We start from the raw sequence: 72089 nt of genomic DNA on the forward strand, positions 1-72089 counted from the left end.
GTGCAGTTCTTCTAGCTGAATTATTATTCAGTCTTTTGTCGAGCATGCTGCCCACCTGTACGCTCTCTGACTCAACAGTTTAGTGCAACATTTAAATGTGAAGGCTCTGCTAAGCAGAATAGTGGACCTCTGAAAGGTCACTCCGCCATTTTACTGAAGACTTGAGGAACAAGGACTTAGATAATCCCGATAGGGTTGAATTAGTTTCATTCTGACCAGCCATCTTCAGTGAGACGTTACACTTCATGGTTTATATTAGAATCATTCTGCAATCTGTAAATATGTCATTAAACTTAAATTTGTTGAAATCTTAAGTTTTAAGTTGAAGTTTGTGGAAAAGCAGTACTGCAACACAAAACAACTGCAAAATGATCACTGATAAAGCTTGCCCTGTGTATCCTGCTTTGTGTTTTTTTTTTCTACACAGGAATACATGGTAATTTAGTGGAGCTCCAATTCTCTGCTATTTATGGGTTCTGTGTGTTTCTTCCCTAATGAGGCTTGGGTTGGTAGTCTCCTAATAAAAATATTTAGAAGACATGTTGCTGGCACTGTGTTATTTAGAAAATAAAGGCCTATATGTTCAAATACAGCAGTTAGAAGAACAGGCAAAGTGAGCAATGAAACAGAGGTTGAATCAGGTCAGCGAGACGAAGGTTCATTAAGTGAGGCTAATGCAAGTGGATCTGACCCCCAAAACAAATTAGTCAAAGTCAATCAGCGTTGCTATTCGTGTTTGGCTGTGCCAATACAGAATGATGGTGACAATTAGGAATAATAAGGCCCCTCCATTTGTTCTCATGTCCCTACAAAGGGTAAAGCAGAAAGATACTGCTGGCTGAATCTCTCAGACTAAAATGACAGTTCGGCCTGCTTTCACAGAAGCAAGATTTTAGACGTTAAGTGGAGCAGAGAGGGTTTTGGAGCATTTTTTTGCTGACATGCAAAGAATATCAGCATCCATTTTATGATGCAAGCCTTCTGTGTCAAGCCTTTGTATAAGTGGAATGTCTGCTTGTGTGACCTCTTTACGCTTTGGTATGTTAACTCCATGGGCCTCATTGTAGGCTAACCCTGGTCTCAGGCATCTGTGACCTGACTTCAACTTTGTCAAATGGTGGTTTAAAGTAAGAAAATGGTGTACATTATTGGGCTAGTTTTGAGCTTCTCTCCTGCTGTGTACACCTTCTACATGCTCTTATATATTTTTTTGAGCCACACCTTCTCTCTGCTTCATTATTTCATTTTCATTTTCTTTGCCTCTTGCTCTAGTTGAGTTCAGTCTGTTTGTGGCAGAACAAAAAAATGTTCCCGTTTTAACAAAAAATCTTTCTCATTGTAATGAGAAAATGTATTTCCTTATTACGTTATAATGATGAAGTTTTCTTAATATAGTAGGTGCCTTTATATTACAATAAAGGCTTCTCTTTTTCATCCTGTTTCTACCTGTCATTTTTCATAACATGAGGTCCAGTTGCAGTTAATATCCTAATTTCTCCATGAACTCTTGAGCACATGCTGCAACGCGAGTTGTTTTACTCGTTATAATGAGAAAAATGATTTTGTTATAACGAGAAAATGTTCTCGTCATAACAAGATACTTCCTCGTTATATTGACTTAAGTTTCTTGTTATAATGACAGTTTTCTTGTTATATCGAGAAATTGAGCAAATATTTTTTTGTTATAGTGGCAGCAATATGCTGCTGCAAGGTTCCGGGTTGCCAAAGTGACACAAAATGATGACCAAGCATGAATATACATGATGTTACACACATTCATAAGTATTTACTACACTTTAAGTCAACCTGAAATTAGCATTTATCATCGTATTAGTCTGCCATAGCATACATATCTGCTCTGTAAATCACTTTTTTGGTTTCTCAATGGTGCTCCCTTGTTTTGCATTAATTTTAGCGTCAGTGTTCAATAATAGGCAGAGTAGACAGTCTCACTGAGCCAGACGGCAGCTTGCCACACAACAGCCACAGACTGAACACACACGTCTTGTCCTGTACCTTAGCTTGTTGAATGAGCCACCAAACACACACCTGGGAAAAGTGCACTGCTAACGTCAGTTCGCATGATAGATAGCCAGTTCACTGCTTACCTGCAGCACATTAAACAGCATGGAAACGTACCTGCAAATGTCATTTTGGTTTATTTAGATGCTGGTGTGGTCCTTACTCTTCAGTGCCACTGCTAACAACACCATGTCATGACATGTAGACTACAGCACAGATTTGTTTACTTTGTCTCTTGTTCCCTACAATATAACACCAGTGCTCCGCCTGCTAGCTTCAGATACAAACACGCCCTACATCTGGCTGAGATGAAAAGAAAATGCTGGTGTTCTCTTCTTCTTCTAATGAAGACATTTCCTTCCTCTTAATAATATAAAACAATAGACAATATATTATTTTTGACTGCAAAATGGGATGACAAAATATGATTTCAGTTCGACTTCAGATGCAAACACAACAAAAAGACATGTAAAATAACGCTAACACTATCAAGGACATTACACACATTAGTACACACAAATATACAGGAGTACATTACCACAAGCGACCCTCTCACTAATGTATTACTCTGTTGATGATGAAAATGTACCAACCTGGTGTATTTATGCCTAACAATGTCCTTAGCTGCCTTGTTAGTGTGGCCAGAATACTGTGAGTGAGCATGGAGATAATTAGTTGGACCTCTCCCCTGACATTAGGCTTTGAACGGTTGTTAACCAAAATGAGGCAAACAATCAACAAAATATCCGTGACACCTGGTACGAAGTGTACAGCGACCAAACTACACACACACAGACACACAGACATACACACATGCACACACAGCTGGCGTACACAGAAACAGCAGCATAAAATCCAACTGCACAGCCATTAAGTCTCAAGCAACAACTATGCCCAACTGAACACTACCAGGAAATACCAACTGCAGTCTCAAAATGTACAAAACTTAATGATCACAAACCTGATGATCACAGCAAGAGCTGATCCAGGCTTGGTGTTGATGGTCATTATAAAATTGTTTAATTACTGGCTGTCAGTTCCCACTTAAAGGGTAACAGAGACAAGACTTCAGTCTGCGTGTCACCACTGATGTACTGATGCCAGTTTTTATGACAGAAGAAGTCTTTCTACACTATCGTGCTGTAACAGGACTGAATAGTTTCAGGATGTGGCAAAACAAGATCAAAGCATTCATGCGTGCATGTATGCATTTTAAGGCAAAATACAGCTGCAAAGTCATGGCTAATGGACACAATTCCTCGGACACTTTCGACACTGGCACATTCTGCTGCCACTCAATCAGTGACCTCAGTTAAACTTGAAATGTTTCTTTTTTAGTCTTCTCTTGCTCTATTTTTAGTTTTTTGCAGCTGGTTTTCCCACCGCAGGCATTATGAAACTATTGAAAATATGCTTGTATGTTCCGGGAGATTGCATTACTGAATAACTGAGGTAAAAAAAAAGACCAATGTTGTGGCACATTACTTTCAAATGCATTACAGTAATGTGATTACTTTTTTCAGTAAGTAGTAGTGTAAGGGATTATAATTTTAAATTCACTTATTAAATTACAGTTACTAATCCCAGTAACACCCCATTAATTCAACAATTTGGGGTCCAACGTGTTTGCTGTCTTACCGGTAGTTTGATGGATGCTTGATGGTGTGATGGTTGATATCAGTGTGCATTCAGTGGACAGACTGGTCTGTTACGTGCTAGCTTGGCGGTGTAGGGACACGGTTAGCCACCACCAAAGAGAAGAAATGCAGCTCTAGCTAACTCCAAAGTTGTTTTATTTGCTTGTTGTGTTTTTATAACTGACTTGCTAGCGTTACCCACTGGTAAGGCTACATTCGTGAATCACTAATTTAGTTCAGAGTTGGAGGCTGTGAGAAAGTTGCCGCTTCACTGAGAGGACGGGACCTCATGCGGTCACTTGGGCTAACATAAATCCAGCTGTTGATGGTCCGTAAATACCTCCAAACTGTAGGCTGGCTGCTTGTTAAACCACAATGTCTTGTTTTCTTTTCTACACATTAAACACAGATGATGTACAGTAACATATTGATGTGGGGACTTTGAAGTTATTCAAAAGGCACCTTTGACAGAGCTGGGCTAAATAATGGAAGTAAAGTAACAAGTAATGCAAGAAAGCACTTTTTCTGTTGGCAGTTAGTAAAGTGTTGTGATTTCTTTTAAAAGGAGTAATATATGATGTCTAAGGGATTACGTTTTCCCACTAACTTGCAGACACTGTTCCTTAACATCAGTAGTTATATCATTGTGATGCAGGACTGTTTTTGTGTCATGACACATTTCCTCTATCACCACAAACTCAATGCTATCTGATATCTGATATCTTGAGCTGTCACAACCACAGTGCAGTACTTATGGTCACTGACAACAGTGTCACTTACTTTCGTTAGCCTGCTCCTTTTAGGGCAGGCAAAAATAGCGGGGGCAGTAGTTGAATTTAGACACTTTCTCCCATAGCTGTTGTCAGAATGTTCCCCAGAAGGGTACCTTTGTATCTCGGAGTGGTGGTTGGCAGCCAGTTCACATGTCTTATGTTGCTGACCCACTGACTCAGCCTTGCTGAAACTACTGAACAGTTTTCGTTAGCATTTTAGTGTGAACACAGACAGACATTGGACACTACTTTTTACCCTGAAGTATAACTCTACAAAGCAATTATATATATTATTACTGTACAAAAAATAATGGAATAGCCACCATGACGTCACCTGTTGGTTTGTGGACTCCCGTTTTGAAGTTTTGAGTTTGACATTTTGGAGCCAGAAGTGACCATATTTGGACGAGAGGGTGGAGTTGACCCTAAAGCTAGTTGCTAGCTTGATTAGCACAGTGCATTTACAGTCTAGTAACTGTGAAAACAGGCTTAAAACACAATGTTCTTACCGGAAAAACTGAAAAGCTGACTCTTTAAAGGATCTTTTAGTACAACTGAATGCTGAACAAGACATTTTTAGGAGACCAGAATGTTACAATCAATTTTCATGAACTGAAAACACACTAAAATCGCAATATCTACTCCTACACTCTTATTCTAATCTGAGGTTACAATAAGTAACGTATGTAAGCAGCGTTGTAGACATGGTAGCGACTTGTCAATCACAAGGTAGCCATGCCCTAAAGCATATCCTGTTTTATCGTCTCTTTTACTCTAAATTGGACCGTAATTTACAAAATGAACACCATGCTATATTGAAGAAGACTTGAAACTAGCAATTGAGACCATAACTCATTAGGAAAGTGTTTACTGAGGTAGTCAAGTGAGAAGTAGGGTAATTTTCTCAGACTTCCATACAGTCGGACTTCTTTTTGCAACCAGTGGAGTCGGCCCCTGCTGGCCATTAGAAAGAATACAGGTTTAAGGCACTTCCACATTTGGTTCACTCTTCAGACCCAGAACTTGCTGCTTGGATTTTCTCAGAATTATTGAAGAAATATATAGGAATGATTGCTTGTAAACAGTACCCAACAAGGAGTACAATTAATCTATAATTGTAGTATTGTGAAACAATGGAGCGACTATAAATTAATCAAAAAGTTTATAAATAGATAAATCCCATTGTCTGAATGAAATAACATAAATATAATCTTCATAGTTTCACTTGAAGGTTTTCTTGGGTCAAACAACTTTGTAAGCCTGTTTAAAAGGACTTTGAAACCACAAAAGACTGTGCAAAAAGCCATTTATGCTGTTTTGACATTCTGTTCTGGAGCTGTTTTTCATTATTTGACGAACACTTGAACACTCTAAATCGTCACCGAGTTCAACTCTACTTCATTTTTCTCTTTTTTTCATCCTCCCTGAGTAGGTCATCTGAATCACAACAAAGACACAAAAGAGAGCAAAGGTCTGATTTGCAATCAGGGCGCCATTATCTGATAATGAAAGCCATCTCCAGTGGAATGTCACCCATTACCTTGCCAACTTACATTCTCCATATGTCCAATTCTTGTTCACTAATTTTAAATCAATTGCTGTGAGGTTGGGGCACAAACCAGCTACTATGTAAGACCAGTATGTAGTCCAGCAAAGAAGTAAGATTATTGACCCTTACGAGGTGGCTCAGTAACAAAAATGCATGGGAATGTACAACCACATAATGACTGCACTAGAGGCTAAGCTGGTGCAGCTGGTGCCAACAATGTATAATTGAGCATCACAATGAAATGGAAGCATTTGTAGAAGATCTGATATATTCTGTAATTAATTGGGTCCAGACTTTTATTTTGATGTTGAGTTGAGTGGAGGTCTGCATCAAACAGAAGCCGAGGGAAACAAAAGGTTGTGGCCTCATGCGGTCTTCCAAAAGGATACAAGGCTTCTTTGTCAAGAAGCCCAATGTCCTCCTGAGCTCTGTTGGAACTAAGGGGTTCATGTGAGTGCAGCAAACAGGCCATATCCCCGCACACCTCCAGGCCTCCAACCAGATCTCATCCAGTTTTTACGGTTAGTTTAACACTGCGCAGTCTGTGCTGAAGTAGTTTATTTCTACAGTATATGGTTGATTGTAGAACATTGATTGGACAGTCCCCACGGTAATGCACAGTATACTGTAGAGGTAAACAGCAATGAATGAATGTGAGCAGGAACTTTTACTAAATAAGCATTATGCATAATAATGACTGAATAGCATTACATATACAGTACCAGTCAAAAGTTTGGACTGTTCAGTTTTTGTTTACATTGCCATAAAAGTGATAATTCTACTTGTTAATGTTTATTATTGAGGTTGTAGTAGGTTTGTTTGCTTGTTTGTTTATTCAAATCCCCATTAGCCACTGTATTCTAATAGTGCGTACTCTTCCTGGGGTCCCGATAAGTATTTTTAACAATACTTCAATAACAGAAATACATCAATACACATCTGTAACATTCATACTCACAATAAGACTCACAATACATAACACAACCACTAAGACACACAACAACCATCACCAACTCAAAGCCTGTCTAATCAATACAATAGCTCTGTATCATAATTTCATCTCGTAAATAACTGATAAAAGAAATCACGTGGCAACTCACCCACTTAATCATAAATAAAAGTGGGATGGATAGCAATATATATCCAATCACATCTTCAAGAACAGAAAAAACAAAAAGTCATATAATGTTTTACGTTATTCCTTGTGTAAACAAATACAATCTTAACTTTTTGTTAAAACATGTTGTATTACTTTCTGAAATCAAAAAACTTGGTAATTAATTCCATGCCACCATTGCTCAATAACTAACTGTTCTCTGTATTTTGGAGGCAACAGAAAATGATTCTCTAAAGACTGCGGAGTAGAATAATGATGTCTGTCTGAAAAAAATGATAGGTTATTTCTGTTGTATTTCTGGGCTTTTAGTTATGATAATATTTTTTATAAAGCACACGAGTGAATAATGCAATCTGCCTTTTACACTTAACCAAGTCGAATGATCATTCATTGTACTCACTCTTGTTCGATATGGACAGTGAAGAGAAATGCGAGCTGATTTGTTTTGAGCTACCTGTAACCTGTTCGAATGTGCTGGACCAAATCACTGAACAATAATCTAACTGTGATAACACCAATGCTTACACTAATCATTTGGTTGGAATTATCTGCAATGTTTTATAGCAGCCATGCCCATTTTTACCACTATTTGATCAATTTGGCTGTTCCAAGACATTTTACTATCAGCAGTGATCCCTAATAACTTTGCATCTGTTACTTGTTCAATATCTATATCTCCGATAGTTAAGTGTAAAATTGGTGCGACTTTTAATGAATATTTTTACAAACGTTATACATTTTGTCTTTTCTATATTGAGAACCAATTTATTTACTGTTACCCATTCTTCCATTAACTTTAATTCCTCATTTAAAACCCTACCAAGTTCTCCAGATGTGTGCGCTGATGTATATATTCTCCATCTCCATACATCGCAATAGGGGCATCATTCCAAATTGGAGGTAAATCATCTGTAAAAATGGAAAACAGAAGTGGCCCTTAACAACTTCCTTGAGGCTCTCCACAACTCGCTGCTCTTACATACCTCAGAATAACTACCATTAAAATGTACAGTATATTTCCGAATGGTGAGATAACTTTTGATCCATGCAGCAGCAGATGCTTCAAAGCTATAACAGCCCAACTTATTCAATAACAGCATATGATCTAGTATGTCAAATGCTGCACTCTAATCCAACAATACAGCACCAACAACTTTTTTCTCATCAATTTCTGTCATCTAGTCATCAGTCATCTGAGTTAATGCCGTAGCTGTAGAGTGTCCCTTTTTATATTCATGCTGATACATCTTACTTAAATCATTTTTAAAGAAATACTTTTGGATTTGCTTATATAATATTCTCTCCATAATTTTACTCAGAGCGGATAGTAGGCTTATTGTTCAACTATTTTTACCTGAGGATGGTTCTTTCCATTCTTGGCAAGTGGAGCAATCTTGGCTATTTTCCATTCTTAAGGACAAACACTTTTTTCCAAACTTAAATGAATGATGTAAGAAATAAGCAGAGCAATCAATTCTGCTACAGGTTTCAGTAGTTTCACATCAAGGTTATCAACCCTGAAGGTTTTTCCTTACTTGCTCATAATAATTTCTCTATTGTACCAATACCAACCTTTTCAATTTAAACTTACATGATTTATTACTCATTATTCTCTTTTATTAACCTGCTAGAAAGCTCATCTTCTTCATGTCTGAGATCCATACCATCACGCATATCCTGAATTTTATTGCTGAAATAATAACTTAAATAATTAGCAATATCCATTGGTTTAGTAGGAAATTTTCCATCTACTTCCATAAAAGATGCTGTTGGCTTAACTCTTCTTCCCATGAAGTCATTGAGTGCATTCCATATTTTCTTACTGTCTAATTTAGCATCTTAAATTCAATTTTGATAATAAATAATTTCTTTTGTTTTGTTCAATTTTGTTATGTATTCCTTAATTTACTATATATACTCCATTGTAATGCATCACAAGATTTGGTTTCTTCTGCCTTAGTTCAGCTTATTTGCACCATGTATTCTTTGAGTTCTTGGTCCAGCCATGGAACCATAACATTTCTCACAGTTTGCTTTCTTACACGGGCATGTTTGTCAATAATTGTCATTAACAAGTTAGTAAAAACTTCTACAGCCAAATCAGGATCCTCCTCCTGTAGAACTGTTGACCAGTCAATAGTCGATGATTTTGAACTGTCAGCTCTGCGACATATTCTTGTTGGCTTGTGACAAATTAAATGTATCTGCAAGAGAAAGCAACTTCTGAGTGCCCAACACCTTCACACCACCTATCTAACATCTCACATAATTGATCCAGATACATTATCGTTGCATCTCCTATACTTCACCCCATAGATCCTCCCAAACTCTTACTGGCATTTAGCTCATATTGCTACCCCACTTCCATTTGCATTCCTATCTTGTATGTAAATATTATACACATCTATGTTCAATAAAGAACTGTTAATTGAATCTAAATGTGTTTCTGAGATTGCCAATATATGTAAATTCTGTTCTATAAGAATTTCTGAAATGTCCTGTATTTTATTTCTTAAACTGCAAATATTCAAATGAGCTATTCTGAACTTACTTTGCATCATAAATATTCTTTAATCAACATAAAATATGTATTTAATCACTTTCAGAGCTATTACACGAACAGAACTAGACACATACAAACACATTTAGACACAATATGACACAGCCACAAAGACACTCTCATACACATGTGCATACCGATTTCACCCCATTGCAAAATTACACATACAGCTGAAACTTGGAACCACGCCATCTCCTATCATAATTCATAGTTTTCACTAATCCACTTGTTTCTAAGGCCCTACTTATCACTGAACAACTGAAATTCAGATTAATTTTAATTCGAAATCAATGTTCACAACAAAAATCCCCATTTCTTTGTCATATAATCAGTCCTTGCAGTTCATTCCCGTATTCACTCATGTCCATACCTGTTGATAGGTGCAAATTCCGTTCCATGTAAATCAGTCATGTCAGTTTTTACCTGAGGTTTTGCAGCCCTAGTTCAATCACCTCTTTCCAATAAGCCCCTGCTACTAAATGATCCGTGAATTTTTTTGGTTCTTCCCTGAAAGTTATAATCAATGTAGCCGGATGATTGATCCCATGCTTCACAACTGCACTCTTTAGTCTCTCTCTTACTTCATGAAAATGGGCCCTCTTTTTAGCCATATCTGATGTCAAGTCAGGAAAAATCCATAGTCTCATTCCTTGAACCACCAGCACACCTTCCTTCCTCGAAATCCTTAAAATGTCCCCTCTCACCATGTATCCTCACGATCATCGCCATGTTTCCAGATTTCACCACAGGTCCAACTCGATGAGCATTCTCCACCTCTGGTTCCACCGGGAGTTTGTCTTTGAACAACTCCTCAAAAGTGATACTTGTAGGATTTCCCTTTTCGATGTCTGTAGTCAGGGCAAATACTCGTAGGTTGTTTTTTCTGCTGTGTCTTTCCAGCTGCTTGGCCTGTTCTTTTAGTTCATCATTCTCCTTGTGGAGCAGCTCATTTGATGTCTCCAATTTTGTAATCTGACTGTCCATATTGTATAATGCTTCTTCAACATCTCCAATTTTAGGGCTGCACACAGATATGCCTTCCTTAAGAGTGGTGGTGGTGTACTGGAGTGCATTATATAAGTGTTCCCAATATTCTGTCACATTCATTTATTCTAATGGAGTGTATTGATTTGCATTATATTAAACAGGTGTTTCTAATAAAGTGCTTGGCAGTGTATGTATGTAATGCTATTTAGTAACTATATATATTCCTTTATTAGAGAGCCGACAGTAGAGAGATGATGGGAAATGAGGGGTGAGAAGGAGATGAAGAACAACATACAACAGTGATCCCTGGCCAGACTCAAACCAGGGACACTGAGGTTCCTGCCTGGCACCCTAACCCCTAGCCTACAAGGCACAAGGCAAGTTCCCTATACAGTTAGTCATAATGCTGCTACAGACAGCTGGTTCCTATGTTTACTTTCATTCAGACTCAGAAACAAACTTTTGAAGCGATTCCTGTAAAGATCATGTTCATTCCAAAAGCAGTGGGAGGCCAATAACTGTCATTATACGCAAGGCCTTGTTTGCCCGAATCTCAATTTGAATGTGCGCAATCTCAATAACGGAACTGCAGAAAGCAAAGTTAGCAGGACACATAGAGTCACAGCTGCCACATTTATGGGAAATACATCAGGTTCAAATAAACCAGACTTTTCCTTTAACAGCAATGAGGAAACACTGTCCCAGCACAGCATGCACTGTGCAGATAGGGCTTAGAAAATATACATGGTTATTGTACTGTTCTCTTATTGGTATTCAGCATGCTGAATGCTTTATAAAAGAACAAGTGTACCTTTTAATTTAATCCTAAAACCAAATACTAAACATTAATTTAAATGTATAGAGTATGGTTTGGGGCTGGTGAAGCTGAGTCGGCTTGTGTCAGTTCAAGATCCATCCATCTCTTATCTATACCCCCTTATCCTGTGCAGGGTTGCACTAGTACTCCAGCCTATCTCAGCTGGGGGAGAGGCAGGTTACACCCTGGACAGGTCAGCATGTTATCACAGGGCTTACACAGGTACACAGACAAGATTCTCACCTACATGCAATTTGCCGGCATGCAGGTTTGCACCAAAGTATTTAAAAGTATTTCTTTTTCAACAGTAATTTGTAATGGTTGTGGAAGGTACAGACGAATGGTGTCGTCCTGACGATAACTATCGATAGGGTTGGAAGATAAGAAAACGCTTCCATGTGTCGTTCAGGAACGCATGAGCCAACAACGTATTTTGTTGTTTAATTTGATTGACTTGTTAATCTGTATAGTTTTTTTTTAATGCATGAGTCAGAATACATTTTTCAGAGTAGTCTATGGGCTTTTGGGAGTGACAGTTAACCCACAATCTCCTTTGTTAATCCTGAGGCTTATTAACAATCAGCATGCTTGTTATGATATTGTCAGTTTGAACATACAGTATATCCTTGCCCAATGAGTGACTAGCCTAAAGGGATTATGTGTTCTCAATGTGTTATAGTCAATTTATATGTTGTATTTATTGACCTGGCAGATGTCTGAGCCATTACCATGTCAACTGAATGTGCTGTGTAAATTTTCTGTGCACTTTGTACAGCCTCACCTTATGTGTTGCCTGTTACAGTACAGGAACATTGGTTCAACCCAAGGGAAACATAAATGTAGCTTTTATGAGAGGGTTTGTGCAATGACTTGGTATGCAATCCAGTTATTCTACATAATTTATTACCATTTGACGGTTTATCGTTTACCATGAAGATAATATTACATAATGACAGTTTTATTAGGTTTGGTGAGACCTACCTGTCAGACTGATTTATTGTAATCAGTGTAAAAGAAAGTAAAAACCCTGAGCAACATACTTAACATACATACCTAACATACAGTATGTACTTATTTTCTAATAAGTCCAGAAATCTGTTAAGCAAATGTTTTTATATTGCTGGCAGTGTTTACATCTCTCTTATATCACATGGGACTCTTCCAGCTGTTAATGCACTGGTAAGTAATTCATTCATAGAGCGAACTTCCAACAACGCACAATGAAAGCTAATGTAGAATTATCTACAAGGCAGAAGAGTAAAGACAATTTCTTCAAAACGCAGTCTCTGGTAATTGTCACTCTGCAAATAAGATGACTAGAAATAATTCTTGAATTGCTCAAATGTTTGTTTTGCCTTTAATGATCTTGAAATTGCAGGTATGCCTGGGGTCACCAAGAATCACTATTCTAGGTGACACAGGCAAATCTAACAACAGAAACAATGTTTTTCAATTCGATATTGCAGTGGACATACAGCAGAATAATTAGGGGATGATCGTGGTCATGGTTAAAAAAAACAAAACAAAACAAAAAACAATGTTGACCCACAGTTGGGAACAGGAAACAACCAACGGTATCTAATTTTCCATCCCCCCTCCTGCTCTCATTGTGTGGCCGATAGAGGGCTATGTCACTTGAATGTATGTTGTTTTGGATATGCCCCTTTTAGATTTGCACCCCTTTACTTTAATCTGATGGCCAATTTAACCTGTCAGTCTCATGTCTGAATAAGCTCCCTGGTCATGACGGCAATCTTACTGGGTGAGAACCAGTAACATTTCAGTGACACTTTCAACACCACACAAGTCTGAATTAACATAAAGACCACATGCAGTAGCACAAGGTAAAACGTGTACAGAGAAAGGCATATCTAGTTTCACCTTCATGGTAATGCATTCATTATCACAATCTTCATCTCTTAAGAAAAATAAAGTTAAATACGTTTAATAAACTATGAAACACTGTGCCAATTTCAAGTCTCTAGGGAGATTCTTCTCAGCAGTCTGGTGGTGTGACTGGTGCAAAATAGGTTAAAAAAAAACCCCATACAACTACAATAATAATCTGACTAGTACTCTCCCTTTTCATTCTTGTCAACTGCAAGGATGAATAAACTTAAATGAGAGTCTTAATGTCTTAAGACAACAGAATTCACATATAACCTTTAATGATGAAATTGTTGTGAAAATGTATTGGTGGATTGACTCTCAGGAGCACTCACAATGTCAATATGTTTTAAAGTCCATCAGTGACTCAGCCTGTGGAAGAACAAAAACAGTTTTTAACCTCCCACTCATAACCTTTTGACTGAATGCTCCCTCTGCTCCCACAGGCACACCAGGTGTTGAATATTGTGCAACAATGCAACGTTTTAATCAAATCATATCATGTCTGAATAAACCCGTAAGGAGCATTAACAGAGAAAATAGGTATGAATGACAAAAAGACATAACTTTTTCAGATAGATAAAGCCTGAAAATGGCTATTGAGTTTGGTTTGGGTTAAAAAAACAACAACTTGGTCTTGGACTTGTTCCAACTAAGGTCATAGTTGGAGCTACAATGATAAGCCAATTAATGGATTTCTCTATTGACAGAAAATGACCTCCAAACTAGTTTGATAAATGATTCATTGTTTTGAGTTACTTTTTAAGAAAAAAATGCTTAAGTTCTCTGGTTCTGGCTTCTAAAATGTGAATATTTTCTGGTTTCTATAGTCCTCTATGACAGTAAACTGAATATCTTTGGGTTGTGGACTGTTGGTGGGGACAAAACAAGACATTTTTCTTTTTGGGGTTTGGGAAATGGTGATCGACATTTTATAGACCCAACGACTAATGATTAATTGAGAAAATAATAGACAGATTTATCGATTATGAAAAGAATCATTAGTTGCAGGTTAAAAGGATTACTTGCTTAAGGTTGGGGTAAGCTGATGAAAGGAAATCAGTTGACTGTTGGTAGAAAATGAGAAAGCAACAGCTGTCTTCGCTTGTTCAAGTCACATGTTTGTTGACCCATCCATCAACATCGTCCTCCTCCCTTTTTTTGTGGATTTGTGGTGCTAATAACAATGTCACGCTACATCTGTCTTTAGTCCTTCACAACAGTCATAATTCACTCACAGATTTCAACTAAAAGTATTTGCTAGACAATAAGAATTATGCTTTGTTTTTCAGTTTTCCTCCTCAAAAGGTCAACATCTCTCTGATGAAGTTACATCTGGTACCTCCCAGTAGATTTCTCTTTGAGCTGCATACTCATAGTAAAATACAATAAAGCTTGCAGCTAATGATCTTTGTGTTCTATTAATTAGCTGGTAATGGAAAAAAGAAAACAAAACCTCTCTATGCTTATTTTTATGGTCCCAATTATGCATAGTATTTCAAACTTCTGTTATTTTGTAACACTATGAAGACTGGTTTCACAACGTAAATCAACAGTCTGATGTCACCAAGTTTTCTCTGCAGAGAAGATGTAAGAATTTCATCATCTTAGAAAGTTTGTGCACATTTTAAATCAGTTATGTTGCACAGAGAATCCTATCTACTGGGGCAAATGTGGCATTCATCCACCACCAATATCTGGATCAACGCATGGTTAGAATTGTTTGGGTTTCCTGGCCTTTGGTTTCTTCTGCCAAAGTATCTTCAGAGTCAAGAATCCCCTGTGTGTCTTTGCGTGCATCTGACCTGGACTGAACCCTCCACCATTGCACCAGGCTGTCAGAGTGAGTAGATGATCAGAGATACCAACATCAAGGCTGCTGACGGCTCCCCTCACTCACCTCTCTCCTACTCTTAAATCTCCTCTTTCTGTTTTTCTTCCGCTTTTTTCTCATCTTTCATTTCCCCCTCTCTCCTACTCAGACTTGTATTTAGCTTGCTGCTGTGTTTCTCTTTCCGTGCCTTCTTTGTTCTTGGTATGCCTGCTCATTATCTTTTCTCGCGAATGGTTCTCCTTTCTCACTCATTTTCTCCCTGTTTCTTCACACAGACCCTTGCTTGGTTCAACTGAGTTCACACTCAAACACTTCCTGTGGCCTTCCTGTGGCCTGTGGTCTCCTTTAAAAAAAAGGCTGGTAGTTAACCATGCTGTAGCAGCTGCCTCCTGGGCTACTATTAAGACAGGCAGTATTAGCAATCAATAATAGAGGTGAAGGGTATTACAGATTCTCTCTGCATGCTGTTGTGTGAGGTCTGATTTCCTGGTTCAGATACCAATGCAATGGGCAGACTTTGGGAAGGTGTAAGGAAACTACCCCCACTTAACTTAATTCCAGGCTTCCATTGACATGATTTGCCCTGAAATATTTTAACTTAATTTACAGTAACAATAGATTTCCTTTTAAACCACGTGTGACCTGTTCTTTTTGTCACATACTCATGGCCAGTTTGATATATGTCCCGAGGCTCATAAAAGAGATGCCATTTGGCACATTTTGTGTGCAATACTAATCAACCTTATTTTATTTCTGTCCTGCTAACTAGCCTGATCCACCTGAGCCTTGTTTTGGCAGCATTCTAAATCCACATAGTTACTTCCTTACTAGCTTTCCTGCTTCCCTGCTTGCCACTAGTCTGATTCGTGGGGTCTCCTGAGCAGCTTCAGCAAAATTTTTGGCTGCAGGGCGCTGTCTGTGTCCCATATACCAGATAAAATGACATGAGGCTACAACAATCAGAAAAACTTTAAGAGGATTACATGCCTTCAGCACTTCAACACTGTCTTACATTCTTAAGTACGTAATTATTGCTGGATCTTTGCCTGAATTGCTACAAGTTGGCTAACTAGCCTGTTAAGCCCTAGGGTGCTGGGAGGTGTGGCTGGCCTAGACAGACATACCCAAAATAAATCAAGAATAGCTCCACAACTATCAGGTCTATATGCATGATCTTGGTCTCTATGCCTGAGGAAATTGTGATAAATCAAAGGAGAAATGTACATTTTTTTTTATCCTTTAACCTAAAATTTATTCTAGATTAGACACTGGATAACACCATGATCGCAATGATCACATGCACAGAGATGCCACTGAATTCATTCAGCAACTCCTTGACTACAGCTGTACCAAAGTAGAGAGAAATACCACAAAGCACATAGATTCTACAAAGGTTTTAGTAAGGATAGGGCCATACAGACTGTCCATTTGGCCACTTGGACACCCAAAGTACCCAAAGTGTGCCAAATGGGTTTTTACCTCTTGAAAGGGAATCTGGCTACAAAATACTACTGATTTCCACTACAGGAGGCTATGTGCACAAAATGCAGCATTTGGCCATGACATTTACCCTGTGCATCATCAGATTCTACCGTTATGCACAGCATAAGATCAATAAAAAACAACCAAATTGTGTAATTTTGTCTTCAAATGGATGGGTAGAGTACCATGGCACTGTGTTTGTAATCTGTAGTACCACCAAATGCCCACTAGATGGAAGCAAATGATCGTGTATGAAATTGAGGCACAGGGTTCAGTCTCTGCAATATAGGCCACCATGTCCATTTTGATCACAGAACCATATGTATAGACTCAAAATGACCACGAAAGGGTAAGGAAACAATATTAGTTGCTTTTGATGACAATCGCTTTGAGATTTTAAGGAATATTGAGACATAGACACAAAATTTGACACGTTGACTGCACAATGTGTTTGCTATGGGGCTGACGTGAGCTGGTTAGCTCAGGCTGTGCTATGCTTGGTATCAATGGAAAGAGTAGCATCTCTAGTTTCATCAAATATGCACTAAACAAAAGATTATGCATTACAAGCTGCGCCAATGGTATGAAATGGTATACACTTCTTGTCTCCTAAGTGGGCACGGTAGCCTCTCCTCCCAATCCCTAACCCCATCTAGACACGACCCATGCTAACGGGCTAGCTTCACCTTTTCACAAACTCAACCTGTCAGGTAGTGAAGTTGTTATTTAAAACAAGGTGCAAATCCACAACATAATCAACCTTGGTGTGTTTGATCTTTATTTAAATTACATTATGTTGATTATATGAGGCGGGAAGCAGGCAGACATACAGCCCATCTAATGTTAGCAATAGCGCCTGGATAGTTAGCATTCAGCAACCCCCTTGATGAGACAAAAGGGGCAAACAACACAAACACATAGCTGCACAGATCTGTGGGGATCAAGTTTATTTTCACGTGAATTAAATGAAGGTTCCCCTGCTAGAGAGAAGAGATATGTGTTGCCAGATCTTGTGAGAATATGTTGCTGAGATAGAAACAGTTCTCGAATTAAGTTAATTTTCTCCTGATGTGTCTGTCTGAAAAATGCAATTTTAGTGTCAGAATGTTCAGAAGATATGTGGCTTTTGAAAAATGGGTCCAGTATTTACCTCGGTGACTATGGGGCAAAAGAATCTGTAATAATCTATTCAGTTCTCCCATTGGAGTGAACAGACTCTGGGCCTGCAGCTAGTCTCCTAAAGGGGCGGGGCAGTGGCTAAACCCACATGACACAGACACAAGAAATAACTCTTAAGTGCACTGTCTCCTTTCTGAACCATGGATGCATTATAAGAGCTGGACATTGCAGTGTTGCCAACTGTTTTCAGTGGGAAGTAGCTAAAGCCTGCAGGAAACGTTGCTAGATGTCATTAGATAACATCATGTACTAATTTGTATATCTATAACATCATGACGTAATTACATACATACAAGATTTTAAAAAATGTAAAGAAAATTAAGTTAAATTAAGCTAAACTTACTGTAACTAGCTATTTCATTTGCTATTTTTCTTTTCAAGCAGCTCCTCAATGTGCATCTAAATCTACCTCTAATAATATTTATGCAGGCTGTTGTATCAACTCTAACTGAAGTATCATGAATAGAGAGATGATTATGCACTGGAATAAATTCACTATTGTTAACAAATTGTCTATTTTGACAAAACAAAATCAAACTTAGATAGTTAAGTTAAATCATTTAGAATAAAAACAATGAGGATCAATGATGGTCATTACGTACACACATTCACAGCTAATTCATGACTCTGTCTGGCTGATGATTGGTTCAGTGAATGTGAAGGGTCTGTCCAAAAAGTCGCTAGATATGTCGCTAGCCGCTTTTTTGAAAAAAAGTTGCTAAAGGGGTCTGAAAAGTCGCTAAATCTAGGGACAAGTTGGCAACGCTGAGATAGGGCTCCACTACTCAGCCTTGCAGACAATTTTTCCCAGTGGTGAGTCACAGTATTGCAGTGAAATATCCCCCTGCGACCCAAAAGCGTCTTTGCCATAGACCACCCCTGTAAAAGAGAAGTCTGTGGAACTGTTGACAGGACACCTTGAACTGCAAACAAGGTCAATTATGAATTTTACTATTACGAATTTTTGATCCATGGAGGTTATATATTTGCAAAACTTTCCTCGAGCCAAAAAAAGGGAATTAAAAATCTGTGACATCATCACATTGTAAAGTCTATGGGCCGAGCGGGAATTCGCGGATGGGGCCAGCAGGGGAAACACCACACCACTGCATATATTCAGTAGGCAAACCTGGAAGCTAGAAACCTTTTTTGGCCTGGGACTGAGCAATTCTTATTGGACTGAATGGGCGCCATTTTCAGTCCAGTATCCAGTTGTTATATTTGTTTCATATGACACCCAACATGGCGGAGTGGAGCGAGTGGATTATGTGTACTATTTCATTTTGACTGTTCCTTATATTCATAGGGTTTTTATTTTATAACTAAAATATTGAAATTATTGCCAAACAAACATTGTTTGGACAAAATACACTTGGAGTGTTGTTTTGGTAGCGTTAAGGCCTCATCTTTTAGAAACATTCGAGAAGAAAAAAGAAAAGACCACCACAGCATTTTATGAACTTTTTACTGCAAGTATGGTTGGACCCAGTATGAGCAGCAGTCAAGTTGAGTAAGGTTGAGTTTAGTATACAGGTTCATAGTGCTGAGTGATTTCCCCAGTGCACACATAACTATAGTAAGCCCCAAGTGGGAAAGCTAAACTTTGTCACAAAGTACTCGAGTTTGTATTACTGACTAAGATTGTAATGTTTCCATTTCAATCACTGGCATTGGCAAAACATAAAAGCATTTCAGGAAGGAGATGGTGAGAGCTTCTGTCAATGTTCGAATCAGAATGCAAGGCTGTGGATATTTACTGGAAACTGTGTGTACCAGTTCAGACCTGGTACATACCAAACTCGGAAATGTTTCAGTAAAAAATTTTGTTTTTTACAGCATAAGTCCACTTTTACTGAGACATAAAAGTCAGCTAAATTCGTCACTTTTACCTCTGGTCAAAGTACCTAGGGCGTGCTTTTCCTGGAAAGCTTCATTGCATCTATTGGCAGGGATGGACTTCACCCAAACCAGGCTGGAGCCAAACTAACATACACCTTACTTCATATCTGAGACTGCTTCGAAGTAGGGAATCAGCCCCGCTCAAATGACTCCCAACTTTTTCTTCTGTGAATGTTCTGTGTAATTATCCTGGCACAATTACAGACCAAGCAGTATTACGTACAACTATATCAGACTATAGTAATAACAAAATTAAATTCTCACTTGTGTTTAAGAAACACCATACATTTGGGGTTTTACACATAAACAATTGAAGCCAAAAATTGAATTAGTACAAGCATTATTAAGTGAAACAGTGCCAGACCACAGAGACCTGGATCAATGCAAGCGTTCCAAATGAAGGTATAAGTGTTGCTGTATTTAGATGTGACAGGAAAGGGAAATAAGGTGATGTATTGCTTTATGCAAACTTCATTGTATGTCTACTTAACTCCTCTTCAGTGCCAGAGAAATTTGAGTAGGTTACTTGGCACATACATGACATGTATGTACCAGACGTGCTGGAGAGAATGCTAAGGGTGTTTATTGCCCCACCTCTGCAATTAGTGAAGCTCTGGAAGAGATTATGAGTTTATGGTCAACTTATGGATCCTCTGAGCTGCTTATTATGGGTAACCTTAACGTCAGTTGGTTATCCAGCAACTCAGACAAGCTGAAAGAGTTCTGTTTTGAATTAAGTCGGTCTCAGCTGATATAAAAACCAACCACACCAAAAATGAGGACTGTTGCTTAATCTGTTTTTATAGACCTCATTCTAACAAACAAACCTCCCACTGCTTCTGGTGTTTTTGTTATGGACATCTCGACCCAGTATTTTGTGTCATAAACACTGAAAAATAAAAAAAGCCACCATGATTAGGAATGGTAATGGAACCAGAATCGAAATTTTAGATTGTAAAAAAAACCAAAAGTGATAGAGTTTAAAGTGCTTTTAATTTGATTAAATTTTATCATGTTATCTGTTTGATAACTTACCATTCATACATCTATTCATATTGTATACCACTAATACTACTAATTTGCACTTGCAAATATGTTAAGCAAATAACATAATGCCACCTGAATGACATTTTTTGCTATGCTAGCATCATGGCTCTAGGTATGGCAATGTCAGTCTGTCAGTCCACCACTTTAATACAGAGTGAAATGTCTCAACAGCTGTCGGAATAGATTGTAATGAAATTGTGTACCAACATTCATGGTCCACAGAGAATGTATTCTAATGACTTTTGTAATCCTCTGACTTTTCATTTAGTGCCACCAGCAAAGTCAAAGTTTTCACTTATCCAGGGAAATGTCTTAAAGTGTACTTGATGGACTGGCGCAAAATTATGTATCCAAATGACTTTGGTGATCCCCTGAATTTTCCTCTAGTGCCATGAGGTTTGTAGTTTTGAGTGAAATGTCTCAACAAATATTGTCATGATTGGATTGCCATGACATTTGGTATGTACATTCATGTTCTCCCCAGGATGAAATAACATTGGTGAGCCCTTAACTTACTTTACTTGCAAAACTTAATGAAACCAGGTTCTGAGATTTTGTGAAATATTTAAAGAACAAGACACTCACACAATTACCCCATAATCCCATTAGCAATTAATTGTAAATATGGTTGAAGCTTTTAATGAACATCTCATTTCACCATATGAACTACTTTGTCTGTGTCTACCTTGTTGTTATAATACCAAATTTTGTCTCATGTTCAGAAAGTAATAAATTTAAGGTCAGGCAGTTTGTCTAAAATCCTAGAATCGCTGTTCAGTGGAGAATGCAGTCCTTCCTGCAGGGGAATCATGTCCTTCAGTCACAGTCTTGTCCTAACATTACACTAAGTGCTAAAACAGTTTCTTACAGCTTGTGGCTGATTTCCTTCAAAATTTTTGGTACAATTCAAACAGTTTTTGCCAATGGTTACAATTCAATCCCCTGACATGGTGATAAAGGTGTCCCGCAAGGGTCAATACTGGATCCTCTATAGACTAATCTGTTTGTTGAGCTCTCTAGCGCCGCTCACATTACTGCAGTGGTGTAGTCAAGCTAAACCCAGTTTCAATGAAAGTTGAATCATGGATGGTTGGATTTATCATGGATAGGAATGGCACCTTCTGACAGATGAAGGGTAGCCTACTTAAATGTGGATGTTATTCAGCCCCAAAACACCAGTCTGCAATGAGTAATGATATAAGCTTTGAGGGGGATATAGTTAACTTTTTGTCTGCTGTACCTATACAGGATCAAGAATTTTACACCTTAATTTGATAGATTAATTCCACAGCTAACAACTATCAAAGTATAAGAATTGGGAATGTGGGTTTTTGGTGTTATGCTCCTCATTACTGAACTGAAATGCAATGGATCTTGATGTTAAAGAAACTCAGTCCTCTGAGGAAAGGTTTACTTGCTGCAATGTGGAATCATATGTGTGTGTGAATCAATGTGTCTCTGTGTATGTGTATTGACTGATCTTCATCTCAATCAGACTTCTCAAATAAATAAAGCTTAACAACTTTATTGGATTTTTTAAAGTAAAAGAGGTCAGGGATTACTTTAGGGAACCAGTGATTAATTTTAAAAGAATTTCTGCTTGTCATTAGGCCATCTTCCAAGCAAGAAATAAAAAAAGTCTAACACAAACACATTAGGAAGCACAGCATTTAATACAAAATTTGCAGTGAGTAGCAACAAGATTTACTCAGTACATCTTTACCTCTTTCCCTTTGAAACTGTTTGTTCCAGTTGAGTATGAAGTACAATAGCGCCCCCACTCCTCCACTTCCATTATCACCTATTTCAATTCCTCTCTACACTTGTTAATCATCGGTAAGAACTTGTTCATTTTTGCTCATGAATGCATCCTTCATCTCTCTCAGCTCATCCCAACACACTTGCCTCTTCTCTATCCAATTTAAAATAATTCAGATGTATTTAAAAAGACTTTTTTCCCTGCCTGTTTCTGTTAAATTCATCTGTCATTCTGGGTAGTTTTTTTTTATCTTTGACATTTTGAACAGCATCTCTTTTATTCAAATGCCACTTATGTTTTTGTGGCATCTTGTAAAGTGATATTTTTCAGTGTTCCTTCCCCTGTGTTTCTCTCCTTCTAGCATCTTTGTCGTTACCCTTCCTTCTCATCTCTCCCACTCCTCCATTTTCTCTCGATTGATGCCATCTGAGGTTGCAGGCCCAGGCCGCCGGAGCTGCAAATTTACCCAGCAGCACACGTCACTAACAGGGGAGCGCAGAGCTCCCAAAATAGCCCTAACAGCAATTGGTGAAAGGGGGCCCCAGTGGTAGTTACCGAGGACTGATTCTGACAACAAAATGAAGCTTTCCAGACATTATGTGAACACCCATCATTTAATGAGTCGCCCACACAAACACTGTTGGGCTGATTTATCACGTGTTTCACCACTACTTTGGTTGGCCATTGGAAGTTATTAAGATGCTGTTTTGAAGCAATTATTCTGAATTAATTTTATTCTTTTCCACCAAAGTCCACAGCATGCATTCTTTAGAATTAAGGACTTCTGATAAAGACAATCTATATGATCCTTTGGAGCATTTGAGCATACAACATAGAACAACATATGAAACATGTAATGTGAAACAGCTGAAACACATGAAAAGCTCTTCTAATGTGAGTCATGTGCTAGAACTTGTCCCAATGATTTGCCAATTAAAATGCCACCAACAAAGTATTCACAACTGGGATAATAATATGTTGCACAAACTGCTGTGTCTAACAGCAGTGATACTATATGATTGCTTGTGTATTTTCTGAAAATCATCAAAAAAGTGAATAATCCAGGTCAAAAACACATCTCTGCTGATCATTTCAGTGCAAAAACTGATGGTTACTAGAACTGACTTGTTCTTTGAAACATAGTTTTGTGCAAGCTGACTAACATTTGCCCACAAAAGCACAAAACAAGGATGAAGGATGAACAGGTCATATAAGAATATCCCAAGTCCTGTCCTTGTAGCTGTTGCCTCGTACCAATGAGCAAAGACATCAACATCAAAGCATTGCAAACTTGTTGGGATTTTATTAAAAATAACAGTGAAAAGGTGTCACTAAACTAGTCATTTTTACGCTTGTTGTGGTGGTAAATAGCCAACCAGTCTGTAACTTTACTCAATGAGATCTGTAGATGCTTGCATAATTGCAAGCTGTTGTTGCATAAGGGGGAAAAGACATGCAGGGTTTAATTAAAAGCAGCTAACAAAGGCAACATTCAGGGGTTTTCTTGTTCCACAGTACGGACTGCAATTCCTAGAATTTCAGCAAGTATCCCATTGTGGAAAAGCCTGGTTTATGAAGCTTGGCACTGGCTTGGAACTGAAATAAAGGCATACAGACTCAGCAAACCCAGCACCGTTTTATGTATGGCCAAACTGTTAACCCTTCTAGCTCAAAAGCTGTGAACTACACAGCTAAGCGTAATTGTTCTGTTAGGTCACTCTAAACTAATTAACACCTACTAATATCTTCTCAAGTTATGAAACACGTATTTAAGAGACTAATTTTGCAGTCAGTCTAATTATTTGTCTGTTAGTAGGCTGCAGATTTGTAAAATTAGATTTCGAGATGCACAAACTAAATATTCTGAAAGACACCTTTTTTGTGTTGAGTTTGTTCTTGTTTACAGCTTGTGATCTGAAGATGTGTCACACAACTGACTGAAACCAGATCCCCTGGGGTCTCACCCAACATGACCCCACTTCATCCACTGAGTAAATCTGTTATTCGTAAGGCAATTAAATCATTACAGTTGAGTTCTTTATAATAGGTCTTTATTGCACCCATGGTGAGATAAGCATGAGCCAATTACACATATAAAACAGATGAAAAGATTAATTTAACACATATCTCATGTGAAATTCGCAATTGTTAGTTCACACAACAAGAAACCAAAGTCAGAGAAAGAGACATGAAGTTATTGTAGTAATAATGTCTGAGGGCTGGTTGGAGCGGGGGTGGTTCACTCAATCGGCTCTTAAAATGTTTTCTGGATTCCACTTGATATTGCTTGTGGGATAATCTGATTGAGTTAATTATTGTATTAAACAATAGGCTTGTTTGTCTCTAACTCAGAATTTGGAAAGGAATATAAGAGGTGGCTATGACTGCTACATTCAAGAAGAGTTGGGAAGGGATGTAAACCCAGGGAAGTGGTCTACTTCCCTCTCACTACATCCAAATAAAATTCAAATGTAGATTGATTTACTCAGCAGTTCCCAATAAAAGAATGTACCAGACTGTTACCAATCTTTAATTCACATCATGGGTTCGGATGTTACAAGTTAGGTTTTAGCCACAAATTATTCTTGCATGGTCTACCTCAAGTTTCTCAGATAGCTCATTCTGCATGTTTCACAGTTATGTTTGAGGTTGTAGAAATTGCAGTAAATGGAAGGATGAATTTGTGCTTTTAATTTAATACACTGGAGAAACAGATAGATTTGGTGAAGCAACAGGTTCCACCCAATTTGATCAAAAATGTTTCTGTAATCCATTAAGTATTGTAAAACAGATATCCCTTCAAACTAACAAACATTAAAACATCTCGTATCTATTCAATTCATAAATTAGTGACCGCCAACACATTTTTAGGATTTAAAGTATCTTTAGAGGAGGTTTTACAGTCACATTTTTTCGTACCTTAAAATAATGGCTGACATAAGCGGTTTTCACACTTTTGGAAATACAACCTGCATGATATTCCTTATAGGTTTATGATTTAAGGTATGTTAAAACAGATAAAAGTGTGACTTTATTATGGATGAGTATGGTTAAGGGTTACAGTGAATGTGAATTGTTGTCAAGAGTCCTCTGGTGTCCCACAGCCATGTAGATATCACAAAATATCATTTTTTTGAGTACCATCATCATCAGTCTTTCATTTTGCATACATTTCCAATGTAATAAAATAATTTACAGTATCTTGAACAATCCAGAGTATCTTTCAGACTGACACAGGTGTGGATGACAGAAGCGTGTTGTGTGGTGTCCTCATCATGCACTAGATGGCAGTACAACCCTACAGAACAGCACAGTAAAGCTCAGTAGAGGCAGTAGATTCAACTTGGCTTGCTTTAACAGGGTTGATGCTAGATTAGATGGGCCTTGCAAAACTCTTGTGAGATTTGTACACTAACCTTAATCTTAACCTTACCTTAACCCTAACCTTTACCTAACTCTAACCTCAAGCCTAACCCTAACCACACTTGCAAGAGTTTGTCTCTCCGGTCCACCCAATCTAACATTTACCCTTTAACAAGGTGTTGCAGGGGTGGTTTATTGCTTTCTGTATATTTTCCAGTATATAGTATAGTACTTTCTATTATAGTTTGAATAGAAAGTTGCCAGTTATCACTTGCTTACTCCCTCACTTATAAGCACTCATTTTGATTTTATATGTGTATTCAGAATGTACTCCTAAAAAGATGAATCTTAGTTAAAGTTGTAAGGGAAAGTGCTCATTACAGAATTGATTTAGTGACAAAATATTCTAGTCTTTGCTTGCTTGCATTATGACATGGTTAAAGTTGCAAATGTCATATATCTTTCCTTGCTATCTAATGTCTTAGGTCTATATCAATGAAATTAAACGTGTAAGGTTAGTAGAGTAAGAGCTATGATAATAAAGTGATTAATACAGCATTTAATCATTTTATTACTACCTTTATTATTGAAGGCACAATGAGCATTTTCATTATGACATAAATCAATGCAAGAATTATTACTGTCATATCACTGTCACACTCACTGTCATATTTTCTCCTGGTTTAAGAACCATGACTTCACTGGGCCCCTCACTTCTGAACCCAATTGTCTACACATTTGTCAGTAGCAGTACTATAGTTCATGTCAATGTGTTTTTTATTTGGTGGAATGATCAAACATGAGAGGGATTCTATGAATATTTGATAAGAAGAAAGTACAAGACAAATAAGTTAATAGATGTACTCCATTGTTATTAAGAACTTGTTGTGATGACTTCCTTGTTGGTCGTAACAGCAGCTATTGTTGTAGTGTTTCAGTGAATATGATAATACTGACTCTACATTCATGATTCTATTCATAAAAACATTCCAGTTAATCAAGGTTTAAAATATCATGATATTTTGTTTAATCCAGATCATCCAGCGCTACCATTTTGCTATTCAGCTAGAGACATGTACATAATAATAAACTAATATGCGGTGTGGGCCTGGACGGGCTTCTTGCTTATTTATGTGTGCGTACTGCAGCTCATTCAAATATTCCAAATTCAAGGCCTTAAATAGTCTTGAATACAGTCAAATATAGCTCCACTTCAAGTGTCTTGATACCCTATTCTGGTGAAAAATGACTCCAGTCATGGAAACACTTTTCTTGCCATAAGCCTAGAGCGAAATAAGTTAAAAGGCTGGCCAGGGGGGCCATCTAGTGGTCAGAGGGTTACTGGTTCATACTCTTTTTACCAGCTGTGCCCGTTACTGAGAAAGTATCCCTGAGCATATTAGGATTCATGACCCTGTCTAACTGAATATTAAGCCATACATGTAACAGACAACTCCAATGATGGCTGTGGAAATTTAAATTACTTAAAAATAATGCAATGCAATTAAGTATGTCCTGGTAAAAACAAACATCAGGATTAAACACAACAGAATATGATAAAATAGAGGTAGTCAATACTATTCAAAACCTATACGAGGTGGGTCAACACGGTCAGGTCCAGCTTGGAGGAAACCAGTGAGGGCCTCGTATGTGACGAACACAACCATGTTGACGGGGAATGCACGCAGCCAGTTGATGCCTAAGCTCCTGAAGAACACGCCTGATCCTTCCACCCGCGCCGTCTCAGTGATGCAGTGGAAAAAACCCTTATATTTCTTCATCTCCCGTGCTCCATCCATCTGAAGACGGGCTTTGATCACGTCCATGGGTGTACCTAAAGTCCAACCTGCCATTCCTGCTATACCACCTGCCAGCATCACACCACTCCAATCTGCAACAAATGAAAAGATACTGAAGTTAAAAAGTGATACATTTTACTCCTCAAGGCATTTGTAACATAATGAGAAAATAGTTTTGGCCTCTGCTCCAGGTCTACAGGCTGCCCTATGCCACAGTAGTGTTTCTCATTGGAAGCAATGGTAATGCTAATCTCAAGGATACAAGCTATTTTTTCAGCTTATGCAACTGGTAAGATTTTGATTTATTTTAATACAAAACGAAGCTAATGAGCACCAAAATGAGCTGTGATTCAATCATTTAATAATCAGGTCTGCAGTCACATGTTTATCAGATATTTTATAACCAGAAATGTGACTTTGTTGATTTTTAAAAAAAGAATTCATCATATGACTCACGGCTGTAATTGAAAATATTAAAACAGGCATAAAACTAGCCGCTGATACAGATCAGCATGCAAGAAGAGTCACGCTATGAAATGTCAACTGCTAAAGCAACAAACACGCGTGCGCTCACACAAAAAAACTGGAAAAAAAGCAGACTTTCTTCTTAAACTTTACTTACCTGGCCTTTTCTTTCCACTCTCTGTCAACCATTCACAGATGGTATTGTAGGTTAAAAAGTATGTAGCATATGATGGCCCATCTCTTAGCATGAGTGGGAAAGCCCCTCTGTAGAGCCCCAGGACACCCTCCTCTTTGATAATGCTCAGCAGACAGTGGACTGGACCATGATACTTGGGTCTGGGCATGTTGCTTCCTCCTCGCTTGGACTCTGTCTGACACTGTAAACGTACCTTCACTATGTCACCTGGAGACATCACTGATATCTGTAGGAGCCAGATAAGGAGAGACTCAGCACAGAGGTGAAAGCAACAGATGCATATCAGTGTCCAAAGTGATGGTATAACATGCATGAAACACATTTTTGAAACTGCATCTGTTACCTGAGCTATACCCCCTGCCAAACCAGACAGGAAGACTTCTTGTTTGGTGTTTGGACCACAACCAGCTCCTCGCGCCTGGCTCAGACATTGCAGGCAATTCCTGTATGTGCCGAACACCACAGAGGAAGTCATAGAGATTGTGGTGATAGGTAAGGACATGCCTTTGAAGAAGCCATGCATCTGATGGCACAAATGAGAAAAACCAAGCGAGAAAACAGTGAGAAGTAGTGAACAAACCTACTTCCTGTTGCTGATCTATCACTTAATTTTCTGGCAATTAAATTGACTTTTTATTCTATTGTAGGCTAACTGGCATTCAAGTATAAATGCAAAGTGATGATGTGCAGTTACCTTGAATAAGTTTTGTCTAAGAAAAATGTGAAAATGAAAATGTGTAGTTCACATGTTGTTACACCTTTGATATTGTTACCTAACCAACAGTGACACATTTACCTTATGTGGGCTACTTTTCTAACATTATGTTAGCTCAGTTTATCCTTGCTGTTTTTGCTCTGCAACAACATTTGTAAACATTTTGACACAGGCATATGAAAAAAAATAGTTGGTATTCAGTGTATCATTTCAACTACTTACCCCTTCATTTGAAAATGTTGCTACAGTACACTGCCATATTCCGGTGAACTGCTTTTGGGTTTGAATCCGGACCTAGAAAAGTTAAAATTTTTGGTGAAAAAATGTCTGTTTGCTATATGGCCATCTTGACTCTTTCAAGTACTGCCCACTTACTGTACCTTCACAGTGTCCAGAGGGTAGCCCACTGCAACTCCACATGCCCCTGTTTATTTCCAGAGAAAAGAGAGCATCAAGAACACAACAGAAACACAGCTGTGATTGAGGTTATGGAGTTTAACTGCAACACTTTCAATTATGTGCAGCTGACAGGAAGGTCAAATGTGAGGATTCTTGCATTACTGCTTTACATCATTAAAATAACAAAAGCCTTGACTGGTAGTCAGGCAAAATAAGCAATACTAAGACTGTTTATCCTACAATCATATTTTCTGTAATGTAGCCTATTACTTCTTTAACACGAGTCCCTGTATTTGCTGTAGGCACCCCCCTCTGCACTCAGAGTACAATAAATTAGTTGATAGATGAAACTTGCTGAGAGTAAACGTGACAGGAGGTGAGGGACATTTCTATTTTAAGTGGGAACACATTTTTCCTCCCAGCTGTCCTTTAAAACATTCAACCCTGTCCAATTTATCCCAGGCTGATTATCAGGTACAGTATGCCAGTTTAGTTTAGTTTTAAAATATTTAAAGTACATCAGGTATGTGACCCTCACACCGGTCTGGATCGAGCTCATAGAAGACAAACATATGTATCTGGGAGAGGGTTTATGACACTGATAGTTTTGTTATATTACGACAGGATAAAAGCAATAACGTTACATTTAATGTTAGTTCTTTATATCGTCAGCTCAAACAAGTATATTTTAAATTTAAAGTATTATTATTATTATATTATCTTAACCTGTCAAACGAGCCAAGTTAGGTAACGTACCGCACCATGCGCATCCAGTACAGTTACGTTAGCTAGCTAAGTTATTTAGCAAACACGTTAGTCAGCTATTAGCTAACTTACAAACTGGTTAGCTGTTACCTGCAAATGATCCAGACACAAAATCTGCGATATGCATCCTGTCAAAATGTGACTGACCAGCCGATACTTGTCCGATATGGGGCCATTCTGTCGTACCGTGCGTTAAATAGCCGTAACCTTGAGTGTGCTGCGGTTACATGACGAGCAGCAGTCTCTCACCAGCCGAACAACGTCGAGTGACAACATCACTTCCGACTTTACCCGAAGATAGCCGAAGGGTACGATGTACCTAAATAAGCGGTTAGCGTAGACAAAACTGCGTATCTAATACCAGAATCACACGTAGGACTACGCTATTTTATTTCTATTGCAAATCACGCTTTCCACATATAAAACGGCATTTTTTGAAATGTCTTTTTTATGTTTTAACGGACTCTTTAAGCCGACTTAATGCCACATATTATATCATATAGGTCATTTCTTGAAGCCACATATTTATAAAATAATAACACTGTAGCTGTCAATTAACTTATTATACACACAGATTGTTAATGATAAAATTGCCTCCATGCACTGATGTCGGAGTCATGGACAGTCCGTTCAAAAAAAATTTTTTTCCTTTCATTATTGGCATATAAAACAATTACAATTTTCTTCTTCCACAAAATGATCATATTAAAATGTGGGTTTGCAGAGAAAAAGTAAAAACAAACAAACAAACAAACTCTGAGCTAGGGAAGGTTACAGTTCACGATTTTAAACAAAAACAGGTATTCATAGTTTTTACAGCCTTTGGATTAGAGTAAAATCAATTTGAATCCATGTACTGTTTGACCTCCTGTGTAAAAACCAATAAGTTCGGCTTTTTACCTGTAAGTTTGCTTTGATGAATATGATATTTTGCCAATAGAATTAAAAGATTTATAAAATATAGCTGATAATTCAATTCAGAGTTATCGTCTAGTATTCCACACAGTACATGTTTCCCAGATAATAGAGGATGTTCATCAAAATGGCTGTTGATAAAGATACACGTTATTCCAAAAGGTCTCACAAAGTCTCCCAAAAGGGACAAATTAAGTGAACAACAGGGACAAAATGTGCAACTGATATCAATATCTTTTGTATATTTTTCTAAAATATATCTTAGCTGGGTAAAATATATGAATAAGCTGGAAAGAAACGTCCTTCATTTTATTAATTATTATCATATACCGATGAGGCAGGAGCCAGTTAGGCATTTTCCATGTCAGGTTAAACAGTCCATTCAAAAGCAAAACATCACCCGGCATACTGTGACGCATTACAACACTGGGATACCTTTCCGGATGCAGCCAATGGCTGACGAGGATTACGTCTCATGCGGGGTGTCGGCGTTATCTCCTCGCTCTGATTGGATAGAAACTCTACCCCAGACCGGAAGTCGCTTCCTGCGACGCTAGCTTGCCTGCTACAGAAATAAACCTCCTTGATGCAGACACAGGGGAGAGGGTGTCCGCATTGACTGTAAACGCTACAACGGTTAACGGAGGTCGTGTAGGTCAACAGTAGAGTTATATAAGAATAAATATAGAGCAAGCTAATAACAAATCAGAAGAGAAACTAAAACTGTCAGCATTTGTCGATTGAGAGGTCTCAGAGGGGGGCTCCAGACAAGCTAGCATAGACGCTAACTGTGACTGTCAATTAGTTCATTGGGTAGATTAAACCGTTAGAGACTGCTACCGTCAGATGTACAACGAAGTAAACGGTTTTGGGAACAAACAACAACGCTTCATTTAATCGCTGAGACACTATATAGTTAGCATTAGGTAACGTTTACTCCTTTTTCAGCTCAAGTGACGTTGAAAAGCGGCATTGAAGAGATGGACTTCGTTGCTGGCTGCATCGGAGGTGAGTCAGTCGCAGCTGCACTTGCTAACTTGGACTCTTCATCTTGTCAATTGTTAACACGAGAACAGTTGATTTCGGACACTATAGCTTGAGGTAGGTTAGCTGGCTTCAAATGCCGTTCTGCTTTAACAACAGTAGCTTGCCCAATCACAAATCTGACCATCTCCACCCATACTGATGCAATTCTGTCACAAGATTACTAGTGCATTATCGAAAGTACACCACAGGACGGCACACTAAAGCCCACCCTGTAAATTCCTTAAATGCCGCGGATTGTATCTGACCTAACGGCAGACCTTGACATTGAATGAGTGTAAAGTTGTGATTGGTTTGTTCTATTAGCAGCATGATCAGTCTGATCTAATAATAGGAAAGAAAATAAAGTTTATTATTCAGTCCCCCTCCACTCAAAAATGTGTTTTTCTTCTTGTTCCTACAGTTGGATATTTGAAGAATGATGTATGTGCAGAGTTTGACACTAGAAGGCTGTTCTCACATTCATCTAGTGAAAGTGGAAAGTTTCTCTGTGCTCATTGAAAATCTGATTTTAAGGGGTGGGCCTATGAGCATGACATCACAAATAGTTTAGAAGCCAATCCTGGTCCAATATTCAACTTACGCAAGTGTGATGTGGAAGCTTGAAACCCCCAGTGCACATTTCTTCTTCCTACTTCCTCAAGTAGGAGACATCTTGTGTCCAGCAGTTAAACTACTGAAATGAAATATATTTGCATATATTGATATAACTGATATCAATATCTTTTGTATATTTTTCTAAAACATATCTTAGCTGGGTAAAATCTATGAATAAGCTGGAAATAAACGTCCTTCATTTTGTTAATTATCATCATATACCAATGAGGTAGGAGCCAGTTAGGCATTTTCCATGTCAGGTTAAACAGTCCATTCAAAAGCAAAACATCACCCGGCATACTGTGACGCATTACAACACTGGGATACCTTTCCGGATGCATATTTCTAGTTTCTGGATTTTTTAATCAATGTTGTCATGAATTGTTATTTCCCCCACAGGATATTCAATGTAGCACGGAAAGTACATTTTGTTATTGCTGGATAATTAGATAGATAATGTTATGTTAACCTTGATTGAATTAACCAAGCTCAGAAACGCTTGCTCACAGAGGGTGCGCCAACCATTTTCATTTCTCCCTGATGTCCCTTATGCACCATGTTGAGAATCGAAAGCATGCAAACACTACATAAGTGCAACCTGAGCTTGCATGCTTGGAGGCTGGCTGTTTAAAGTATCCAGACACACACCATACACAGGATGAATCAGTACACACCCCTTCATAGACCAATCCCATGCTCTCTTCACTGTACATGTTACTGACATGACAGACCATGTGGTCCCCTACCCTCTCAGTGTGACTGAATTCAAAGAAGCATCTATAGTCGTACGGGAAGTGGCATCATTTTTGGAAACAGTGACGCATTCTTGGGCATAAAAAATTCAGTGTTGACCTATTGAAGAGATTCTTTCTAACAACAATGATGCAACACCGGCCTCTGTTCGTTTATCCTGGACTCAGATCATACTAGTTCATTGAGGTCAATGACCGCTCGTCATTGTGTCAAACACACACATGCTTGTGGTCTTTTTCTGGCGTCCATCTGGGGCTCATTCCTGATAGGCTCCTTTTACAAACGGGTCATGTGACAAAGCAGGTGCTTATGTAGGATTAGCTTGCTGTGGTTTGTTTACTGTGGTGACACAGGTGGGCCAGAAACTCAGGTCCTTTTTTAAAAAATAAAATTGTCTTCATTGTTATTGGGCCTTTTCATTATTATTTTTGAAAACAGCAAAGCATTTTGTGCTGAAAAATATAATAGAGCAATTAACAATGAAATATGGCAATGTCAAATAGGTGGGCATTTGTCATGGTTTTTGATATGTTATATAGACTATACAGTATGTCATATGAGAATATGTAATTGTATGGTGCAATTTTGATATGTCATGATATACTGATTTCTGGAAAATCAATTGTGAAACTGTTAAATCAAAATGTCCATCCATCCATTTTCTTTACCGCTTATCCTCTAGAGGGTCACAGGCGAGCTGGAGCCAGTCTCAGCTGACATTGGGCAAGAGGTGGGGTACGCCCTGGACAGGTTGCCAGTCAACCACAGGGCTAACTGACCTAATACACCCAGTGATATTGAAGAGTTTGCTATTATAGTATGGAATAAATGTTATGGCAAAATATCTTACAATACACATATTTACATAGTCACATTTATCATCATATTACCCAACCGAATGAACATCTAATGCTGCCAACACAACAGGTATAAAATAACACATTTCTATCTGGCATGAATGTATAGTGTAGAGGGCAGACTCGCTATCTGAAATTATAATCCAGATACTTGTGCTACTTTACTGTGTGAACTCTTAATGTTTTTTGCGGTCTACCAGTTAACTGTTATCAGGGCTGAGCAGGTGCAGGTGAGAGGTCCAAACTGGCATCAGAACATAGGCATGTGCTGTACAAGCCCAGATTATGTAACACTGAAAAATGTGCTAAATAAATTTGTCAAAAGTATCAATACTTTGATACTTTTGTTGTTTTTAAAATGATACGATCTCTGTTGATTATACCTTCGGTAGTAGCGAAAGTACTAAAGCTAAAAAAAAACCCAAACAGATCTACAATCAGATTTTCAACCCAAAGCTGCACAGATGGTATCCCGTGGTATCGAAAGAAGTATCAAGTATTGTTTTTTTTATGCTAGTATTGTATGAAAGTTTAAAATTCTGGTATCGTGACAACCTTAGTGCTAAAGAAAGTCTTATAGGGTGATGACGACCAGTGAGCTGGCTCTGGCTCAAAAAGGCAGTGTTACCCTGGAGGAAATTGCAGCATACTTAAAAATTACACAACAGTGCCAGCAGCAACATTTTTAGCCTTAAAAGAAAAGTCAAATAGGCCAAAGATTGGTTAAATAGGCCTGATGTGTCAAAGGATGCAGATTCCTTAAAATAATCAGAAAAATGTAAACAAGATCTGTACATGTGTGTACAGTAACTAAAATGGGCTTAGTTATAATTTGATTGGTAATACACAGTAGTACATAAGACATGCATGCAAAAAAATACAAGGTAACAGCAAGGGTTACGGTGTTCTTGTTGAAATGTCATATTTTGAATGTAAAAGTATGTGTTAGGCTAAATTTGATTACATCATAGAGTAAAAGCATAACACTCAACTAACGTAGATCAAATTTGCACTATTTGTTATCAAGACAAGTTTTACTTTTACTTGCCTCTATTAAAATCAAATGGTGACAAATGATCATAGTCCACTGGATTATTCTCACTGCTGTTTTCTTTGTCTCCAGGTGCTGCTGGAGTCTTGGTCGGACACCCGTTTGACACAGTTAAGGTAGGAGAATATTCCTTTTTTTTTAAGGCATAGTGAAATTACTGACTGATAGAAACACCTGTGTTTTGAGGCAATTTTCTGCATCTTTACACACACATTTGAAAAAGAAAAATACACTTCATGACTCATTGTATTATTTTTTGTATAAATATCTTAGTTTTCCTTTTCTAGACACAGCATATTTTCTATTGCTTAGCACTAGATGTTTTTCTTCAGGTTACTATGTAACCTGACTTGTACATTGCCAATGATTTGTTAGCCCCTGATCTCAGTCATGCAGCAGGATGTGATTCATTAAGTTTTCCAGGGATCAAAACAGGGTGTCTTTTTTTCCCCCCCAGGTGAGACTGCAGGTCCAGAGTGTTGATAAGCCTCTGTACCGTGGGACCTTTCACTGTTTCCAGTCTATCATACGACAGGAGTCGGTACGTAGATTTCTTTCACTCAGGAGTCTACTAGTGATATTTGTATGCAGTAACCCTACTGATATGTGATTAAATGTCTTTAGTTTGTTTTTTTTACTATCTTTCCATTTTTTAAAGCTTTGATGCCGCAGCTCACCCCGGTGCATTTGTTATGTTTGGCAGAACCTATCTTTAGTCATAAAAGAGTAACTTGCAGTTTGAAGCCAAGAAAAAAGCTGTCAGGGCGAGATCTGATTAGCTGTTATCTGCTGTTTTAAAGCCAGATAGCTGGAGAGACCTGATAGTAGAGTTAAGTCAGACACTCTTGGGCTTATGACTGAATGGGGCATCTTAAGTTGGGGGACTCTTAAGTTAGTGTCAGTGTAGTTTTATTTATTTGTTTATTTATAAGCTCTGTAGCTCTTGTTTTCCCTTGTTGACCTGAATAATCTTGTTGAATCTTGTTTTTTGACATTTGGTATAGTCGTTATTCTTTTTATCTCGTCACATTTTCCCCGTAGCAATTGCTACAGGGAATAGACATTTCCAGCTTGAGAAGTATATTTACATAACAGAATGTCTTATTCAAACAACCAACTGAAATCCTGTAACATTATTGGCAGAGGCAAATAGGAAGGAACACCTTTTTTCAGGATTATTATTTGAGTAGATGCAGGGCATCTTCACATTTTTCCACATTTACTGCCTGCTCCTTTAATACAAGAAGTGTCATAGGGAGTGCCAGATGGACAATAATGGCTGTCCCGTACAGATGAAGTGACTGATGTCTTTTACACACTTTGTTAAGTCTTTCAAGAGGAGCTAACCCGCTAGATAGGATATAGCTTTTTAGACCTGTTAGGTCACAAACAGAAGAGGCCTCATACTCTACAACAACAAAAAGAAAACGGTCAAAGTAATGATAGAAAAAGTTGAAAAGTAGTTTTGCATTGTGATGGGACATGCTGGTTGTGAGTTGTACCAAAATATGTTATTTTTAATAGTGGCAGCTTGTGGAACTGGTTGTTCTTGAAACACTGCATGCTGCACACACTGCTTGTTCAAATTATGAGTACACACTGATTAAACCTTGTTTTCTATATAGTAATTCTGAGCAGTGTAAACATGACTCTAATTGGAATGAGTCAGAACATTTGAGCTAATGTAACTAAAAGTTAAAGGAGAAAATGTTTGTATTTAAAGAAAAGAGGAACCTCTGGGTGTTGGTGATTGAATTTCATAGTGATGTGCAAAATGTCTCTTGTATAGACCGTCTCTAATATGTCGTTTCTGACCTTCTCTGCAGATGTTTGGTTTGTACAAAGGCATTGGATCCCCCATGATGGGCCTTACATTCATCAATGCTATAGTGTTTGGTGTCCAGGGGAACACAATGCGGCTGCTGGGACATGACACCCCCATGAACCAGTTTCTTGCTGGTGCTGCAGCAGGTACCATCCAGTGTGTCATCTGCTGCCCCATGGAACTGGCCAAAACCCGCATGCAAATGCAGGGTACAGGAGAGAAGAAGGCCTCCAGGAAGATGTACAAGAATTCCCTGGACTGCTTGGCACGCATCTACAACCGCGAGGGTTTGCGGGGCGTAAACAGAGGCATGGTCACCACACTTATCCGCGAGACACCCGGCTTTGGAGTGTATTTCCTGGCCTATGATGTGCTGACGCGCAGCCTTGGCTGTGAGCCTGATGACCGTTACATGATCCCCAAACTGCTGTTTGCCGGGGGCATGGCTGGCATTGCCTCCTGGCTTTCCACCTATCCGGTGGATGTGATCAAATCGCGGCTGCAGGCAGATGGAGTTGGTGGAGTCAACCAGTACAGTGGCATCGCTGACTGTGTGCGTCAGAGTGTCAGGAGAGAGGGCTACATGGTGTTCACACGAGGCCTCACCTCCACGCTGCTACGGGCCTTCCCTGTGAACGCCGCTACCTTTGCTACCGTCACACTCGTCCTCATGTACGCGCGGGGTACAGAGGAAGGACCACAAGATTGTGAGCCGGCTCCGTCAAGCCACCATGCACAGATACAGCAGCAGGCCCAACCCTCCAGCCTGTAACAGCACAGAGGTCGCACTCTTAACCTCGGCACTTTACAAGACCATGGAAAGACAAAATGTACAAAACCTGTACTATTGTCAGACCAGTCATTCCCAATTTTGAATCAAAAAATACCTGGTTTATATACTGGCTTGTTTTTACTTTCATGTCAAAAAGGAAACAAAGGAAAAACACATTTATTTTTATTTCATTTTTAGCAATAATTTAAGTTTGAGGTTTGCTTCTTAAGATGCAGACTTGTAGAGAGGTGGTGTCACCTCTAATTAGATGGAGGAAATCGGACCTATGAGATTCATGAAAGCTTTTAACAGGAGCTTTTATCTTTCAGAAATTTCCAGTAAAAACACTGATATAGACTTGTTAAGTATGTACAGCGTAGACACTGAAAGTTGATATCTCTGTTACGTATATCTTGGAATGTATAGTGTTTTGCTGCACTTGTATATATCATTATTTTTGAGTAACTCTTTTTTTATGTATATTGGAAAACATTTTCCTGCCTTATAATATGAATACTTTTATGTTGCGTTAGGAGACACCTGTTTGTACCTGAACTGTATCCTCTGAAGAGCAAAGCAAGCAAGAAGGAGGGAATGTAGCATGTGATAAGGGATGTCTGCAGAACTTATCACTTTTGTCTGCTTTCAAACCAAAAAAAAACAAAAAACCATTGCAGCTATAATCTGATCACCACTAAAGCACTATTGGTCCATACAGTACATATCAATACTCATTGTCAACAATAAACCAACTGGTTTGAAGGGCTCTTCAGGGACCGAAAGCAAAGCATCTATGTGTGTGCGTGAGTCGAGTCAAGTGTAGGCAGCGTTGTGTTTTATGTGTGCTTTGGTTGTCTGTTTGGCATGTTGTGTTTTACCGAATAATGTGACGTTTTATCTTTGTGACTTTACTGATGTATTAAAGGCCTAATCCAGAGGTGGAACATGGCGCTACACGTGGCACCACATTTCATTTTATTTTTGTAAATGTCATAGCTAAATTATATTTTGACTATATTTTTAAGCTGTAAATGCTACGGTTATGGCAGGGTCACAAATCTGTGCAGGGGGGGGTCCCTTCAAAGATGTGGAAGTGCCCACAAATGTCCCAATATTTTGCATGGCCCTCAGTTTGTTTCATGTAATCGCCGAAGGGCCGTTGTAGGTGATTGGTGGCAGAATGGAAGAAATGCCAATGAATATAAACTGGTGCTTCAACAAAAAAACTAAACATGGGAACAACAACATGAGAAGGGGGAAAGAGTGAGTAAGATTTAGGGCAGAGTCTTCTGCAAGGTCTTTAAAATGTCGCTTAAACTGTGCAGTTTAATTTCTTACCCTGGTATATTGTTTATTGGGCAAAAAGACCAGCATTAATGTGAATTTACGGTCAGTTTCTCTCTCTCTAAATTTAAGAGGAAATGTATGTATTTATGTGTATCAATGGTTGAACTACTGTGTGTAATCTGGATTGGGGCTTTAATTGGATTTATTTATTTTTTAAAGTTACTTTATTAGTTTGAAAATGTACAGAGTTTGAATTGTCTGCTTTCTGCATGTGTGTGGTCAATGTCAGATTATTTTTGTCCGTGTTTTATACCCAAATGTTGAATTTGTAGCTGTAAAGCAATCAAATTTTCTTCCCCAGCAATCAGATAATCTTCTCCCCTGAATGCTTTTCCAGACACTGTCCTAAGTTGTCAGTTAAGCAACAAATCAGACTGTGATCACTGTCGTCATTTGTATATGACGTAGTATTAATATGAAGAAGTATTTATGAAAGGCTGTCAGAGAACAGAAGGTCACAGATGCACTAAAACCTAATGTAGGTTGAATGTAACACACCTGTATTCACTCGCAGGTGTTTCTGACTGAAACTGAAAAAAGTTGAAGGTCAAAATGATTTCTGGGATTCGTGTTGTCGAAAGTTTGTACTGCTCGTTGCTGCTTAGACACTTGAAAATCTCCCAAGGCTGCATTCTAGTTTGATAGTGGGCGATGAAAACAAAATGAAAGCGGGAAGATGTGCAAAGGGATATTTGGTATGTGTGTGTTGAAGTTTCTTGTGTTTAATCATTAATTCCACCTCTTAAAACAGTGACTGTTATTCCCGGCTATAAGGTAGATTACATCTGAAACTTTGTGATTGCCAATCGACAGCTAATGTTTAGTCCAGCTCATGTGAAAGATGCAATATGTACAGGATGTAACTGTAATGATGTGAGATTGTTTTGAAGTGATTGGTACTGTAAATATATACATATATAACCTATATTTTTCAGTCCAAACTAGTTGTGTGGTTCCCTGAGTGTCTGAGTTTAAGCAGTTTTAAAAGTCTCGATTTGATCAGTTTGTTACACTGAAGAGATTTTAACTGAAAAACTGAGACATGATATTTTTTAACATAGTCATAACCTGTTTGTCTAGATTTGTCAGAGGATCTGTACAAATGGGTAAATAAAAAAATAATTCAGAAGCTGTTTGTCTCTTTTTGTTGTTATCATCTCTACACCATTTGCATAATTACACCATTGCAGATTTAGTCTTATGCAAAAAGTTAATTGTTCCTGTGGGCTGTGACAGTCCCAGTGGTAAACAAATAATGACATTCATGGGTCCCTCTGTGAAAATAATACAAATCTATTTTCTATGGTGAACAGAATGAACAGATGGGATCTGCCTGGGAGATGTACACCATTAAGTGACAAAACTTGAATCATAGTCATTTTATTATACTTTATATTATACATAAAAACAGTGCAGTTGGTCTATACATAGTCCTACACAGAAATGTCATGAGATTTCAGTTTGGAGAAAAGTCAACAAGCAGGTAAACAAAGTCACTAAACTGCTTTACAAGTCCCTGTTTCTGCTCTTCTCTCATACTGTCACAGTCAGGAATGACACAGCTCTCACTTAGTGTTACTCTCACTGATACATGCTTCTTACATGGTGTTATCTGGGAGTGAAAGGCTCTAGATTTGCTCATATGAGAGCTCATGTTTTTCTTTTCTTTTTTTAATGTTTTTCACTTGGTAGGTGCTGCAGAAGAAACCAGAAGGCACTGCTCTAACTGTTCTGGGTCAAGCTGTGTATCTGTTGACTCAACCACAGATTAAAATATTTTATCTGTTTATTTGTGTGACTAAATTGTTGATCGCCATTGCTGCATGGTCCAATAAGCTGGCGCCTGAAGGCATCAGATAGGCTGCACGGTACCAAAATGTCTAAAATCGGTCCCTTTTTAGTCCTAACAGGTTACAATAGTGGAGGCAGACTGTAACCAGAGAAAATGCACTGGCAAACAACAAACAAGAAGCAGTGAGTGTATTCTGTAAGACTCAATTCAAGAGCCATCTGCTGACAATCAGTGGTAACTGCAACAACATTTTAAGACTAGATTAGATCTTTCTTGTCATTGTGCTCAGAATAGTGAAAATCTGTTTAGTAGCTCTTCAGCAGTGTGCAGCATAAAAAACTGGAAAGTTCAATAAATAAAAGTAAAATATATACGAAGGCAAACGATAAAAACGAGACAAGACAAAGTGACCTTAGCAGTACCATAGTGGTAAAGCAGCAGCATACGGCTGGTATATTACCAAAGATACTGCAATATGTGCAATATGATTGCACATATTGCAGTATCTTTGGTAAGTCTGTAGTGCATAATGAATGTGTGTATGTGTGTGTGAGTGGGTGGGTCGGTGGGGTTATTGCTCACAGCAGTCAGTGTTTTTCAGTCATTGGCAGTGGGGGATAAATAGAGGTTACAGAAAGAGAGAAGTTGTTTTTTTAGTCTGTTTGTTCTGCTTTTGATTGTCCTGTATCTTCCTCCAGAGGGGAGAGGGACAAACAGACAGCGTCCAGGGTGGGTTGGGTCTTTCATGATACTGCTGGATTTCCTTTTGTAGTCAGCCAGTGTCAAAGTCCTTCAGAGGTGGTATTGTAGTCCTAATGATACGCATAGCCACCTTTGCCACCTGTTGCAGATCCCTCCGGTCTTTCGCAGTATGGCTGCTGTGCCACACTGTGCAGCAGCAGCTCTGGAGGCTCTTTATGGTGGCACTGTAAAGGCTTACCGGCAGCTGCTGTGGGAGGTGTAACTTCCTAATGAAGTATAGTCTCTGCTGGGCCTTCTTCACCTGGTGAAAGATGGAGCTCTAGTGAAAGATCTGTAAGGAGGACTATCTTTTTCATGCATAGGCCTATAGTTATATTTCTCATTCATCCCTGCCATTCACATTTCTCATGCATGCTCATTTTCAGTTTCTCTTGCTGTCATTGTCTGGGGCTGTCAATTGAGCTATCAGCTGTTCACATTAGCTATTCACATCTATCCGATTGCACACACCTTCATTGTTAGCCTATCATCTTGCTGCTGTCTCTTTTAAATATGTTTCTCTCTCTCTGCCTTTATTGTGTTCATGCTGCTGTTATGTGTGTCCCTCCACCTCCTCATCACCGCCCACTCTTTGCAGATTCACCAGTTTCATCACTTCATCAACCTCATCATCAGCCTTATCAGTCTCAGCAGAAGTCCTCAGCCAGCACCACCACCAGTGTCTGGACTCCATGGGGAGATTTATCATGCTGCTGCTCAGGGCTGATTCCCTTCGTTTACAAAAAGATCTCCCAGTGGAGTATAAGTGCCAAAGACTTTCTTGGCATTGTTACTATATCATCTGTTATAATAAATATCTTTACTTCATTCGCTGTGTCTCTCCTGATTGAAATGATTACACGTGAGGTCTGTAGACTCCCAGGAATCTGAAGTTCTCCACCCTCTCTACCTCCTCCCCTCGTATGCAGAGGGCCCGAGTGCTCAATTCGCCTTGATCTTCTGAAGTCTATTATCATCTCCTTAGTTTTTGTGGTGTTGAGGTCCAGGTTGTTATGGGAACACCACTCAGCCAGGTGTCGAACCCCCTCCCTGTCGGCTGTTTCATTGTTGTTTGTTATCAGTCCTACTATGGTGGTGTCGTCTGCAAATTTGAAGGGTCAGTTCATCCAAATTCAGGTTTTTCAAATGTCATTTTTTAATGCTAGGAGCACATACAAAATACCACTCATGGCTTTTGTATTAGGACCAGCAGTGGAGATCTCAAACCCTCAGAAAATAAAATCCCTCTACTCCTGTCTGTATTCATCTTTTGACAACAGTTAGCTGTCAACCTCAAATAAAGGATGGAGTACAAATCAGCACTGTTGAAAGTAAAAAGGTTTTTAATTTATTATCTATTGAGTTATATCTAACTTAATAAACCCACAATACCATGCATAGGTATAACACTCTATATAAAAACAGCAGTACAAACCTCAGATGGATTATTTAGCTGAATATATACAAATCTGAAATGATTGATTGATGATGTTTACTGATGTTGTGATGTGTCAGATGTGTTCATTTAATTTTTACTTCATGGTTTACAAAGAGAGAAATTTAAGTCTAAAATTGTGTGTTGCAGGGACTTACTGTCACTTGAGACTGTTTTTACATTTTCACTCTTAACTGCAAACTGTTGTGCTGTTTGTATTAATAAACTGTTCAGTGATACTTAATTATACGGCCCGCAACAGAGTAATTCCATTGTATGAATCAAGTTCTAATCAAATAATTACTGGTTCCTACTGGTATTCACATGTAGGTGTAGTAGAATAAAACAAGATTATGGGGAACAAGGAAGTTACAATTTGATAAGAGGAAAGGAGAAATTCACCATTGTTTGTCTTTTACAGGTGTGCCTTTGGCAGATGAGCTATACCCACACTACAGGGCTTTATTATTATGTCTCTTCATCACATGATTTAAAATAAGGAAGTCTAAACTTACCTTACTAAAGTGCACAGCAATGGAGGGCTTCTGTTGTCATCCAAGGAGGAAAACTATAACATAAAAAAGTGAAGATATCAACATATAGACATAGATGGATCAGGCATGGCTAATATTTCATGTTTAAACTTAGTAATTATTATTTTAATTGGTTTGATTACACAGTAAGAATAAGGTATGTGAGCTGAAATATGAAAGTGTTGACTGTTCTCCCCTTTTTACCCTTTAATTACACAGTAAAAACAAGGTTGTTAACGCCATTTTCTTCCAGACTTCAGTTTTGTTTTCTAATTATTCATTCTAACTATTACTGTGCCCCGTTGCTACCCATTATTTTAAAAAATACTTGGAGTGTATTTAATTTGACCTTTCCTTTAAAATGCCCCATTGTTATTCTCTTGATTCCCATAGTCTTGTTTTTCCCACTGTACCTACATGTAAGTACCAGAAGGAACCAATAAGTGGTTGGTTCCTGACTGTAAATCACTGGCTGTACTGTAAATTGTTACCAACTTTTCTGCTGTATGAAGCTTTGTAGAAGTCAAGAAGTCAAGAACAGGTTCACAGTCAGCACAAAAGCTTGTAAGGTTTTCCAAATCAGGGGTTAAGGATGTTGGCAAACGCAGGAAGAGACGTTTCCTGTTGATCAATGTTAACTGTAATGACAGTGAACCTGAAGTGTGCATTTTCACGGCAAACAGGTTTGCACACAGGATGACTGGAACCGTTTACATTGTGATGAGAATGCTGCTGCTTTCTTTGATCACAACAGGTAAGAGACACATTCTCTTAGTTTGTGATCTTGCGATTATAACTCCATCTTGAAATTATTGTAGAAAATCTAACCCCCTTCATCTTCTTTTAGCAGGTGTACATGGAGAAGATAACCTAGTATTTGCAGGAAAAGATTATAATATTACATATCCATGTGAAGGCATGGTCTGCTTTCATTTATGGCAATTCAGCGTAACAGATGATTACATTGCTATAGTCAGCAATGGAGAGATCCAGATATTTGAATTAGAATATGAAGACTCACAATGCACTCTGAAAATTGAAGATCTCACAGCGGAGGACGTTGGACGTCATCGCTGCCAACAAAGGCCAGATATCTTTTCTCCTCAAAGCAGTGAGTACAGTCAAAGTTTAAGTTTTATTGCTGTGTGGGTTGATAAAGAATTTATTTCACCTGATTAAAGGAGAAATCTGTGCCATACATATTTTTTTTCCTTCTTCCAGCCCTCTCAGAGGCCCCAGTTCTAAACCTAATGCCTGGCAAAACATTGTCACTTCAATGTGTTTTCCTCACCGACATGGATCAGGGAAACTGCTATACAAATCTACAACAACAGGTCTTCCTGACGTGGGTGGATGAAACTGGTACTAAGATACAAGAAGACTCCCAACATCAGATAAAACAGCAGTCTTCTTGTGATACAACTCTGACCGTCACCCTTCAAAGTCCTGAAAACAAGAAGTTTAGGTGCCAGGCGACTGTGGATGAAGGAAGCCACACTTCAGTGGAGTTGCGTGTCAGAGTCCCAGGTCTGAATATAACTTAACCCAACCAGTAGACTCCCTTGGTGTTGAATGCAAAGAATTAATGCTAACAGCTCTTTTCTTTGTAGCTCTTAAAGGGAAGGGAAGAGGCTTTATCAAAGATGTGGATTCTAAACCTAAAGGTACGGTATTATTTTTACACAGACACATCGCTCATATACAAATACAAATTGGCTGTAAAAATATAGGCATAATAACTAAAACAATGACCCTGTATATGTAAATTAGTAGCTACACAATGTGGATATTGAGCAATGTCAAAATGCTAAGAAACTCTCCAGTTTCCAGTGTTATGTTTAGTAAAGTTTCGGCTCAATTTAAATATTTAAGGAATAGTTTGACATTTTAATATAAACCTGTTGTTTTAACACTTTGGTTTTTGTACGGATTAAACAAGCAAGATATAATGTGAGCTTTAGAGGTTTTTATACCTTCAAACAGAGACAGGCAAGCTAATGGTTCCCCTTGTTTCCAGTCTTTATGCTAAGCTAAGCTAACTGGCTGTTGGCAGTAGATTCATATTTATTGTACAGACACGAGATAGTCATCAATCTCCTCAACTAACTCTCAGCTAGAATGCAAAATGAGCATATTTCCCAAAATGTCAAACGATTCCTTTACGGTTATTTGGAGGACTTGCTTCAACCACATAAACGTTATTTCAGCATTTTAAATGACTGTAATTTGCGTTTTCAGGTGGCAATAAGGATTTGGTCGGTGTGGCTGTGGGAGTGGTGGGATGTGTGGTGTTGACAGTGATGGTTGCACTGTTTGTTGTGAACAGAAGAAGAACAAGTAAGTTCTCCTATACTTCCTGACATTATAGGAGGCATCTTGTGAAATCACCATAATGGAAAATTGTCACATTGTCACCCATACATGTCATTTCCAGGCATGTGCACATAAACACATGCCACCTTGCACAACTGTACTTTGTGGTCTTTGAGGCAGACAGATGTGCTAAGATCCTACAAGTTCTGTTTTCAGTGTTCCTCACATGCTGGGAATTGTTTTGCAAATATACTGAGTACTGAGTAACTTACGATAATCCATCCCTTAGATACATACTGTATTGAGTGCATTACAGCTTCAGAGGAAACCTTGAGAAACTTGCAGCGGTCTGCACAGAACTTAACATCTGTGTTCTCCCCATGTTTGCGTGGGTTTTGCTGGGTACTACAGTTTCCCCCCACCATTAAAAGACATGTATGTTAGGGTTAATACCCCTGTCAGTGCCCCTGACCGCTAGCACTGGCAAAAAGAAGTTTATCCCGAGGTGCACACTGTTCCTAGTGTATAGGACAGGTCAAATGCAGAGGACAAACTTTATTTCAATGTAAGTGAGTGCTGAGAAATGACAATAATGAAAATCTTCATCTTAATTTTAGACAGCCAGCTGCAGTTCTCTTACCCACCCAGTACCAACAATGTAAGTTAATTCTCATTCAAGAGCATAAAGAACAAAATATTATCCTGATGTCATTTTTGACCACTGAAAGTTAATGAAAGCATGTGCCTGTGTGTTTCTTCAGGTTATGAACACGGATGACGTAATCTATTCTGACATCATCTTCCCTGTTGGCTCAAACAGAGTGTGTGTCCATGAGTATGACTCAACGGAATATGCCTGTATTCGGTACAAATAGTCTGCTGTCCAACATTTATATTGCAGCATATCTTTTCTTTGTTTATGAGCTTCTGCTGTGCCAGTGCCATGTATTTTGATACTGTGAAACAATTTGCAAAAACATGCTATTCTGTTACTGTAGCTGGTAATCAAAGTAATTGGGAACCTGACAGGTATTTTTCCCTTTGACCTAGCCATTTAGTATTTTAGCTTTTGGAAGCTGTTACACGTTTTTGAATACTCTACCTCGATTAATTTCACTTGTCTTTCTAGATTTGATTTTTTTTAAAAAAAGTTATTTGCCTGCATGTATTACCTACATCCCTATCAGATGTAAAATTAAAAGGTGTTGTGAATGGTTGGAGAAACAACATATTGTACGTTTGCATTAAAATGCAAAGGATCTGTAACATTAATCGTCATTTATGATGTTTATGATTGTCTTCTTTGCAAAACCTGTACCTGTATACAAGTCTGCAGGAGCCTATTTTATATCACAAGAACATGTGAAACAGTAGCTGAAGAGAATCCAGTGAACTAACTTGTGTATATCTTGACTTGTGTTACCTTTCTCTCGCAGAGTGTGGATGAGTGTGTTCACGTTATTTTCCTGCATGAACTGAATGTTCAACATCAAGGTCAAGAACATGATTAAATGAGAATCTTGAACACGCCTGTCTCATAAATTCAGGGCAGCAGTGAGTATGAGCAAAGATTGGGGTGTTTGCAAAGCCTGTTGAATATGGCAATACAAGCAAATTTTTCTACACTGACTGTGAGTCTTTTTATTAGCATACATCCAAAACAGGCAGCTGTGGTTAAATGATGTGGTGGGAGGCAATATAGTGGGAAACCAGAGACATGCAGACCAAAGGACACAGGATTAGTTGCATAAAATTAGTATTTTTTAATGGTGTTGCTTAGTGACATGGCCTTTTTGCAGGTCAATGGTGTATAGGTATTCAGTGCAAAAATTTCAGCTGGCTGAGCTGCCAATTGCAGCACTTCATTTTGGGCACAAATCTGCCATTTTACCTATGCAAACATGCTAAACTCCATTTTGTTTGGAGTATACTGCTGGATTCAGTCTTCAACTCTTTCTACTTTCCACTGCTAGTACACACACACAAACACACACACACACACAGTCACAACTGCACACGCATACACACAGTAACACACACACACACACACACCCACACACACACACACACACACACAGCAGGTGAGAGACTGCCGGAGCCGGTCCCAGTGTTGCCCTATTTGCATTTTAAATGTTTGCAGCCAGCCCCATTACTGTGTTCACAGTGCAGTGCAGCACAGCTAATCTACACACCTAAGATGTGTGATTGGCTACAGTCAAGAGTCTGAGGGGGTTGAAGAGATGGTGAAGACACAAACATTGACAAGAAAATGGGAGATGAATACAGATAAGAGGCCATACCCGGATAAGTCAGAGGCCCTCATTACATATCACATGAAATGAAAGCAGATATGCTAATCAGATTCTGAGTGTGTTCGTTTTCCTGTTTTCCTATTTCAAAACCAGGATGATTTTGAAGGGTTGAAGTAGGCATCTTTTTTCTGCTATTTGTTTAAGGGATTAAAGTGAGTAGGACATGAAGGTAAAAAAGGGGATGTAAATGACAGAGAGAACAATGAAAAAGCTTTTAAACGTTACAAAGGATATCAAAGTACATAACATGTCCCTTAATCCAAAATCAAAGTAGAAGATCTGGGCACAATGTAGCATAATCAGCACATGTGTACAACACTAACAGTATATTTCAGCAATAAGGCCTTTCTACAAGGGCAATGTAATGAAATTCTATTCAGTCGTCTCTGAATTAATAGGAAATTGTACTAAAAGCTCCTCTACTTGATGTTTCTTGGCCTTTTTCATGTCCGTTACATTGAAATCATGTATAAAGAGTAGCTTTTTAAAATGAGTAGGTGCACGGATGGTTTCAGTGTGCAGTCTTAATGCAATTTCAGACACTTTCTTTGACCTTTCCTTACAATACATTTCATCATCATCATCATTTCAAAATTCAAAGAGAGTTTGAGGTAACAACGTTTGTCTTTGACTCATTGCTTGTATTTCAAAAATTTCAACAGACTCTGACTTCTAGGTCAAAGATGGCAGATCTGATCATTCATGCAAACATTACCATGCCTTTTAGCAAGCGGGTGTCTATGCATTATCTCAGCTTGCCATATCAGAAATACAAACCAAAGTGGTGAAATTGTGCCCATTCTATTGTTACCCCCCACCACACACATGCATCCCTTCACACACTCTCATTGTCCAAATAGCTGATAAGCTTTAGGTCAAAGCCTTGAACCCCAGTGAACTCAGGCACCAGCTTGTCTGCCAAGTGCTTGGAGTGGACGGATCAGTGGGGGCCAAATGCTGTCGTCCCCTGGTGTGTGAGTGTGTGTGTGTGTATGGGTAAAAAGCCATAGGATTCAGGTCTACAGTAGGGGCCCGTGGGGGTTGGGGACAGTCACTGGGATTGTTGTGTGTGTGTGTGGAACAAAAGGCCTTGATTACTGAAATCCTGCAAAAGGCAGGAGAGGAGGTGTTAAAAGTGATACAGTGGAGAAACAAGCAGACCTGGAGCTGAGGAGCCTTCCTCTCCTCTCATAAACCTCATGTCCACACCCTGTCTGCACATTTCCACTCTAATCCACAAACTAGCCTTTATTCTGTCTCTACAGTGCAGTCTGGAGACCTAAATGCTTAATCAAAGTGGTAAAAGAAAGGGAAAGTTTATTGTTGAAAAAACTTCTGTTTTTCTATTGTGCAAATTAAAACTGAAAAATGTTTAACAAGCAAAAAAAGTTAACTACCCACCTTGTGTATTTTTGTGCAGCCTCATAAAAATGAAGATGGCTTATTTATGAGCCAAAAATGACCCTGGTTGCCCTTTGACGCCAAGAGCACTTGACAAATAACCTTGAAAGTGAACTGTTGACATCTTGCAGTTGGCTTTGACAAAGAAAAGCAAAAACGTGTTGATAAAACCCAAAGCACCGATACTTGTTAACCTACAGGGCTGCCTCTGTGTTCTTATGGCCCATGACACATTGGCTTTTGTTAACACTTCACATTGAAATTGACCCTGGCTGTAGTCTACTGGAGAAGGAGGAGGAGGAGGAGGGAAGAGGGGGGAGGGAGGGGAGGGGGTGTTTCTTGAGGCAAAGACAAAAAAGCGAATCGACGATTGACAATTTCCTGAAGGGAGGTGCTGCTTATCACTCCCAACATCTCCTGCGCTCACCGGAGGACAGGACACTCTGTGGAGCTCTGAGCTGCGCACACACAATGGACTGAAACTCCCGGACAGAGAGCAGTAGTCTATTGTCAGCTGTGAAACCCTCCGCCACAAATAAGTGACTTCCTTCGAGACACAATTTAGTCTCTGGACGTTCAGGTAGTAAAATAGTTGTTTTCGGTATTATTTGCGTTGCAATTAACGAGGAGCGTTTTGTTATTTTTGTTATTGCGATACGCTTTGTATTCTTGTTACTAAAATAAGTGTTTGGAATTACAGAATCAGTCGTGGCGCAGCACAAATTAGGCCTTATTATTGTGCGTAATGACTTGGAATTAGGTCGGAATTATTTGTATTTAGTTTTGATTAAACCAAAAAGTCTACTTTGCAATTACAAAGTCGTCTTGAAACATAATTATGATCTAATTCCACTGACTTCTGCTTAAATTTAATTTGTGTTAGGCCTAACCTCACACACCTATAATGCTACATTAAAAAAGGTTAGATTTGGGTCAATAAGGTGAGTAATAGAGACAAGTGTGATTTAAGTACCTCATGGATTAATGCAAGTCTTGTGCAGGAATTAAGTGCAATAATTTAGGCACTGATGAAAAGTTTATTTGGTTCTAAGTCAAAGCTGCTTCAACAGCATTTTAATTAAGCAGCAGCAGCTGTTGTTGGTGTGTGAATCGACCAGAATAATCTACACAATCTAGTCTGCTGTTAACAGAATCATGAACAAAGCTCTTTCCTTGATGTTTCAGGATTTATTTCTGTACGCTTCTCAGAATCATTTGTTTTACAGACATCCCGAGCTTTCCTCTCCCACTTTGCTGCCTCTAACCATCTCTTCCTCCTCTTTCCTCCCTCCAGCTCTCATCAGATATGATTCAGAGGAACGAGGTTGTGCTGTCCGTTCTGGGGGAGCTCCAGGAGGCCACAGAGAACTCTGGCCTGGATGCTCTGACCAGAGCGGCCCTGGAGGTGGACCAGGTCCTTGCTCCCTTCCAGCTCCCCAGGACCCCCTGTCAGGATTTCCCTGAGTGGGAAGGCGTCGATGACATAGCTCACGGCCTGTACCCAGCCGATGCTCCCGGAGGCCTCCTGCCACTGAACTGCAAGGGAGAGGGCAACATGCTGTTTGATGCAGTCAGCATGTTATTAGTGGGCAACACTGGACTTAGCTTGGAGCTACAGGTGAGCAGTGATGGTTTATAGTGGAGTTCACAGTGGTACTTTTGCTGACACTGGTGCACATGCAGGGAGATTTAACTGCAGATCCTTATGTGTTAAATCAGAGTTATGAAGTTAGTGCTCCCTGAACAAAATGCTTTTTTGAAACACCTACACAGACCTCTCTTGCTGTTTATCTGGCTGCTGAATGATTGGGATATAGGAATGTTAATCTGTGAATACTGTCCCCAACAGGTACGGACAGTAGTGGAAATGGTGCTGTGGAAAAGATACTACCTATCTGGGATGATTGATTCAAAAATGATGCTCCAGGCTGTTCGCTTCAGCCTCTGTGCCGAGGAGTCTGAGGACATGCTGAACTTGCCTGTAACCGTCTTGGAGGCCATATTTGATGCAGATGTGAAAGCGTCCTGCTTTCCAGGCTCCTACGCCAACATGTGGCATGTGTATGCCCTGTCGTCTGTCCTACAGTTTAACATCTACTCCATCTACCCCATGTTCAACCTCAAGATCAGACCCTATTTCAACCGAGTCATACGCCCAAGGGCCTGGGCGAAAGACTCTGAGACACTAACCCTCCATATCATGTGGTCTGGCGAGCTGCAATCTGAATCCTTGTTCAGGCCCAACCATTTTGTCGCACTTGTCCAGACAAGTGACCTCACTATTGGGAGCCCTGACAGCGAGCAGAGGTCCTCACCCACCAAGAGTGAGGAGCTGCTGAACCAGGACTCGCAGCTTTCGTACCCCAATCTGAAGGACAAGTACAACATCACCAAGAGGACCTTCTACCGCTGGAAGAGGCAGACGCAGGAGCACTGCAAAAAGTCAGCAGCCAGGTATGAGGCAAAGCATTTCCTGCAGGCATGCTACTTGGAAGGTAAGCTTGTCCCCCTGCACCAGTTTAAAGAGTTTTTCCCTGAAATCTCAAGGTCATCCTACTACAACTGGAAGCACGAGCTCCTGAAATCTGGAGGGAACTTCTCTACCTCATCTTCGACTGGAGAGATAAGTCCTGGAGAGAGCACAGAGCAGGAAGCCTGGTCTTCACCTGAAGCAAAGCAGTATGAGCCAGACCACCATGACAGCGTGGCCAGTATGTTTGGCCTCAGCCTTGGCAAGCTGGATATAGAACGGGCCCAGAATGTAGCTCATATGCAGGAAGCCAAGCGGTGTCTGCAAAATTGTATCGCCGTGAACACCTCCTTCCCATTTAGGATCTTCAAAAGAAATTTCCCAGGGATCTCCAGATCAACCTACTACAACTGGAGGAGAGAAGCAATGCTGTTCAACAGAGGTTACAAAACCAGTGCTGGTAGCAGTGAGGACAGCTCAGATGCTGACAAGAGCCAAAGTCCAAAAAGTCTCTCACCAGTCCTGCCGAACACCAACCAGCCTGTCATGCCCAGAATGAGGATCTGCAGGCGAAAACACAGAAGTTTCAGACTGGCATACATGAGTAAAAAACAGCTCAGAGATGCTGCAAAGCTGCATGTCCAGAAGTCAAAATGGTCCCTGACAAAGTTCAAGCTCAAGTTCCCATCTATGTCCCCCTGTTTCTACTGGCTGTGGCGGAGCAGTCAGAACCGCAACAGAAAGAAGATGACGGTCACCCAGAGTGTAGAGATCAACGTCCCTACAAACCTGGTTAACACCACTACAGAACCCAAGATAACAGAGATGAGGATGGATAGTCAGAATGTACTCCCATTTGTTGAGAGCCCTAAGTATCTAGAAAATTCCACCATGCCCTCCTTTGATGCCCCACATTCAAAGCACACCCTCCAAAGCAAGACGCCGATTGATGAGCAGATGTTTGCAATGGATGTTGTGGCTCTGGCCAACTTCAAGGCCAAGGCCAAGCTGTTCCTGCAGCAACGCTTCGAGGAGAAATCCTTCCCAACCTTTAAAGAATTCAGGTCTTACTTCCCTTTCACTCCACGCTCGACGTACTACATGTGGAAGCGAGCTTTGTATCATGGGGTGTCACTGGTTCATGGATAAACGCACAAGGTTTTATCCCCTTTAAATGGCTGTTCAGGAGCAAAATGAAAGCTTTGTTGAAAGAACTTCTTGACCCCAAAACTTAACTTTCACCTTTGTGCTACTGCATCCTGTTGTTAAATACTACCTACACATTGCTGCATTTGGACTTGTTTTCATGTTCTAAATAACTGTTGGCTTAGCCAGTGCAATTGAATCTAAATGCATTGTGTCCTCTGCCCCACCACCGCCACACATTCCTCCCCCCTGGACATTTGCACGTGTGTGAAAAGAAACTGAGTTGTGGGTCCGTTTAAACCCTGCATGTTGCCCTCCAGGCAAAAGGCAGTTCAAAGCTGCTGTTTAGTGGCATTTTGTTTGAAGCTGTTCCTTCTTCATTCTCTTTTAATCCCTGCTAAACATTGTACCCGGGGCCCCTTATTTTTCATTGTAGCATGATTGTTAATTCTTAAATGTATGCTTTTTGTTGATGCGTGTAATATTGATCTGGGAGATTATTGGTGGTTTAATGTTTTTTTGATTCTTTGAATGTAAAGAGCAGCCAGTATTTGTTTTCAGAGATGATTTACTCCTGCAAATGTCCTCTGTAATCAGGGTTCTAGTGCTTTTTGATATTTCTGCCTTTGGATTGTTGAATGTACTCACCTCATGGTTACACTTGGTGCGCCAAAGTTTCGGTGGTTATCTCAAGGTTTTGGCATTTTAATGACCTACTTTTAGAATGCCTCTTTTTCTTTTGATATTCGACACTATAAACTGTGAGTTTTGACACACTATATTTGCACTAAAATAGTTCTCATCACACTGTTGAATGTATTATCTTAACCATTGTGCACCTTCTGGTTAAGATCCCTAATTTTTCAACAATTCTATTTTTGAAAAATGTTGTCATGGTTTCTATACTTGAAAACTGAATATAAATGAAGATATTTTTATTTTTTGTACGATCCTTCATTTCAAAACTACCTATTTCCCTAAAATATTGGGAATGTTTGCCATTATAAGCTACTTTTGTCTACTATTTTTCAGCAAGTAAAACAAAGTTCCAGCTCCATATCTCTCCACACAGAAAAATGTGTTTTGTAGGTAAATCTGCCACTGTAACAGCAGTTTGATTTCAGTTTACAGTTTTACTTGGTGTATTTATTTTTCCTCATGCATTACATGTCTGAAATTGGTATCATTGATACCGGCAGCCTGCATTATGCCCAGTCAGTAGGTGAGGAAATATGTACTGTTAGGCTGTAAATCAATAAACTATCAACCAGTATCAACTTTTTGCTTCATTTTTGCATGATAAGTCCTCATATCATGGGCTATTTAATACAGCATTTTTGATGGTAGGTATTGCACATGACCTCAGGAGGTGGTGCTTCTCTATGCCTGCAGTGCTCAGATATGTCGGCTCATTAACACAATCCATCCCTGACAAATTGTTCGTTTTATGCTCCATAACAGACAACTGTAAAACATCTGTAATTTTTTTTTCTGAATCAACTAGTTTCTATTCCAAGTCAGGGAGCTATTGTGATGCCAATCTTCTCTAAGCGCTTCTAATCTCATGCCCCATCAGTTACAGCTTTACACATGAAATTGTTTGCATTAGTAACAGAGAAACAAAGAGCAGACAAAGTTTAATCACTGTACAACCACAGACAAATGTGCAAACAAGCAGGTCAAACCAAGCCAGTGGCTAAAGAATAGCAATGATCTTTGAGACTGGTTTTCTCTCTGTCCAGCTATTGTGCTCATGCTAATGAGGGTAATGGTCAAGAGTGGGAGGGATGGAGTAGAGAGAGGGAGAGAGAGGAGGGGGTAATTGTATGCATGGGTATAGAGGTGTTTGAGATAAGGCCAAGAACACTCAAGACTTTGGGGGAGGGCTAGAGGTGCAGGGAGAAGGAAAGGGGGGATCTGTGATTTAGACTTGAATAGTTAAAAAAACAGGATTAGAACCATCACTTTGATCACAATGAATTTCACATTCAGTGACTTGTGATTAGTGTCTAAGAGTCTCTGAGGTAACTGGCCTTGGCATAAGGAAATATTTGATGAGTAGAACTTAAAGTAAAATTTCTTTTAGTAGACTTCCTTGTATTTAGCTTTTCTATTGTATTACAACTGTATGTCCATGTATGTAAGCAAACCAATAAGAATCAACTAAAGTGATCAGTTAACTTTTTGAGATGAGAGTTTTGGAACATTATGGGGAAAAAAAAATCTCTTTTTACTTTATGTTTTGCATCATGTTGTTAACTTTAGGCTCTACTTGAGTCTGAACTGAACTGATATTTTATCAACTTGATTTCAGTGTCACTCCTTTTTCTTCCCACACATCAGCAAATGTCAGCTCTAGTTTCAGTCACATTTCATTGAATGTGCAGATGATCACTTCCTTTAACTTTAACTAAATTTTCTCACATTATGGTAGAATCTAAATTTTAATGTTTAACCAAAGTTGGATCTAATAGCTGAAGTAAAATGGAAACATCATTTGTCATAAAACTGGAACACTTAATAAAAGTATCTGTGTTTTTTCGCTTAAATTAACATGAAAATATCACAAGTAATTAATGACATATTAAACTTTAAAGTTTATTTCACATTCAGTGAGTCATGTGATTATTGTCTAAGAGCCTCTGAGGTAATTGACCTTGGCATAAGCAAATATTTGATGAAGTCTTCGGTTGTTTCTTTGCTTGTGGGTCTGTTTGCCATCTCTGTCTTCATTACTGTATGATAGAAGGAAATCTCACTGGCACTGAGCTACTCTACATTGTTTATCTCAAAAATAGCATGAAAATAATGAGGGTTGGCAGGTGGGAGCTGAAGTCTTCAAGGATTAGCATACTGCTGTTGGTTCAGAAAGACAGAGCGATAAAGCAGAGAGGCATCTCAAGGATGCCAAATTTTCTCAGTAAACAAAACAGACCTGTGGGACTATTTAGGCTTGCGGTTTGCTGCCAATTAACCTCTGATTGGAGCCAGAACTCAGAGGAACTCTGAATTTTGACCCTATTGTTGGCAAAGTGAAGAAGAGGAGAAGCTACAAAGTAAAACATTTCTGACCAAAAATTTTGGAAATCAGGTGACCGTTTCAGATCAATAAATACACTCATAATGACCACACCACAAAACAATTAATGTCGAACAGGACAAAAATATTTTCCGTACATCATATAGAACTTACACATATTTACAGAGGACAGTTTAAGTACATCTTATATAAGGAATTATTCTAGTAAGTTCTTTTGTTTCAAACTTATACACATAAACAGACATGCTTGCAATTTGTCCACCAGGTGGCAGTGGTTTGCTTTATAAGATGGGCTCAGCGCTTTTGGTTGTCTCCATGAAAGGGCTTACTTCAGGCACACACTCTCTGAGTTGGACACAAAATCAATGTGTAACCGCACAGCTCAGGGTGTGCGGTTCAGATTTCTCTTGAGATAAGTCCATTAATAAACATAATCCAACACTACAGCCAGTAATGCATAAACCAGATAAGGTCTTGGAAACAAATTGTTTAATGACAGATTAAAGACTACAGGGAAAAAGACAAAGAAAAAAAAAGATGAGAGCACTTTAAGAGCTCCAGTCAAGGATTATTTTGTGCCACATCATACCAGAACACTTTGCAGATGTTTATTATGTGCTAATATTCCAAAACTAAAATAAGTTTGAATTTAATTTTTTCCTCAAATGCCAGCAAAGCCACCAGGAGAACTAATTGCTTGTCTCATAAAACCCAGAAAACACCAGAATTTTTGTTCTCTGGTCCAAAATAAATAAATAAATAAATAAATAAACAAACAGAGATGTTTGATCATGCTGAATCAACTGAATACATTTTTCAGTGATGTCAATTAATTTTGCTTATACATTGTTCAAGCCTAAGTATACATTATTGTATCACGTACAAATAACAAACACGGCCAGCCATGTAGAGACACTCTTCAATCTGTTCTGAATTTTCTTTTAAAACACTTTTAACTTGTTGGACGTCAGTGGATGACTCATTGTCTGAGAGTGCCATTTTCCAAATAAACCACTCGACTTTCAATCATCACACAATCTAAATAATATCCATGTTTTTGTGATTACCAGCTGGCGAAGCTTAATGTGATTCAGCAACTTGTCACATGAGGTGACAAAAACAGAACACAGTGCATCTAAGGTTTTGCCAGCAGAGGCGGATGCATATTTCTTGGGGATTTTAAGTTTTGAAACACAAGCAAGTTAGCTGAGTTTCAACCAGGGCTCTCACAGAGGGACAATGTGGCTATATTTGACTTAAAAATTAGGTTAATGTGAATTCATTTCTCTCAAGGTGCATGTTTGCTTGTGAAATGGGATTTTGAATTGTTCATGTCAGTCGGGGAGACAAGAAGCTTTTTGTGAATTTTCCATGAGTAATGTGCAATTTTTATGCTTAATTATGCATAATGTTGTGCCTGTGAGTATGCTCTGACCTTGAAGGCATGCAGGAGGATTTTGTTAATGCAAACCTGAGGAGGAAAGCATTAGTTAATTCAATAAGAAAGTATTATTTACTCATTGCTGCCTCATATTGCTCGAATCAATTTCCTCTAATATTTAATCTGATTTACTGTAGGTTTGCTGTTGTTGTTGCATCCAACACCTCCCATTTCATCTCTTCGCAAATAAACAAACACACTCTCTCACACTCTCACACTACAGCTTCTGATCAGAGACCTGCACTGACAAGTAAATCAATGAGTGACTTGTTTTTTCTGCGTCAATTGTTTCACTCTTTGTTTGCACCGAATCAATAATTCTGTGATGCTTTTTTGCTGATGAATGGACAAAGAGAGACAGAGAAAGTGCGTGTGAGTGTGAGGGAGAAAGGGTGGGGTGAGGGGGTGGGGTGGTGGGGTTGTCAGTGTATTAACAGAGCAGTTATTGCAGCTCTGATCCCAGTTGCTGTTAGTGCACCAGACCACATGTCGACAGATGGTAATCAAGGCTAAAGGTCAGATAAATAAGGGCCTTGATGGGTAATCCATGTTTGCGGTCACATAATCCTTTGTGTATGTTTGTTTTGTGGTCTTGTACAGTTCTACCACCTGTTCAGTTTTGATTCGACACAATCTGGTGAACGCCAGAGGCTTGATCTCTCAATGCACCATCCAAACTGTGAGTCAGAGAGCAGAACAGCCAGACTGCTAAGTTCAATAAGTTGGATATAAAGATAAGACGGTGGAGAGAATCTATCATCCATCTGTTCATCCATCCAATTACTTATCCATCTCAAGTTTTACTCTAGCATCTCTTTTGTAAAACCCCAGTGCAGTTAAGCAAGGAGGGAAATATTTATCATTGCTGTATCTATATTAGATGGTGATGTTATAGTGTAAGTAAGTGAATGCCTTATTTACTGATAAGGTCAAGCAGCTTGTTGACTGATGCAGTTGTCACTGGCAATGCATAATTATTGAGGAGTTTCGTATGTTAGCATCGTTATTCAAAAGGTTCTCTTCCAGATTTCTTAACAGTTTCATGATAGGATAATTTAAAAAAACTTTCTAACATGCATAGGCAGATGTTCTACAGGGCATCCCATCTAATTGCTAATGGCTAATGCAAATATACCTTTATCTCCGTCATCTCCTCCCTTGCTGCCTGTAGCTACATTTTGCAGATCACTTTGTATTGTCTTCAATTTCCTGTCTTTTCTTAGAATACTGTAATCACAGGGTAACCCAATGTTAATCTCCGTCTCTATAAGTGCAAGTCAATGAAAGCTAAAGGGTTGTAAACTCATTTTGAGAAAAGAATACTCTGATTTCCTTTTAAGGTTTTACTACACCACAAGGTTGATTTCCAATTTGTGCCAAATATTTAGTATAGACATGGCTAAGGATGTACCTAGCTAGCTACTCTCCATCTAGCCTACATATAAACCCAACTTAGAAAATACAGTCTACATACATGATGCATCCTTAATAATATTTAATCCATACATTTGTTTTAATTGCAAAAAAGCTTTGGACTATGGGAACTATGTCACAAATTGTAGTAGGATTGCAGCAAGGTTGCAGCTTAGACGGCGCTGACCCAAACAATCTAAGGGGGGTGTGACTGAGCAAACTAGTGAGTAGTACTGTACCAAAATCAACTCAATAGAATAATGTCAGCTACAACAACTACAACATGTTTTTAAGGGTGCTTTATTTTCCTAATGGTCAGTCTACATAAAGGATACATTATTTCTACCATAACAGAAAGTTTACTCCATTGTAAGGGCATCTTATAGCTCACAGTATCTCATGTTCTTTACTGGAAGGGCACTTCACCATGTTTTTTCTTTCATTGAAAGGGCACCCAATTCTGCACTTCAGTATGTTTGACTTAGGGGAATCCTAAATGGTACTTTTTTATAATTTTTTTCACTAGAAGGGAAGCCATACAACCTCCTGCTCACCCCATTACAACAGCAACTCATAGGGCGCTACAATACATCTTGTGGGGGTTCTTTAAAGGGCGCTATTACATTTTCTTCCACTAAAAGGGCACTCATAAGGGCACTTTATCCTGATTTACCCATAACTAAGACAGCTATTACAGAACTTAGGTATGTTTTCTCCTTGTGTGGGCACCTTAGAGGGCACTTTTGCAGTATTTTTTGTCCTTGGGGGCACCAGGTCTGCCAGTGTTGCTTTGCCATGTCATGGCTCAGTAAAGCCTGGTCACTGGATAATGTGCTTAGTGTTGGCTATCCACCCTATCCATCATTTGATGGTATGAGGCCTGGCAAGTAGATGCCTTTTGCTAGCATGAGGCATGTCAGAGACTGATGTTGGTCCAACAGTTTTACCTTGCTTTGCAGGGTAGTGTGAGCAGGTGCAGGTAAAGAGGGGGATAGTTCTTGGATGCTGGAACATACTCAAGTGAAAGGCTGCCTACTTGATGACCATGTCTGCACTCTTTCACTCAAATACAACTTAATTTTGAAACCAAAAAGTGTAACGTCAGAACTGTTTTCACCGAAACCTCACCTGGTTACACAATGATTGTACCTCATTATCTTCAATCTTATCTTGGCAGCTTGTTATGACGCCCTACCTACTATCTGTGCAATGTTTTTCGATTGTTAAATACTGTGAAACAGGCAGAATACAAACTTAAACTCTCTCTTTGTATAAGCATGTCTATTGCATGATGACATGCACTTGCCCTCAGCTTCCTACAGGGCTTGATGTTACTATGCCCTTCTGTGTGAGAGCTGAAAGCCAGATAACCCTGCTTGTCAAAATGATGGGAAAACTATCCTCCATATCCACTGCTAATGCCCTCTTTTGATTCCCCGTGTTAATAAGAGAGCCTTATTAGTAACCTCAACCTCACCAAATGAACCTCCCATAATGATCATGTGGGCTCTATTGTGAGCTGGTGCGTGTAAGCGCAGCTGTTGGTTCCCCTAATGGCTAATGTCCAGTGTTGTGATTAAAAGCACTGTGACCATGAACCATGAACTCATTTCAGCATGAGCTATTGTCTGCAGAATGAGAAGATAAGAGCTAATTGCTAGATTTTGTTTCAGCACAAGAAAAGAAGAGCGACGTATGGGGGAATAACTATGAAGTAGGGACAGGAAATTAGAGTTTGGGTAATAACTGGCTGTCTCCATTTGTAACTCCCAGCAAACATTTTAAATGGGAGCTTTTGCATTTGTGACAGCAGACTTTTGATTGCCAATGTCTACACAATTTCATACTCGTTAATATTACTCACTTTATAATGGAAAGTATAAAGAATGTGAAATAATCCAGAAAAATACAGATTTCTTGTCTTTATGAAATGAGAGGACATGCCACGCGAGAGTTTAAATGTCTTGAACTGTCGTTGCTGTACTCCCACTCTACACAGCTGCAAGTTATAGAAGATGTAATCCTATTAAAGGGTTAAACAGACACATACTCATCATTTGATTTAGGAGTCTGCTGATATGTCTTCAAATAACCCAGCTTTATCACTTCTGCTCTTTCAGGTTTCACCTTCAAAGATGATAGAGTTCTTCTTCCGGAGTGTATGGAGCGAAGGTCAAGTACCTGAACAACAAGAACAGATGTTTTCAGGTAGTCGATAGTGATGTGTGCTTTTCTGAGATCAGCCTATTCTACCATAAAGCAGTAAAATGAAACAGTGTAACAATAAATGTACTTCATATGAAATTGTGCAGCAGCATTTCAGACGAAATGGAATACTTTGTAAATCCGACTTGAGTTGCATGAATCAAATCATCCCTTGTGTCGATTTAAGTCCTTTGCTGAGTGTATTAAGTGGAATTATTGCAGCTGTTTTAGTCATACAAAGTCTCAAGCTTCAGTCAGACGGCTTCAGGGTTGTAATAATTAAAGAAATTTACCGAACTAAGAAGATCTTAGATGTGTGCTTGGGGAAATACATTTTACCTACAAGCTCAGCCCTCTACAGTGCAAGCTGTCTTGTGCGAGCTTGATTCCTAAAATTATGTGTGATGCTGTGTGTGTGTATGTGGAGGATTTCTACAGTTCGCACACACACAAATTTATGGGTTATTTATACTCATAAAAAATTGATTATTTTGAGGGGAATACTTCTATATTCCCCTGCAAAATAATCCATAACCAACCAATTATTGGTCTACTTTATAAACTAATTGATCCAAAGAGATTAGAAGAACATTAACATTGAGTCAAGGTCTTTTTTCTCTTTTGCTAATAATTGAAAAAAAGGTTTTTACAAAGACTTTTCATTAACACTACAAAAAAAGGTAATCTCATGTGCATATTGTCCTTAAAATGAGAAAATAGATAATCTATACTTCATTTTTCATTTCATGTAATTAAGTCAGTTTTAATTAGGACATTTATATTTAATCTAAAATCTTTACTAATTAACAGAGGCATCTATATCAAGTAAAAGTCATCTTCGAGGTCGATAAACTTTGACTTGTGCACTAGACGGTAAAGAGGTTATTGTATGATAGACTATTAATTCAATAGGATCAGGAAATACAGTTAGAAGTACAAAGGGGCAGTTAAAAGAGGAAAGCACACATTTATTCCACCTGTGGTGTCCTTAATTCAGCACTGAACCTTGTCTAAACATCTATCAAAACATCATCTTATGCCTTTGTTTGTCTAGTATATTAACTGTGTATCCATGCTCATTTTCTTCTACTATTACTATTGCCAGCAGGCTGTGAAATTATAGATGATATAATACTGCAGCTCTAATAAGCATAAACATATACTGATGAAAATATGAGAAAATTAGATATACCTTAGAAGTACTTGTATGGTCTGTGTGTGTGCTGGAGCAAAGGCTGGTCCCCCTCACCAGGCTGAATTATAGCTGTGTCACTTCCAATCAGGTCTGTAATATTTCACACAAAGGCAGAGGAGTCCCAAATCCCTCTGTCTGAGTGCATTTGTTCATCTGCCTGCTCTAAAAGCAGAACTCTTTGATTGTATCTAGAGAATTGGACCCTATTGTTTCTTAAAATCACTAAGGAGGAAAAAAGACTTAAACTTTTCCATGTAATACAGGTAGATATAAATAAGATATTACCCTTAGGAGAAGCCTCTGATGTTTCTGATGTATTAAAAATGTGCTTTTGGAATGGAGATTTCACTCCATTCAGTTCTGGGCAGAAGTTGTAGGTGCTGATGAGGTGTGGTCTCAAAGTATTAAAAGATAAAAGTCAGGGTTCCTGTTGGTTACGACACATGCTGAGCAGATAACGGATTTGTCTATATGGAGATCAGGGTAACTTGATATTTTAATGTGAAGAGAAAGTAAAGGATGGTTTGTGTAGATAATGAAGACACTGGGGCTAGCCCGAGTTTGCCGCATCAGCAAATCAGTGAAGAGTTTCATTGACTTCTTGTTCTGCAAGCCAGTGGGATTGGCATTGGGTTCAAAGTAGAGCAAAAATGATGGTCACACAACTAAAATCTATTGTTATTCTCCTTTTCCACTCACTGTTGGACTCACCAAATCATTTGGCTCAAACTATATGCTATCTGAAGCGAACTAAAGAGAAGGAACTAATTGATGCTATATACAATTTTAAGAGTAACAAATCCAGTGATTGTATTGACCAGTCACTCCAAACAGGCATATTTCCCAACAAAATGAAAATAGTAAAGGTCATTCCTATCTATAAAAATGGAGATAGGCACTTTTTCTCAAACTATAGACCAGTTTCTCTCCGTCCTCAGTTCTTGAAAATTTTATAAGAACTTTTTGTTCAAAGCCTTGATCATTTCATAGAAAAACACAACTTATTGATTGAACATCAATATGGTTTTAGATCTAATCAATCCACCGCAGCAACAGTGATGAAACTGAAATATCCACAGCAATAGAAAATATGGAATGTACTGTATAGGTTTTCATAGATTTAAAAAAGGCATTTGACACTATTGATCATAGATTATTAATGAGGAAACTCGAAAGATATGGCATTAGAGGGGTAGCAAACTTATGGCTTAGTAACTATCTTGATAATAGACATGAGTATGTGCAAATAAACAATAATAAATCTGACCTGCTGAGGGTCACCTGTGGGGCTCCACAAGGTTCAGTTCTGGGTCCAAAGTTGTTTGTATTGTACATTCATGATATTTGCAACATGTCCAAATTGCTAAAGTTTGTTTGCAGGTGCTGCAAATTAATTTTGTTCTGGTAAACACTTGGAGCAACCTCTGGATTCAGTGGAAAGGGAATTGAAAACTTAACCTAAAACTTAACTATTATTAAGTTGTCATTATATTTAAATAAAACTACATTTATAATATTTGGATATTGAAAACATCAATAGCAGAAATCAATGACAGATAATGTTGAAATAGGATGAGTTTATGAAAACAAACATTTTTGGGTTGAGTTGTTATAGACCACAAATTATGCTGGAAACCACATATTTAATCATGTAAAGACAAAAATGTCGAAGTCCATTGCAATATTGAACAAAACTAAAGACATTCTCAACCTAAATTCATTATATTGTAACGTTCTTTTATAGTTCATACATTACTTACTGTGTGGAGGTTTGGTGAAACATAAAGAAAACAATTACACATCCAAATTTTATGCTATAGAAGGGTGCTATAAGAATTGTAAACAGAGCTGACAATCATAAACCAACAAACATATTATTTTTAAACTCTACATGCTCTCAAATTTATAGATTTGGGGGCTTTAAAACTGCACAATTAGTGTATAAAGTAAAAAATAAGACTGGATCCAGAAGTTGTTTCAAAAGAGAGTGAGTCAGTATGAACTAAGAGGATTTTGCATGTTTACAAAAACAAAGATTAGAACAAATGCAAAACAAAGATATATATCAGTCAAAGGATTTGACTGATAAACTAAATTTGTGGAATAGTTTTGAAAAGGAAATGAAAATGTGTAATACACTTCATAGAGTAAAAAATATATTTAAAAATAAAATGATTACACATATAAACTGTGGTATGAACACTAGTGTGTATATGAATTTTGTTTGGGACTTTTGGGTATATATAATTTACATATATAAAAATACATATAAAACATATATACATATGTAAAAATAGTCTTTGTCTTGTTTTCCTTCTTTTCTTTTTTTTCATTTTCAGTGAATAGATCTAAAGGGATCTTTACAAAATAATGGATGTAAAAAGGGAAGCTGTTATAAGCTAAGGTTCAGCTTGCATCTTTTTGGTTAGTATAAACTTGTTTTGGTTTGTCAGTGCTTCAAAAGTAATGACTTATTATTATTCATTTATTTACATGTGTATTTCAGTTGTATAAGTTGAAAATTACCGAAATAAACTAAACTAAACTTTACTATACGGCACAAACTGCCACAGAACGAAAAAGTGTTCACTGCTTAGCCTCATCTAAAAGTCATGAGAAATGAACAGCAGCTGCTTCTAGTCCATCAATATCCTCAGTTATGTCATCACCCATAATTGATCTGCAATAATAATTGGAAGGAAAAGAAATACTAAATTAATAAGGGTTCACTGAGGATTTTGAATGACTAAAAATGTAACATTTGATGGAAAACACTCCCCTATTCTGTAGTGGTTTGTTGTAAAAGTGCATAGTTCAGAGAGGTGACTTCACATTTCAGTTGTTTGTTCAGAATGCAGTCAGCATGTTGCTGCTCTAATGTAGCACCTGTTTGTTGGGTCTGGTACACTCGCTGAGAAATATGGCCCAGTAAACAAGCAAACTGTAATTTTCCTGGCTTGCCAGCTGCCGCACAGATTGTAGGCCCGTGTACGAACATACAGAGTGAGGTGGATTTAATGCAGGAAGCAGCATGATAGCGGAGAGCTCAAAAGGTGGGATGGGCAAATAGACGTGGTGAATAGATCTTAAAATAGATCTGAAACAAACTGAACCAACCAACAAAGTCAAAGCCGAAGGATCCCTCAGTTTACCTTCCTGCTGATGTTGACTTTTATACAGAGTGTTGACTGACTGATATTTCTGGCCAAAAGTAAATAAAGTGAATTTTATGTACCATTAAAGTATATAGAAAACCGTAGCATGGACATATTTCTTTTTAAAGTTTTTGATTTGAGGCCTACTTGTCTCACACATAAAAACTCCTGGTACTCAGCAGCACAAGGCTGCACAGTGGAAAGTATCATACTGTGTATATCTCTGGGACACAGTTTTCTCTGTGTTTTCTCTAACACTGAATCTTGGTTTCCCCATGAGCACTGCTGGACAGTAATTGTTTTTTTATGTATTTTACAAAGGATGTATGCCATGTCTGGACTATGTTTTGGATTGCTTTCTTTCTTCATAGTGTGTATGTTTCTTTTACTGTGTATGTCAAGTTTTGTGCCCACACTGCAAACCAATTTCCCTCCGGAATAATAATAAAGTGAATCTAATCTAATCTAATTCAAACCATATTTAGTTTAACCTTGAAAATGCATCACCATTGTATTTTTAATGATCTACTGTATACTCCCATTAACAGCTATATCCAAAGCAATCATATGCAGTATGTGGCTATTTGAGTTGATAGTTGAAAATCTATTACTTATTTTCTGTATAAGTATTACTATACACTATAGCTCCAAGTGAAGTGGAGAAAACATTGAAGAGGAGAGAGTCGCTTTGTTTTCATTAACTGTAAATTAAATGGCATTTCCCCTGTGGGCTGGAACTTCAATCTGTCCTGATTTATTAGCTTTGGAGACAAACTCTGGGAGCCGTGCACCAGATGACCAACTGATCCCCTGGGCCAGGTCCTACATTTGAAGCAAGCGGCTGTAGCAGAGCTACGCTGCCATGTGTCCTATCTGAATGGGTCTTATCTGTCAGGAGAATATTGACTGCATTACTCATTATCAACCAAGAGTGTCTCTGCTGGTAAACTCACACTCAATGAAGTCAGCTATCAAAAGCAATACTCAAGAGGGTGTGTGGCCACAACCAGATGATCCCAGTGCAATCATACCTCTCTGTCTCTCTTTCTTTCTCTTAAATAATCTGTCTCTGTCTGTCTCTCCTTCTGTGGCTTTATAGCTTTTTAATCAAGTCTTCTCACTCCCTCACTTCTCTTAGAGGCGGAAGGCAAGGGAAAACAAGATAAGAGCATCAACTTCAGGGCCTTCAGAAACCAAGTTATCACTTTGCTCCAATAAAGATGATTCAAAGGAAGAAAAATAATAAACACACGAAGCAAGCCTTTACATGTAATATACTTTGAGAGCATGAAATTGTTTAGTATTGACTGGCAAGGAGCTAATAGGTTGAACTCTAAATTTTGAGCAAATACAACCTTAAAGGTAAAATTTGGGCAAATACACTTATTTTCTTTCTTACTGAGAAATAGATGAGAGGATCAACACTACTGCCTGTTAAATATAATGCTAGAGCCAGAATCCAGTTAGCTTAGCTTAGCATAAAGACTGGCAACAGGGGGGAAATTGCTAGTCCTGTAACAAAAGCAGCCTTCCAGCACCTCTAAACTTCACTAATGAACACAATTCATCTTATTTGTTTAATTTGTCTGTAGATTTTCTTAAAATGAGACAGAGCCGTCTCTCAGTTTCCAGTCATTGTGCTAAGCTAAGCTAACTGGCTGCTGGCTGCAGCCTTATATTTACCGTACAAACATAAGAATGGTATAGAGGAAAGTGTATTTCTGCAAATGTTGAACTACTGTTTAAGCTATTGCAATTATACTGTTTTATAGTACATGTCATTAGTTAGCAAAAACTTTCTTTCTACGCTCCCTGGGATCTAACTCAGAGTACTTTTTAAACACTGTATTGTTTTCTCTGCCTTTCAAAAGTCTTTCCTAAAATACCTTTGTTCAGCTTTTGATAAAGACATGACACATTTAGAATCTGATCCTTAATGGAATGTAATACCTCTGTTGCCTGTATTTATATCCTGATTTCCCCACAGAAATCACTGAGCATCCATCTCGCCTTTTGTTGTCTTTTACCTGTTGAACTAAATAAGCAGTCAATTCTGGGAAGTGTGCCATGAGGTGCTCTCAGGAATTTCAAACACAATAAACAGGGTAAAGTTTCCTTTCATTTAGTTTGTTTTCTGTCTCATGACTATTCCTATCGGGTGCCTTTGTTCACACCGAGAAAGTATGATTTATTTGTGCTGCTGCATATCCACCAAGGCATCGTCATCTTCCAAACAACAGTGTGGAAGAACAAAGAAATGGCTTGAAATACATACCAATAAAAAAGAAAAACAGTAATGACTTTGGCTGTCAAATGAGTCTATTTTTTTTTTATTATCGTCACGAAGTCTGAACTTCAAAGAACTATCAGATTCCACTGTCTGAACCAAAAGATGCTAAGTCGCCATGAATAGCATCCTCCAAATGTCACTGAGGACGGTGCGGAGAGATAGGCCTACATACAAAGCTGCAGAGCGTATCAAAAGAGAATGGTAAAGGAGTCTATTGTTACAATTCGAGCTACAATATAGGCCGTCACAATGCCTACTCATGAGTAAACCAAACAACCAAAAGGAATAAGAGGATGTATGAAAGAGAGGCAGAAGCCTCCTTTCCTCATCCACTTCACAAAGCCTCCCTTTATCCTTCTCACAGCAAAAAAATGGGGAAGATTTTGAAAATGTTCCCATCTTCCTCCAGTCACAGTGATGCCTTCTGCTCTTTCAGGATAACAGCTTTGCTTGAACTCATTGCAGAGTCATATGACATGACTTGATACGATACAACTACAATACAATAATTATTTTCTATTTATGTGACATGCTATGTTTCATATCGTATTGGAGTGTTATGTGGTGCAAGAGGCAAACACAACGCTATTAAAGAATACAGATGTCTTGGTGTTTCAGTGGTTTGCTCTTTTGCCTTACAGTATGCTAGCTGGGTGTTTTGCATGTTCTCTGGGGATTTCAGTCCAGAGCAGGACTTATTCCTCAGCTGCTTCAATACAACACAATATTCTAGTGTAATTGACCCATTATAATTTCCTTTCTTTTTTGTGTAATTGCAGGAGAGATGTATATTTGAAATATAACACTTTGGTGTAGTCTGTGGGCCAGTACTCAGGCCCAAGCATATGATAATTGCATGTTTCTGTACATGCTTAATTTGATTACCAGCACTTCTTCCCTTTGACGACCTGTTCCTAAGGGAAGACATGTAAATGTGAGTCAGGGCGTGTGTAGGTATGACAATGATACATCAGGCCAATACATATGATAGTTAATTGTTTACTTTAAAGGTATATAAGTACAGGTACTTGTGAAGATGACTGCTGTTAGGTTTCAAATGCACAGAACTGAAATGCAATTACCATATGCATTGCTACCATTTTCTTGTGCATTGTGAATGCAATGAAATCTGGACTATGCAGACAATAATAATTAGGTGGCCACATAGAGAGAGCTGGGTTGAGATTTTTTTTTTTTTTTTTTTTTTGCCAAGACACTAGGGAACACCCTACTCTTTGCTATGAATGCCACAGGATCTTTAATGACCACAGTGAGTCAGAACCTCGTTTAACTTGTCATCCGAATGACAACCACAACAACATTTCCTTTGAATCTGTGTGCATTTAGGGAGCTGTTTCAGCAGATGGATTTTTTTCCAAATGGGCAGCAATTGATTCACAATCATTGCATTCACCCAATGCGGAAATTTCTTTCCAAAGCCTATATGTAAAATGCACAATTAATCACACCCTTTGCAGGCAATTGCACAACACCCTACAGACACTGCAACAGTCAACAAGTACAAACAACTCAATCCAGAAGCTAGTTTTGCACCCTTCTCCCAAGGTTCGGTGTGCTACATGAAAACTATTTGAGACAATGCCCCCTCCTTTAGTGGAGGTTTAGAAAACATAGTTCATTAATGTCTTGGTAAAGAGAGACATTTTAATGTTAAAATCAATGTTTTAATGATGACAAAATAAAGGAATCTTAAAGAGAAATGTGCATATATGTTATATGTTCTCAATAGACAGTCTGCACCAGTCTCTGGCCAATGTCTGGATCCTGATCTGAAATTAGGTCTGTGTTTTCACTTTCAGATGGTGGATGCTGGGTGGGGCATTGGGGTAAATTGATCCCAGATTTGATGGAAAAGTCCTGTGTTGCTCAGGGGGATCAATCCAGTGTCGCCTTTTGAAGATATAGCAACACTGTTTAGCATTCAAAAAGCAGCTCCCTCTGAGAGAACAGAAGAGTGCAAATAAGAGAATGGTTCATTTCTATGCCCCCATGGTAACACAAATGCACCCTATCAAAAAATCCCAGACAAAGGCACAGCAAGAGGGCCTGAGGCGTCAATACCTGTCCCTAAACCTGAAGCAAGAGAGTGCTGTCTGCCGGTCTAATTGGCAATCAATTTACACACACACAAATTTTGAAAATTGAAGACCTTCCTTTCCTTCTTTCCTTGCTCCTCCATGTGATTCTATTTGAATGGCAGTGTAAAATACAGGCACTGTGTAACCAATGAGAGCATTATTAAAACTGACTCATGCAACATAATTAGCATCACGTTGTTTTGAAATAAACAAGTCCATATGACATGCTGCTCTCAGCTACAGCAATGCAATTGATCAGCTATATCAAAAGAATGGCACAATGCTCATGTGATATTTGACATTCAAGAAATCAAGCACAGGATTGAGAGAGGCTGCTGAAAGTTTAGTTGCCCCAAATTTCAACCAATTTATAAGGGTCAAGAGTGAATGTGTACCTCCCATCAGGGACATATGATGGAATGTGAGATACACGCACAACTTTAAATTTATGATGATGCTGCCACATGCTCAACCCCCCATTTCCAGCATTCAAGGTGAAATGCTAAGCCACTATCACCCCTTGCTGGATGTAGGTGAGCTTAGCGGAGCCACACATCTGGAGTGGAGTGAGGAGTCCCAGAAGCAGGGCTTAGGAGCAGCACGCCGCCTCTGCTCTAAAGCCAGGACAGTATTGATGCTAATGGGGCCGGGGCAGCACCGCAGCCCGCCACCTGTATAATCTCCTCTAATACTCTCACCACCCACGGCTGTAAACTTACTTTTCCATTTGCCTGAGTTATTCTTCCACACATTCATCATGTTCGTGAGGTGATACTCTCTGCGGCCACTTTTAGTCTAGAAATTTAAGCTACTGACACAGTAGAAGAAGTTAGGATAGAGAAGGAGAGAGATGATGAACTCTACACAGTTATGCTTTTCTATGTGTGTGTGTGCTCGTAGGTTTGAAGGTTGGGTCACACCATCATTTAAAAAGACAATATTTTCCAGCAAACTCTATCTTTAACAAAGAGTGTAACTTTGGTGAACTTTGAAGCTCTTTATTTAAGCCTCCTTTGCCAGAGTATAAACTGCTCCACAAAGAAATACATGGTTTTTAGACAGTAATGAGAGAGAAATCAATTGTACAGCTTGCTAGCTCTTCAATAACTCTTATTTGTGATGAGAATCCTGAGAACAAAATAAGAAAAACAGAAAGAAGCCCAGATAGCTATTGTGACTGACTAGCGTGAGCATGTTCTTGGCTTACTTGGATGATAGATGTTGGCGCACTAATTCACCAAATAGCATTTTGAAGATGTCACTTTGGACTGTGAGATATTGTACATTTTCATTATTTTCAAGCAATTCGTTTTTAAAAAAAATCAACAATTAACCGACAATGATAACAGTCATCAAGCAGTTTATAGTTTATGTGTCAGCAAAATAAAAATTTATCTCTGCAAGTGTATATTTTTTGTGCTAAAATGTTGTCTCCTGCTTTCACAGGTGCCAGGAGAATGATCTAAAGAGTGTGAAATGGGGCAGATACTGTTTATTACCAAATGGGCACACCAGGAGCTGTTCCCCACTCCCAGGTCCACTGTTATTGCGGTCTGTTGATTAGCAGTCAATGGAGCAGGTAAGTGGCAGTCACTTGATGTTGTGGTAGAAGCTACAGACAATCCCTGCTGAGCTACAATGCCTAATATCCCCTACACACTTCTCTTCCTCGTTGAGCTCATGCCCATATGTGTGG

At 38.7% G+C, this 72089-nt stretch overlaps 3 protein-coding genes and 1 long non-coding RNA gene across 6 annotated transcripts; 3 read left to right on the forward strand and 1 right to left on the reverse strand.

Annotated features, from left to right (window-relative positions):
• Window positions 1–24577: 24577 nt before the first annotated feature.
• On the reverse strand, window positions 24578–30637 carry slc25a47a (solute carrier family 25 member 47a). Its single transcript, XM_067571656.1, has 6 exons — window positions 30342–30637; window positions 29468–29511; window positions 29310–29381; window positions 28716–28895; window positions 28334–28598; window positions 24578–27803 (listed from the first exon to the last, which is right to left on the reverse strand). The coding sequence occupies exons 1-6, from the start codon at window positions 30376–30378 to the stop codon at window positions 27490–27492; spliced, it is 912 nt and encodes a 303-aa protein (XP_067427757.1). The 5' UTR covers window positions 30379–30637; the 3' UTR covers window positions 24578–27489.
• Window positions 30638–31702: 1065 nt separating this feature from the next.
• slc25a29 (solute carrier family 25 member 29) lies at window positions 31703–40541 on the forward strand. 2 transcript variants are annotated; one of them, XM_067571655.1, is made up of 5 exons: window positions 31708–31817; window positions 32115–32174; window positions 35541–35584; window positions 35926–36009; window positions 37295–40541. In XM_067571655.1, the coding sequence occupies exons 2-5, from the start codon at window positions 32147–32149 to the stop codon at window positions 38063–38065; spliced, it is 927 nt and encodes a 308-aa protein (XP_067427756.1). In that variant the 5' UTR covers window positions 31708–31817; window positions 32115–32146; the 3' UTR covers window positions 38066–40541. The 2 variants fall into 2 exon arrangements, with proteins under 2 accessions (XP_067427755.1, XP_067427756.1); XM_067571654.1 differs by having other exon boundaries at window positions 31703–32174.
• Window positions 40542–46155: 5614 nt separating this feature from the next.
• Window positions 46156–47726, forward strand: LOC137169665 (uncharacterized). Its single transcript, XR_010924508.1, has 3 exons — window positions 46156–46250; window positions 46844–46884; window positions 46988–47726. It is a non-coding gene; the product is annotated as an uncharacterized lncRNA (long non-coding RNA).
• Window positions 47727–50283: 2557 nt separating this feature from the next.
• On the forward strand, window positions 50284–54493 carry vrtn (vertebrae development associated). 2 transcript variants are annotated; one of them, XM_067572848.1, is made up of 4 exons: window positions 50284–50519; window positions 51234–51557; window positions 51789–52393; window positions 52487–54493. In XM_067572848.1, exons 2-4 carry the CDS (start codon window positions 51246–51248, stop codon window positions 53556–53558), a joined length of 1989 nt encoding a protein of 662 aa, XP_067428949.1. In that variant the 5' UTR covers window positions 50284–50519; window positions 51234–51245; the 3' UTR covers window positions 53559–54493. The 2 variants fall into 2 exon arrangements, with proteins under 2 accessions (XP_067428949.1, XP_067428948.1); XM_067572847.1 differs by having other exon boundaries at window positions 51789–54493.
• The last annotated feature ends 17596 nt before the right edge of the window (window positions 54494–72089 follow it).

Source organism: Thunnus thynnus, chromosome 18 (assembly GCF_963924715.1).
Source record: "Thunnus thynnus chromosome 18, fThuThy2.1, whole genome shotgun sequence".
NCBI lineage: Eukaryota > Metazoa > Chordata > Actinopteri > Scombriformes > Scombridae > Thunnus > Thunnus thynnus.

Excerpts from the sequence above, each read along its gene's own strand:
- slc25a47a (XM_067571656.1), bottom strand. The coding sequence starts at position 30,378 with ATGCATATCGCAGATTTTGTGTCTGGATCATTTGCAG. Across the intron at positions 29,512-30,341 it reads TGTGTCTGGATCATTTGCAG|GGGCATGTGGAGTTGCAGTG; the intron begins GTAACAGCTAAC and ends GGAAATAAACAG. Across the intron at positions 28,896-29,309 it reads CAACATTTTCAAATGAAGGG|ATGCATGGCTTCTTCAAAGG; the intron begins GTAAGTAGTTGA and ends TTGTGCCATCAG.
- slc25a29 (XM_067571654.1), top strand. The coding sequence starts at position 32,147 with ATGGACTTCGTTGCTGGCTGCATCGGAG. Across the intron at positions 32,175-35,540 it reads CGTTGCTGGCTGCATCGGAG|GTGCTGCTGGAGTCTTGGTC; the intron begins GTGAGTCAGTCG and ends CTTTGTCTCCAG. Across the intron at positions 36,010-37,294 it reads CTATCATACGACAGGAGTCG|ATGTTTGGTTTGTACAAAGG; the intron begins GTACGTAGATTT and ends CCTTCTCTGCAG.
- vrtn (XM_067572847.1), top strand. The coding sequence starts at position 51,246 with ATGATTCAGAGGAACGAGGTTGTGCTGTCCGTTCTGGGGGAGCTCCAG. Across the intron at positions 51,558-51,788 it reads GACTTAGCTTGGAGCTACAG|GTACGGACAGTAGTGGAAAT; the intron begins GTGAGCAGTGAT and ends TGTCCCCAACAG.